The sequence below is a fragment of the Eulemur rufifrons genome, chromosome 1 (genome assembly GCF_041146395.1).
Source record: "Eulemur rufifrons isolate Redbay chromosome 1, OSU_ERuf_1, whole genome shotgun sequence".
In the NCBI taxonomy this organism is placed as follows: domain Eukaryota; kingdom Metazoa; phylum Chordata; class Mammalia; order Primates; family Lemuridae; genus Eulemur; species Eulemur rufifrons.
The window spans coordinates 103,283,188-103,353,475 of NC_090983.1; the positions used below are offsets into that span (position 1 = coordinate 103,283,188).

At 45.3% G+C, this 70,288-nt stretch overlaps 3 protein-coding genes and 1 non-coding gene across 11 annotated transcripts; 2 read left to right on the forward strand and 2 right to left on the reverse strand.

The window, feature by feature from the left end:
• Nucleotides 1-5,465: 5,465 nt before the first annotated feature.
• PTPN18 (protein tyrosine phosphatase non-receptor type 18) lies at nt 5,466-20,310 on the reverse strand. 5 transcript variants are annotated; one of them, XM_069465031.1, is made up of 15 exons: nt 19,989-20,310; nt 18,150-18,258; nt 17,861-17,934; nt 17,680-17,775; nt 17,524-17,562; nt 9,281-9,349; nt 8,705-8,767; nt 8,343-8,485; nt 7,901-7,967; nt 7,740-7,817; nt 7,558-7,647; nt 7,221-7,309; nt 6,349-6,551; nt 5,867-5,941; nt 5,466-5,652 (listed from the first exon to the last, which is right to left on the reverse strand). In XM_069465031.1, exons 1-15 carry the CDS (start codon nt 20,079-20,081, stop codon nt 5,585-5,587), a joined length of 1,356 nt encoding a protein of 451 aa, XP_069321132.1. In that variant the 5' UTR covers nt 20,082-20,310; the 3' UTR covers nt 5,466-5,584. The 5 variants fall into 5 exon arrangements, with proteins under 5 accessions (XP_069321132.1, XP_069321101.1, XP_069321124.1 ...); XM_069465000.1 differs by having other exon boundaries at nt 18,150-18,888; nt 19,286-20,056; XM_069465023.1 differs by lacking the exon at nt 7,558-7,647 and having other exon boundaries at nt 18,150-18,888; nt 19,286-20,056.
• A 9,805-nt stretch (nt 20,311-30,115) lies between these two features.
• Nucleotides 30,116-34,992, reverse strand: IMP4 (IMP U3 small nucleolar ribonucleoprotein 4). Of its 3 annotated transcripts, XM_069474004.1 has the most exons (9): nt 34,577-34,992; nt 34,359-34,467; nt 32,618-32,701; nt 31,844-31,953; nt 31,631-31,763; nt 31,385-31,539; nt 31,212-31,306; nt 31,045-31,118; nt 30,119-30,963 (listed from the first exon to the last, which is right to left on the reverse strand). In XM_069474004.1, exons 1-9 carry the CDS (start codon nt 34,577-34,579, stop codon nt 30,851-30,853), a joined length of 876 nt encoding a protein of 291 aa, XP_069330105.1. In that variant the 5' UTR covers nt 34,580-34,992; the 3' UTR covers nt 30,119-30,850. The 3 variants fall into 3 exon arrangements, with proteins under 3 accessions (XP_069330096.1, XP_069330089.1, XP_069330105.1); XM_069473995.1 differs by lacking the exon at nt 34,577-34,992 and adding an exon at nt 33,846-33,946 and having other exon boundaries at nt 30,116-30,963; nt 31,212-31,539; nt 34,359-34,418; XM_069473988.1 differs by having other exon boundaries at nt 30,117-30,963; nt 31,212-31,539.
• Nucleotides 34,993-35,707: 715 nt separating this feature from the next.
• CCDC115 (coiled-coil domain containing 115) lies at nt 35,708-38,974 on the forward strand. 2 transcript variants are annotated; one of them, XM_069474012.1, is made up of 5 exons: nt 35,708-35,864; nt 35,937-36,040; nt 36,124-36,206; nt 36,856-36,981; nt 38,794-38,974. In XM_069474012.1, the coding sequence occupies exons 1-5, from the start codon at nt 35,754-35,756 to the stop codon at nt 38,901-38,903; spliced, it is 534 nt and encodes a 177-aa protein (XP_069330113.1). In that variant the 5' UTR covers nt 35,708-35,753; the 3' UTR covers nt 38,904-38,974. The 2 variants fall into 2 exon arrangements, with proteins under 2 accessions (XP_069330113.1, XP_069330119.1); XM_069474018.1 differs by having other exon boundaries at nt 35,708-35,840.
• A 1,889-nt stretch (nt 38,975-40,863) lies between these two features.
• On the forward strand, nt 40,864-40,935 carry TRNAE-UUC (transfer RNA glutamic acid (anticodon UUC)). The gene has a single exon. It is a non-coding gene; the product is annotated as a tRNA-Glu (tRNA).
• The last annotated feature ends 29,353 nt before the right edge of the window (nt 40,936-70,288 follow it).

Genomic DNA, 70,288 nt, shown 5'->3' on the forward strand with positions numbered 1-70,288 from the left:
CTGCAGAGCTGCTGGTCCCAAACTCTAGTGGGGTCCTTTGACCTGTTTGACCTTCTTCAATTTTAGAGCTTTTTCTAAATTTTCCATTTTTCTATTTTTTTCTAAATTTTCAATTTTTAGAGCTTTTAGAGAAAGTTCAGTTTTAGAGCTTTTTCTCACCAAGTTCTCTTATTAAATTCAATAAATATTTACTGACCAAAAACTCTGCGCTAAACCCACTGGAGAACCCAAAGATTTAAAAAACTACAGTCCTGCCCTCCAAGATAAGTTGAACAAAATAATGTGAAAATTCCCATTTCTGATATCTGAAAAAGTGCTGCTGACCTCGTCAAAGGACAAAAAGGAGGCCGCAGGGCCAGGGCTTGCTTGCGGGCTACGGAATTCCCCTGAACTCACTCTCAAGTGCCTTTTGTATTTATGTTTGCACGCTCTGCTCAGCTCTTAAAACTTCTGAAATTGGCTGGATGTTGGTGTGGCTTTATACACACTTTACGTACACTTGTCTTTCTCATATTTTCTTTCTTTTCTTTTTTCTTTTCTTTTTTTTAAGACAGAGTCTTGCTCTGTCACCCAGGCTGGAGTGTAGTAGTGTCACCATAGCTCACTGCAGCCTTGAATTCCTGAGCTCAAGTGATCTTCCTGCCTCAGCCTCCCAAGTAACTGAGACTATGGCACACACCACCATGCCCAGCTACTTTTCCTATTTTTTTGGTAGAGACAGGGTCTCACTCTTGCTCAGGCTGGTCTTGAACTCCTGACCTCAAGCGATCCTCAAGCCTTGACCTCCTAGAGTGCTAGGATTACAGGTGTGAGCCACTGCACCCGGCCATCTTTCTTACATTTTCTGTATAGGATTCATGTCCCCTCGACCAAATTTATGTATTGTAAAAGAAATGTGCCATAAAATAAACAATTCCCACTTGCTGGATAGTTGTTTGGGTTAACATTAGCTATAATCAAACACTGACTGATGCTCCACAGTTGCTCAGTGATGTCTCTCTGACCCTCACCGTGGCTGCAGTCAACTCTCCACAGCTCTTCCTGAAAAGGCCATTTCTCAGGTATTCAGTTGAGAAATTGCACTTACTGAGTGAAGCCCACAAACACCCAGCGAGCACGGCTCTGTTCAGGGCGTGCTCCAAACACTCAGGCAGCCAAGAGGAGCCAGACCCATCCCTGCCCCACAGACCTGGCCTGCTGCCCCAGGGTCCTGCCAGCCCAGGGCAGGGCTACGGCAAGGTGGATGCCAGGTGCTCTGGGGAGCAGGGGAGGAGGCGTTCTGGTGAGGGAGAAGGCTCCAGCCTCACAGGTGAAACCAGAGCTGGGTCTCCTGGGCTGAGGGAGAAGGGCAGGGAGGAGTGCTCTGGGAGGGTAGGGAGGTTTGGCTGGGAACGCTGGCTGTAGGTGGGGGGCGGGGCAGGGGACACCAGTCCCGCCGTCCTGAGCCTGCATCTTGGCTTTTTATTGAGGCCCCCGACTCACATACACACTATTATAGTATTCCAGAAGCAGTGAGGGATCCGCAGGCTAAGTGGAAATTCCTCACCTCTTCCCTCTGCCTCCTGAGATTAGATATCCACCGCCCAACATCCAGAAGCAACTTTTAGCACCATGTTTTGTTTCTGACGGTAACGGGATACATAAGCATGGGAGTAAGTGAAAAGAGCGCTGCGTTAGAAAACGGAAACGAATCGTGTAAAGCAGCACTCTGCCAGTGGGATTGCAAACAAACCCAGGGGCCCAGGTTTCTCTCAGTCTAGCAGGACAAACACACACCACACGTAGACGTCCTGTCAGAGGATGCTGAAAGCAGGAGGAGGGAGGAGTGACTCCCGCATGCAGGTGTCACCAGGTACTACCCTACTTGGAAACCGACGGATGAGCCCGTTCCTGTTTCGCGGATGTGGGCAGAAGACAAGCGTGTTTGTGTTGGTCCCTGAGCCCCCACATCCCATGGGGGCAAGTGAGAGCCCAGAAGGGTGCCGCACACACGGTGGGCTGCATCATAGAAGAGGAGCTCTGAGCTCGGGGAACATTCCAGAGGGAGGCATCACCTCCTGCAAGGTGTCCTGCTGCAAACACAGCTCCGAGGATGGCCCAGTTCAAGAGTGGTCAGGCCTTGCACTCTTGGAATGCCCAGTATATGAGTTTCCTGTGGTTGCCATAACAAATTACCATAAGCTGCATGGTTCAAAACAACAGACAGTTATTCTCATGCAGTTCTGGGGTCCAGATGTTTGAAATCCCGGTGTTGGCAGGGTTGGTTCCTCTGCAGGCTGTGAGGGGAATCTGCGCCGTGCCTCCTTCCCAGCCCCTGGTGCTGCTCGGGCCATCTTCGGCATTCCTTGGTCTGTAGACACATTGCCCCCTCTCTGCCTCCATCTCCAGTGGCCTCTTCTCTCTGTCTCTCTCACTCTCCTTTCTCTTACAAGGGCATCAGTCACTGGATTTAGGGCCCATCCAAATCCAAGAGGAACTCATCTTGAGTGCTTAACTTAATTACAGTTGCAAAGACCCTTTCCCAAATAAGGTCACCCTCACAGATTCCAGGAGTTAGGACATGTCTTTTGGGGGGCCACCATTCAACCCAGCAAACACATGTAGGAGAGCAAGGGCCATCTCTCCCAACAGCAAGACGATAGATGGTTTTTATGTCGGCCTGAGGCCATGATCTGTGTGCACAAAGACACGGGTGTGGAAAGTGAAGGGCACACTGGAGACAAGGTATCATATTTTATAAGAAATTAGGCAGCTTGGCAATACGTGGTGTGAGATAAATCAACTGCACACTTGCTAAATACCAACACTGCTCTAGGGGCTGGGAAGGTGGCTGTGAGCAAAACAAAGTGCGTGCCTTCCTGAAGCTTACATTCTGCTCAGCAAAGACAGTAAACAACATTAAGAGATAAGTTTTCTAATATATTAGAGGCAAAGTCTGGGAGGAAAGCCTCCCAGGGCAAATGCCTGAGGCGGGAGCGGCCTGCTGTGGGCAGACTAGGAAGGAAGCCCGTGGATGTGAGGTCAGACCTCGCAGGCTTAGAAACCTGCCCCTTCAGTGCTAACAGGGGAGCCCACACGGCCTCACTCACATTCACATTCGTATATTCACCTCCGAATCACTCATATTCACCTCCGAATCAGAGAACGGACAGTTTATTACTCACAGCAACACAGCAGCCAGAGCAGTATCTTGAGTGTGCTTCCCATGCCCTTGTCCCCAAGGGGAGGTGACGTGGCCCTGTGAGTGCAGTGGATCCGCATCCCAGGGAAGGTACCGGAAATTAAGAGACTTGGAGATTTGATCAGGGCTGCTGAGGACCTGCCTATCCTCTCCTCCAGAGAGAAAGGACTCATTATCCTGCAATGGGAACACGTGTCTCTGGGATACAACGTCCTGGAACGTAGGCTGCCACCCTAGACATTCTGTCCTCTCTTTGCTGTTCAATTGTCCCTGAAAAGCTAGTCTGTGCCTCTTGCCGAGAAGGCCCAGACATGCAGGAATGCGAGAGATCCAGGGAGAGCTGTCTCCCAAAAGCGGGCAGTGTGACGTCAGGGAGCAAGGGCATCCCAGGAGGTGAGGTTAGCTGGGTGACGGGGCCCTTCTGTGGGGCCATAGAGGCCACAGCAGCAGGCAGGCATTCATGCTGAGTGAAAGCAGTACTATGGGCTGGTTCTGCGCAGAATAGCATCGCAACCCGACTTCAGTTAGGAGAAAAGACTTCAAGGAAGCAGGGGTGGGAGTGAGGAGGCTGGCAGAGGGGTGGGACAGAGACGGTAGGGAGAGAGGGGTCAGATTCGGGGTTTATTTTAAAGGTAGAACTGATAGGGTCTGCCAATAGGTTACACGAGACAAAGGAGTCAAAGGAGTGTGACTCCAAGGTTTGGGTCAGAGCAACTGGAAAGAGGGAGCTGCCATTAAGTTCTTTCCCATTTCAGGGGTGTCAGGCTGGGTAAGAACATCAGGACTTCAGTTTTGGAAATGTTAAGCCTGAGATGTTCAAGTGGAGATGTTGAGATCTGGAGTTCTGTGGTCTACAGTTGAGCTAGAGGTAACGAATTTGGAGTTGTCAGTGTTTACAAGGAACTCAAAAGCCTTGTAGTTGGACCCAACACTAAGGGGGTGTTTTGGAATAGAGAAAAGAGGGCCAAGGGCCAAGCACTCAGGGAGGCAGAGAGCCAACAGCAAGAGACAAGAAAGAATGGCTGGGGAGGTGAGGAAGGAGGTGAGGAAGGAGGTGAGCCTGGGGCCTAAACATCTAACTGAACCCAGTGTCCAAGAAGGAGGGTCAGATGCTGCTGGCTGAAGGTATGAGAGGCTTGGGATCAGCAACAGAGGCCAGAGCTGACATCACAGGTAGGGGTGTGGGAGACAGCCCAGGGTCAGCTCTTCTGAGGAAACAGAGAAAGGGGGCAGCACTTGGAGCAGGAAGTGGGTATCATGAGACAAGGGCTCAAGTGCAAGATGCTTATTTGGCAGGGAGTATGGGGGAGTGAGTCAGGGGAGAGAGGCAGCAGTGAAGGGTGTGATAGCACACCAGCTCTGCCTGGGCAACCAAGCCCACTCCTTCTGGGAAAGCTCTGGGAACTCATTAAAAGTACACACCTCAATTATCCCGCTGAGGGGTGGGCTAGGTGTCATATTTATACAGCACCCCTCATTCACTGGTTGAAAGCTGCTGGGGGAGGGGAGCTCGTTCCAAGGCACTTGTGATCCACCAAGGATGCAGCCCTCACCCAGAGCTGCTGTCTGGCTGGAAGTCTGGATGGAAAGTCAGCGGTCAGCCCACTGGGTTGTGAGGGTGGGGTCTGCACAGCTGGGCATGGTGGTGGGGGTGTCTGAGATGTCTGTGCATCTGGGGATTTGCTGATATCTGTCTGGCAGTCCGTCCAACTAGGGGTCCATCTGGCTGTCTAGCTGGTGGCAGGGTCTTTTGAGAGCTGCGTCTGTTTGGTGATCTCTCAGGCTGGGACTGGTCAGGTTGGTGTTGGTCTATCTCTCTGGCTGGAGGGGTCCATCCATCCATCCATGGACCGCCCTTCTGAAAGTCTGGCTGACTTAGGGTCTGGCTATGCCTGTCCAGGTTGGTGGTCCAGCCATCTGCCTATCTGGGGATCTTTCTATCTGTCTCTCTGGGGTCAGTCCGCGTGGCTGTGGTTACGCCTGGCCTGGATCTGTGTGAGTGGCTAGGGGTCCGTCCATCTCTCTGTGAAGTCACCTGAGTGTCTGAGTGAAGGAGGCTCACATACTGAGCACAGCCAGTCCACTCTGTGGTGAGGGGAGCAGTCTCTGGAAGCCCTTCTGCCCACTCCGGCTTCACCACTCAGGAGCCACGCCCCTTCCAGACGTTCTTTTTAAATCTGCTCTGTTAAGCCTCACCGGCCATTATAACCCACCTACCCCCCGCCCCCAGCCTCAAGCCTCTAATGCTGTAATCACCAGGGCAAAGCGCCACATTTCTCACGGTGAGAAACTTTTATTTTGATCAGGGCCAGTGTTCCCACTCCCAACACATGGCACAGTGGAGCGTGGCTGTCAGCGAGCAGTCCGAGGGCTCATACGGAGAGGCAGGCGCTGGTGCAGCACTCACACCCGGGTCCACTCGGCAGGGGGGTCCCGGGGCCCTTTTGGCCTTCCGATGCGCAGGTTGAAGCCTGGGAGAGGAAGGGTGCTGTGGGTCTCATGGAGACGCTGAGGTGTGAAGAGGTAAGCACCTTGCGGAAGGCCATCCCCATGCCTGGAGCTCCTCTGGCTTACTGCAGCCACTGGACTCTGAGAGCCTGAGTCCCACGTTCCCAGGCCAAAGTCCCAAATTTCTGGGGTTCACTCAAGCTGCGTAGAGTCCTCGAGGCCCAGGCTCTGACTTACCTAGTCCACTGGTCTGAGCTCCATCCGTCACGTCCTCATAGGCGCCAGACCCGGCCAGGCTTTGGTCAGCAGGAACTGCGGGCAGGAGACCCCCCAGCGGGTCAGTGCCAGCAACCCCACGGAGTCCCAAGACCCCGCCCCGGACGCTTCCTTCCGAGGCCCGAGGAGGCGAGCCGAGGGCGGCGCCAGCGGGAGAGGGCGTGCACCAAGGGCGTGCCCGAGGGCCTTTAGGGTATGGCCTGAACAAACAGGCCGTCCCGGCCCGAGGCCGAACTGGCACCGGGCATCAGGGCCACAGTCTCTGGGGACGCCTCCGCGGCACGACCAATGACGGGCAGTAGCCCAGGGGGCGTGGCCAGGGCGGGCCGGGGGCAGGGGTCCCGTGGCCGCCCGGGCCCCACGGATCCCTCCAGGATGGGTCCCGAGAAGGAGTAAATGGGTGGGTGCCGACCTGCCCCAGCCCCGCGCCGGCCTCGACTCACCGCAGCCAGGCAGCGGCCCCCGCGCGTCCTCCCCGTGCGTCCCGGGCCGCTGGGCGCGCGGCGTCACCTGGCTGTAGACCGGCGCCTCCTCCGCGCTGCGCGCCAGCGACCCCGGCCGGGCGCCCGCCGGGGCCCCGCGCTTCTGCACCACCGCGTACGTGTCGGCCATGGCCGGGGCCGGGGCCGCGGGCACCGAGATGCTCCTGCGGGCGGGCAGGGTGCGGAGGAAGTGAAACGGCAGCGCGGGGCGGGGGCGGGGGAGCGCGCTCGGCGCGCAAACCGCGAGCTTCCTTCCCGCCCGGGCGGCGTGCGGCGAGGAGGGAGGGGTCTCTGGGTAGGGAGGTCTCGTTTCTGGGTCCCCAGCGTCCCGCAAGTTAGGCAGGTGAAGGGGGGATGGGGCCGGCCCGACAGGTAAACGGGCAGGGTATTGGTATCGTGGGGTGGTCGTTTCTGTATAAATGTCTATTGAATAAAAACAAGGAAGTGGCATCGAAGGGAGGAAGGGCTGGCCTTAAAGTGGAGGGCCAGCCTCAAGGACGGGAGGGTTGTCTCTGCTACAAAGGAGCGTCGACTCTGTCCCCGGGCAGCCAACCTGACGCCTGACAAGTGGGCAGCATCAGGAAATTTTGCTGAATTATTGGAGGACCCAGGAAAAGAACCTCAGAACGTAGGGCTAGGCAGAGGCCATGCATGGGACCACTGGGACAAAAGGGGCGTCTTGGGGAGGGTTCTCAGAGCTCGATTCAAAGAAAGGGCCAGCGAATATTTGGTGAACTGAACAGCATGGAAGGGGCTAGTGTATCAAGCGCGAGGAAAGAGCCGCTGAGCCTGACAAATTGGGCTGGGAAGGGTGCGGAGACGCAGCCAGGTACCTGAGGACCCCGCCTGGTGGGCGGGGTATGGCAAGAAGCCCGGGGGAGGTCCGGAGGGAGAGGGCGTCGTCGTAGAATGGGACACAATTCTGGGGAAAAACAGGAGGGGAGGGCCATGAGGCTTTGGAGGAAACTGGCCAGACTGCTGATGGGGCACTGGGGTTAGCTTTAGAGGAGATGGCAAGGGAGAGCGGAGGCCCGCAGGGGTGGATGTCATCAGGAGTCCGTGCCTGCTGCCAGGCGGAGTCAGGGGCTGGACTCTGCTCCGGGTCCTGGTCCTGGTCTTTGAGGGCGTCGAAGGTGGAAAGGAAGAGACAGAGGGGAGGGGTCTCTGTACCTCCTTGAGGTTCTGGTAGTTGGGGCTGGCGTTCTGGAGCGCTGAACGGAACATCTGAGCTACCGTGTGGTACAGAAACCTGTACTGCTCCTGTCGGGGTGAGGGGCCATCAGGAAGGGAGGGGGAGATGGAAGCCCGGCCTGTGTCGCTGGGAACTAGGAGCCCGAGACTGAGGCTCGCACCTCTGTCTGGACGGCTGCAGGACGCTGCTTCCGCATCTCCAGGACCATGTCGAAGAGGCTGAAGTTAGGTGGGATGGTCTAGGGCAGAGAGACGGGGCACGTGAGCAGGATGGTGTGGGCATGGGACACACGCTGCACACACCTGGATGCTTTCATCGTACCTGGGTCAGGAGCAGCTGCCTCACATAATCCACGGAGCACAGCACTCCTGTTCGCCCGCAGCCCGCACTGACAAGGGAGAATCAGAGCCCGGTCAGGGCCTACCCACAACACCTTTTAAATGGGACACTTGGGGCTGGGGGTGAGGGTCCTAATGGGGTCCCCTGCAGGACTTCTTGATTCCCAGGATCCCCAGATTGTAACTGAAAAAGGAAAAACTTTTTAATCACATATGTTGAGCATCAGCTGTGGGCTTACTCCCCGGCTGAGTCTGCGCTCAACAAATGCTAACAATTTTAGTTCAGGCGGGTTAGCAAGTATGGCCTCTCAAAATAGGCTTCCAGGCTGCAAGACTGGCCCCAGGTCCTGCACTCCCCTCCCGGCCTCCCTCCCCACCCTGTCCCCTCTGCCTCACCAGACCCTGGTGAAGCCCATTCCCTAAACCTGCAGTGGACACAGAGGGGTCCAGGGCCAGATCCCTGGAGGCGACGGGCTTCCTCCACCATGGCCAGTATGTGGTCAGGACTGCTGGGGACCCCATGGTCTGGCCAGGATATATACTGCAGCTGATACACAGAACGGGATTCCTGAGAACAGAAAAAGAGGAGCAAAGAATAAGAAAGAAAGAAAAGCATCCATGAGTACTTATTACACGCCAGGCCCAGAGCTAAGTATCTTCCATTTAAACCTACCAGATAATAACTGAGGAGGTAGACGCTATTGTGAATGCCCATTTTACAGAGAGAAACAGGCAAGAAATTGCTCTCATGTGGGAGCCCCTTTCCTGCTTCCTCCCCTATCTATACCTTCTGGAATGTGACCTTGAGGGTCCTGAGCATCATGTCTGCATTCAGCCACTTCTCCTTTGTCTGAGTATGGAGGCAAGAACAAAAGTCACAGTGCCAAAAAACACGTTTAGAAAGCAAAGCATTCCTGATTAAAAATCAAATAAATGCATTTAAAAAAATTCATTTAGCTCAAACATCCCCCAAAGTGTTCAGGAAGGAAACATTTGACAGAGGGAAGAAAGAGGACACTATTATAAAAACCCAAACATGCCCATTTACAGTGAAAATAAAATTATAAAATAAAAGTTTCACTGTATTTATTGAGTACTAACTGTATGTATTTCTTTTGAAATGCTAAGAGAAGTAAGGATTTCAAGAAACCAGGCACATTTACATTACAGAGATAACTGTGATACTTTACAGAGACATTTGTAGGCTAACATCAGGTAGTTCTCAGCAGTGTGAGGGGACTGTGGGATAAAGATTCAACCTTTAAGGCCAGTCCAAAGGCTTTCCACCCTGGGACTCTGCCTTGAAACCTCCCACAACATCCAAGTCCCAAAGAACCCTGTTCCCATCTCTGCCCCAGCTCACCAAGGTGATGCAGAAAAGCCCAATCTGCAGTGGCTCCTGCTCTTGGGCCCAGTAACGCTCACATCTTTTCTACAACAGGTATGGGAGAAAGAGCAGGGAGTGATAAGGGGGAGTCAGCTTCAGAGTTTCAGCTCAATACGTCCACCCTTCCCACCCCCGCCATTCACCCGGGGTGCTGCTGGTGGACACACACAGGCAGCAGCAGCTATGATGGTGGCCAGCCAGCAGCGCCATCAGATTGGACAAACTGCAGACTCAATGGAGGGGAGCCAGTACCATGCAGGAGGAAGACAGTCCAGGATACCCTCCCACTGCAAGGAACTAAAAACCCACAAAATCCATGAGCCATTATTTTCAGACATTGAATGACAGGCATTGCAGGACTCTGGTCACTGAACAGACCACCCCAGCTTACTGCCTGGAAGTGTTGCCAGGCCACAGGACATGAGGAGTCCAATGAATCCCAATAAGTTGAGAAGCCAGAGATCATGGCTCAGAGAGACCAAGCAAGCTAGAATTTGCAAGGAAGCTAGAATTTGCAAGGAAGCCAGAATTTGCAGCCCTGGAAGGAACAAAACTATGCAAACAAACAACTCCCCCGCCCAACAAACCCCCCTAAACCCCTCCAGACGCTGCATAGGGGTTGTTCCCTTCTTGAGTTTTTGGCTGAATAATAATCTGCATACATACAGCATGAGACTCCATGAGGCCATGCAAGAACAACTTCCCATGAAAGAATACTACTACGAATCTGCAGGATTAACATTTCCTGGAGCTCACAATGAGACATTTACATATCCTCTACCCAGAGTGGACAGGCCTCTTTGATTCTAGGGGGTATTCAGTAGGGAACCCAGAATGACCAGATTAGAAGTAGGGCTAACTTAATCCTACCATAAAGGGTAGGTACTCTAGACCTGCCCTAAGAGAGCTTATACTCAAACCTCAAAATGATCAAACATCCAAAAGTAACTTAATTGCCTTCCTGAAAAAGTAAAACACTCTTTAAAGAAACAACACAATCCAGCACTTACCTGTTTAAAATTTAAAATATCAATCATCTAATAAAATTTTATTAGACATCCAAAGAAGCAGGAAAATGTGACTCTTAACCAGGAGAAAAATCAGTCAATAGAAAAGGCCCAGAAATGACAGAGAGGAGGAAAGAAGCAAAGATCTTAAAATAGCTATTATAAATATTATAAACATACTCAAAGATGAAAAGGAAAACATGAACATGATCAAGAGTAAAATAAAAAATACAAAGAAGCCTAAATGTAATTTCTAGGAGGAAAAATAAAATACATGAAATGAAAAACTTACTGTTCAATAGCAGATTAGACACCAGAAGAAAAGATCAGTAAACATTAAAATATAGCACTAGAAACTATTCAGAATGAAAAAGACAAAAAAACAAAAAACAAAAAAACTAAAAAACAGAGAATCACTTCTCTGTGGAACTATACCAAATGGTCTAATGTATGTATACCTGAATGAAGTCCAGAATGAGAAGTGAGAGAGCGGAGAACAGAAACTATATGTGATAAAATACAAACTGAAAAATTTCCCAAATTTGATGAAACTATGAACCCACAGATCCAAGAAAGTCAATGAACCAGAAGGAAATAAACATAAAGAAAGTTATACCAAGGCAAATCACGATCAAATTGCTGAAAAATATTGATAAAGCGACAATCTTAAAAGCATCATATACATAAAAGACACATCACATGCTGAAGAACAAAGAATGACAGCAAAATTTTGTCAGAAACTCTGCAAGTCAATGGTGTGACATCCTAAAAATGCTGAAATTAAAAAAAAACTTTTCAGACAAATAAAAGCTAAGAGAATTCATCACAGGCAAATCTGCACTATGAGAAATATTTAAGTAAGCTCTTCATACAAAGAGAACATGACACCAAATGGAAATACAAATCTACAAAAAAAATAATGGAGTCAAGAAAAAAGTAAATATGTGGCTAAATGTAAAAGATATTTCTCTCATTTTTAACATCTTTAAAAGATAATTTAGTGAATTTTATCAAACAATTAAGGAGGAATTAACACACCAATCCTTCATAAACTCTTGCAAAAAACTGAAGAAAAGAATATTTCCCAACATATTGTATGAGGCCAGTATTATCCTGATACCAGGATTAGACAAAGATATCACGACAAAACTACTAACCAATGTCTCATAAATATAGACACAAAAAGTGTCAACAAAATACTAGCAAAATATACAACACGACCAAGTGGGATTAATCTCAGGAATGCAAAGTTGGTTCAATATATGAAAATCAATAAATGTCATACACTATATTAGTAGAATAGAAAACAAAAACATGATCATCTGAATAGATGCAGGGAAAAAAAATTGAGAAAACCCAACACTCCATCATGATAAAGTTCATTAGAAACTCAGTGCCCAAAGTTTTTATTGGGGGACCTTCTGTATAGCATGTAGGCACCCTCTGCCTAATGTGTACCTGTATCAAAATTTCAGACTCTCAGAGAGCAGGTGTTCAGCATCAACCATATTATTTGTATAAGCAGTTTAGGCATAGTGAGCCACACTTACTAGAAATCCAAGTTCCCAGAGGCCAGATAGGAACCAGTCTTATAGGAAGGCCTTTTTAAGCATAAGCAATTTAACTCTCAAGCAATGTTTAACTCTTTTGTACACAGAAAGGGACCTACCAAGAATAGCCAAAACTATCTTGAAAAACTAACAAATTCAAAGGACTCATACTCCCTGATTTCAAAACTTGCTACAAAGGCATAATAAGCAAACTGTGTTATACTGGCACAAGGACAGACATATTGTCAATTGAATAAAATTGAGAGTTTAGAAATAAACCCTTACATTTATGGCCAATTACTTTTCAACAAAATTGCCAAGACCATTCAATGGGAAAAGCATACTTTTTTCAACAAATGGTGCTGGAGCAACTGAATATCCATATGCAAAAGAATGAATCTGGATCCTTACCTCACATTACATACAAAATTAACTGAAAATGAATCAGAGACCTAAATGTAAGAGATAAAACTACAAAACGCTTAGAAGAAAACATAGGAATAAATCTTTATGACCCATCGTTAGACAATGACTTCTTAGCTACAACACCAAAAGCATAAGTGAAACAATAAATAGATTGGAATTCATCAAAATTAAAAAAGTTTGTGCTTCAAAGAACACTATCAACAAAGTGAAATGATGTGACTCAGGAGGCTGAGGTAGGGGGATCGCTTGAGCCCAGGAGTTTAATACCAGCCTGCACAACATAGTGAGACCCTGTCTTTACAAAAACAATACAAAAAAAAATTAGCTGGCCATGGTGGCATGCTCCTGTAGTCCCAGCTACTCATCAGACTGAGGCAGGAGGGTAACATGAGCCCAGGAGTTTGAGGCTACACTGCACTCTAGCCTGGAAGACAGAGCAAAACCCCATCTCTTAAAAAAAAAAAAAAAAGTAAAATGACAGCCCATGGAATGGGAAAGATACTGTAAATCATGTACTGATAAGGGACTTGTATCTAGAAGAACTCTTACAATTGTAAAAAGATAATCCCAGATAACCCATTTTTAAAATGGGCAAATGATCTGAATAGACATTTTCCAGAAGAGATATACAAAAGGACAAATAAGCACATGAAAACAAAAACACAGTGAGATACCACTTCCCACTTATTAGAGTGACGTGTGTGTGTGTGTGTGTGTGTATGTGTATATATATGACTATGTATGTGTGTGTCTGTGTGTATAGTCATACGGGCATAACATTTCGGTTAATGACAGATGACATATATGATGTGGTTCCATAAGACTATAATAGAGCATGAATGGAAATATGATATATAGCACTTGATATTGGCAGTGCAGATCAAGTAGGGAAAATGACTGATATTCAGTAATGGTGTTGGGACATTTGGTTTTCCATATGAAAAAATAGATAAAATACCATCTAGGTTTGTTTGTGTAAGCATACTCTATGGTGTCTGCACGATGACAAAATCGCCTAATAATGCATTTCTTAGAACCTACCCCCATTATTAAAGTATGAATTTCTCTCTCGTGCTCTCTATATATATACACACCACACACACACACGAATATGTATATTTATATATACAAAAATAACAAGTGTTCATGAGTATGTATTGAAATTAGAAGCCCTTGTGCTTTGCTGATGGGAATGTAAAATGGTGAAGCCACTGTGGAAAACAAAAGAATCAAGCATAGAGTTACCATATGAACCAGCAATTCTACTCTAGGTGTATACCCGAAGAATTGGAAACAGGAACTCAAACAGATACTTGGATACTAATGTTCATAGCAACATTATTCACAATAGTCACAAGGTAGAAACAACCTAAATGTCCTTCAACAGATGAATGGGTAAATAAAATGTGACAAATATATACAATGGAATATTATTTGGCCTTTAAAAGAATGAAACTCTGATACATACTGCAACATGGATGAACCTTAAAAACATTTTGCTAAGTGAAATAAACCAGAGACAAAAGGACAAGTATCCTGTGATTCCACTTCTATGAGGTACCAAGAATAGGCAAACTAATAGAGATAGAAAGTAGAACAGAGGCTACTAGGAGATGGGGAGTTGTTTAATGGGTACAGAGTTTCTGTTTGGGACAATGAACAAATTCTGCAAATAGATAGTGGCAATGGTTGTACAACACTGTGAATATACTTAATGCCACTGAATTTTACAATGGCATTTGAAATGGTTAAAATAGCAAATTATATGTTATGTACCAGGATTGTACCATATGTACCATATGTTATTTTACCAGGATTTAAAAAGAGATACAATATGAGATACTACTTCCTATTCCCTAGAATGGCTATAATAAAAAAAGACAGACAATAACAAGTGTTGGTGAGGATGTGAAGAAATTGAAACCCTCGTACATTGCTGGTGGAAATGTAAAATGATGTAGCCACTGTGAAAAATAGTTTAGCAATTCCTCAAAATGTTAAAAACAGAGTTCCCATATGACTCAGCAATTCCACTTCTAGGTTTATACCCCAAGAGAAATGAAAACATATGAATTTCATAGCAGCATTATTCATAATAGCTAAAAAGTAAAAAGTACCTAAATCCTATAAACTGATTAATGGATAAGTAAAATGTGGTAGATCCATTCAGTGGAATATGATTCAGCAATAAAAAGGAGTGAATTATTGATACGTGCTATAATATGTATGAGCATTAAAAACATGCTAAGTGAAGAAAGCCAGTCATGAAAGACCACATATTATATGATTCCATTTATGTGAAATGTCCAGAGTAGGCAAATCTACAGACTAGAAGTCGATTAGGGATTGCCTAGAGGCTGGTGAGAAATGGGAAGTGACTGCTAATAATAAAAATAATAACAACAATATAGGGTTTCTTTATGGGGTGATGAAAATGTTCTAAAATTTATTTTGGTTATGGTTCTGCATAACTCAGGAATATACTAAAAACAATTGAATTGTATACTTTAAATGGCTAGATTGTATCTCAATAAAGCCATTTAGAAAGATAATCTAAAGCAAAAATAATAGCAGTATATTGTATAGTTATTATTTAGAATTAAACTATATATTAACAATAGAATAAAGCATGGAAAGAGGAAATTGAAATATACGATTGTAAAGTTCTTACATTTTATGTGAAATGTATAATATTATTTGAATATAGACTATGATAAGTCAAAGATATATACTGGAAACCCTAAAGCCACCACTAAACATTTAAAATTAAGAGGTAAGGTAATAAGAGAATAATGACCAGGAAACAGACTCATGAAAAATTCTCAATCTGAAAGAAGACAGAAAAAAAGAAGAACAAAGAACAGATAGAAAAAATAGGAAACAAATATCAAGATGGTAGATTTATACCCAATATTATTATTAATTACATTGGAGACTAAATGTTCCAATTAAAGGCAGAGATTGTCAGATTAGATTTAAAAAGTAAGTCCCTACAATATGGCAGCCACAAGAAAAATTTAAAAGAGAACACAGATATAAAGTAAAAGAACGGGAAAAGACATAGCATCCAAACTCTAAAGAAATTTAAATGGCTACATTAATAGCGAAGTACACTTTAGAAAAAGGAATAGTAACAAAAATAAAGAGCGACATTACATTTAGAAAAAGGGAACCAATCATCAGGAAGGCATAATCCTAAACGTATATGCACTCAATTGTAGAGTTTTAAAATACCTGAAGCAAAAACTGACAGAACTTAAAGGGGAAATAAATAAATCTACAATTAGAGTTGGCAATTTCAACATTACTCTTTCAGAAAATAATAGGGCAAATAGACCAAAAAATAAAATCATAAGAATAATAAGAGTTGAATAATACTGTTGACAAACTTGATCTAATTGGCATTTATTGAACAGTTGGAGATCTCAACACTCCTCTCTCAGCAATTCATAGAACATTTAGAGAAAACAAATCAGTAAAGATAAAAAAAATATACCATAAAGATATAAAGTGTCTTTCAAAAAAGACTACCAATTTGACCTAACTAGTTTTAGAGAACACTCCACCCCATAAAAGCAGAATACACATTTTTTTTTCAAATGCACACAGAACATTTGCCAAGATAGACCATATTCATTGTCATAAAACAAATTTCGGTACATTTAAAAGGATTGAAATCACACAAACTTGTTTTTTGATGACAATAGACTTAACTAGAAATCCATAAGCAAAGGTTATATGAAAAAGTTCCCAAATATTTGGAAACTAAACAACCATGGATCAAAGAAGAAATCATAATGGAAATTAAAAGAGTACTTTGAACTAATTGGAACAGAAGACACAACTTACCAAGTTTGTGGGATGAAGCTAAAACAGTGCTTAGAGAAAATACACATTAGGTCCTCATATGTGAAAAAAGAAAAACCTCAAATCAATGATCTAAGCTTCTGCCTTAAGAAACTGGAAAAAGAAGAGCAAATTAAACATAAATAACCAGAAATAAGGAAATAATAAAGAGAGAAAATGACTGAACTAGAAAATGCAAAAGCAATGGGGAAAATGAATAAAACTCAAAGCTGGTTCTTTGGAAAAATAATAAAATGATAAACTTCTATCCCAGGGGTTGGTAAACATTTTCTATAAAGGGTCAGCTAAAAAATATTTTAGAATTTGAGGACCATACAATCTATTAAACTTGCAACTACTCAACTCTGCCATTGTAGCATGAAAGCAGGCATAGACAATACATAAATACTGTGGCTGTGTTCCAACACATTTTATTTACAAAAACAGGCAGCGGGATGGATTTAGTACAATAACTGTAATTTATCCTTCTTTACTCTAGCCAGACTGATTGGCGGGTTGAGGAGAAAGAGAAAACACAAATTACCAAATCAGAAATAAAAAATGGGACCTCACCGCAGATCATACAGACTCCATGATCAGCTAGTCACCCCAGGCAATTCTACCGCCACCCCTCACCCCATCCATGGAGCAGGCGGGAATGCAGAAACCACCACAAGGTATGTGCCTTTAATTTTGACCAGCACTTACTGAGCAACTAATTCTTGCTAAAAGGCAAAACAAAGATCCCCAACCTTGTGTAGTTTACCTCCTAATCAGGGAGATTGAGAGTAAACAATGCACATAATACATTGTAGATTATCTGGTGTGTGAGAAGTTTGCAAGAACTGTGGAAAAAAAGGAAAAATAGGACAAGAGAAGGAGAGTGGAAATGCTGTAGAGGATCCAGGAAGATGTCTTTGAAGAAGTAACATTTGAGCAAAGACCTGAGGAGGTGACAGAGCAGTCACGGGGAAGAACGTCCCTGGCAGAGGGAACAGCTAGGGCCTAGGCCTTGAGGCAGAGTCGCCCGGGACATCTGTGGAGTGGCAGAGGACAAGTTGCTAGAGTGGATTAAGGACAGACAGGTAGAAAGAGCGATCCGAGCTGTCCAGGGGACCCAGTCAGCATAGGCCTCATGGCCTATGGTGTGAAATGGGTGGGAAGCCCAGCAGGAGACGGTTGCCAATGGGGACTGGGGTAAGCCCCATGAATAAAAGAAAAAAGATGAACAAAAAATTAAAAAGGGGAACAGTGGGGCTTTCCGCAGAGCCACAGTTAGGTCACTCCAAGAACAGTGTCCTCGGGTTCTGGGGTCAGGGAAGAGCTAGCAATATTCTTCCTCCCTCCTCCCCGCACAGGAAATGCATTGTGGGGGCCTGAGGACACCTACCCGCCCATTCTCTGTCTCTCTACATGCCATCAGGATCACCTAGACAGAGGGGTAAGAGGAGAGGGAGGTGATTTGGGTCAGGAGGCCAGGGAAGCAGGGTTGGGGGAATCTTAGAATGTTGGCCCCACCACACCCCACCCTTCCCTGAAAGCTGACCTTGACCCCAAACTCCCAGATCAGTCGCCAGAAGTCTAGCAGGGTGTGTTGCAGGGGTCCTTGCGTGGCAATGTAGGCCTGGCTTCCGTCTATGCCCTGGAAAAGGCCGCATTCCCTACTGCGATGCTGCTGCCCAACCCCACCACCCCCAGTCAGCCCCTTCCCTGACCCCAAGCCTGACCCGGATGAAGTTGCCATTGATGTAGTCACCGTGTCCCTCCTGGAGCAGGGAGAGGATCACTCGTGTCTGATCATCTGCCAGCGGGTGAGGTGAGAAACGGGGAGTTTGGGGGTGATAGGGTTGTCGTGGCCCAAGGGGACCACACGCAGAGGCGCCCTTGTGCACTGCTGGGGAGCCCTGCAGCTCCCCAGAGGCTCTGGGAGGGAGAGCGTCCCAGAGCGCAGTAGGTGACAAGGGGTGTGCCAGCCGCCCGACTGCTGCCCACTCCCCACGGAAGCCCCCAACTCACATGGCAGCACATCTTTATAGCGGTTCTTCCTCACATTCCCAGGCCGGCTGCCAGCCTCGGTGGAGCACACGCCCTCAGTCTCCCAGGCGGCAGAGCGGGCCTTGATGTCCTGGTGGGAGGCCCCAGGAAGGGAGCAGAGGCGAAGGGAGGAGCCTGGCACCCCGAGGGTACAAGGCAAGTGGCCCCAGGGAGGTGACTGAAGACCCCCAGAAACACAGGGCCTGCTTAGTAATAATGATACAATATGATAAAATAATAATAGCGACCCAGAGCACCTTCTCTGTGCCAGGCACTGTGCTAAAGGCATTTAATCATCACAAGGTCAGGGCGAAGTGGGGACCCCCATTACGCAGGTGAGAAAGTTGACGCACCACATGCTTGAGCGACTTGCTGAAGGTAACAAGATACTAGGTCCTTTATTACTCATAGATTATTATCATTAGTGAATAGTGTATTACCGTCATCATCAGGTATTCCTAATCACAATAAGTAACACCTCCCATGCCAACATTGTGTGTGAGCCGCAACGCTAAGTGCTTTACTTATGCCGGCCGGTCACTTTAGTCCTCCTGCACACTGCGGTGTAGAGGGTGCCAGCGTCGGTGTTTCTACCTCCAGAAGCCCTGCGGTTCCTGTGCGTGCAGGAGGCGGGCCCGGGCGGCAGGGGCGCCCTCACTGCCTGCCTAGCGTAGGGCCCCAGCACTGTTGACCGCTGGGACCACCGAGTCAAATCACTGTCCTGCATGACGTCATGTAGCACATGGTCATTATATGTTCACGTTTACTATGTACATTTTTATATTGCGTAAATTATTTATTTTACATTTGTCATGCGTTTCTTATCTCTTATATGCTACAATATTTCTACATGTGTGTAAATTATTTAAGTTTATTTTATATGTATCTGTTACATATTTTATATTTACTTACAAATTTTTTGAATCATATTTTATAAATTATAATTTTATCTGTTATATTTGTTGTATTGTTTTAAGAAGTTATGTTTTTGTGTAAATTGTGATTCATAATCATACTTATTTTTATGTTTATATGCCACATATTTCTGAATTTGATATATGCCACCATATACTGTTTACATATTTGCATGTTGTTTCTAAATTTGGTACTTTCATTACCTGTAGTATGCCGTGCCTACCGCGCTGCGTCCGCCTTCACTACGCTGCGCTTGCACTGACCCACTGTAATGTTTAGAATCTTTGTAAGTACTGACAAGGGCATCCGCGAAGTGAGCGCCCAAGGGTGCTAAGTGCTTTTACCCACATCATTTATTCCTCAAACCAGTTTGGTCATTAACGCCCCCATGTCACCAAAGAAGAAACCGAGGCCAGAGGGCCAGGTAAAACACTCCGCACCACAGCCCGGAAAGGCCCGGACGCAGGTTCTCGAGGGTGCGTCTGCACCCTCGCAGCGCCAGGGCCTCCCGGTTCCTCTTCGCCACGCTCCCGGGCCCTTCCTCTCTATGCTCACAGCGGTGACAGCCAGGTCGCCGGGAGGTCCAGCGTGGGTGTGCCGCCCGCCTAGCCCGCTCCACCCGGCAGTGGGCTTGTTCCGGGACTCGAAGGTGTGCACGGCCCGTCCCAGCCCGGCATGAACTTCGCCCTCCGGGGCCCGGGGGCAGAGGGTGAAGACCGAGACAGCGCGAGAGCGCGACAGAGAGGTGCTGGGAGAGAAAAACCGAGAGATCCCCGAACGGGAAGACGCCCCGGGACACCGAGACAGAGACAGCCCGTAGGGCGCACAGGAGGGAGGACGGACGTCGGGACAGTCCGAGGCGAGGAGCCAAGCGCACCGCGCAGCTGTCCACACTCGCCCACTCACGCTGAACTCGCTGGCGAGGATCGTGCCCTCCCGGCCGCACCGCGCCTCTAGCTGCTCCAGGAAGCTCCGCGCCGCGTCCACGCTGCGGCTCATGGTGCCGTCCAGCCGTGGCGCTCAGCATTCCCAGCGAGTGTAGGCACCGCGGACGCAGCGGCCGGCGGGGAGACTCAGTCCCTGTTGTCGCCAGCCAGTGGAAGCACGGAGCGGCCGGAGGGGCCGCCCCTCGGCCAATGGCATTCGGAGCACGCCCGCCCCGGATGCTCTGGCCGCGTCGGCTGCCCCAGCGCGCGGTCCTGGGGGCTGGGCCCGAGACGTGAGCCCAGCGCTGGAGCTTCCCCCCCACCTTTTTTTTTTTTTTGGCTGCCGCGCCTGCGGGTTGAGTCCGCACAGTCCCGCGGACACTTCCTCCCTTTTGGACCCACCCCTAATTTGGGATCCGTGCCCTGGGCTACTCTCCAGGCGCCGCCAGGCTGCGTCGGGTCCGAGCCCGGCGCGCGGGGGTTGGTGTGTGTTGCGGGGAACGGTCAGTGGGGAAGGTCGCCGAGATCAGCTTGCTCCTCCTGCCCTCCGGGGCGTCCCGCGCTGTGCGCTCCAGCCGGGTCCAAGGGAGTCGGCGGGGAGAGCTAGCCGCGGGGAAAAGTGATGTCCGGGCGCCCGTGACGTGGGAAAGACCGCGTGGCCGCGGAGCTTCTGGATCTGTTATTTCCAGAGGTTCTTTTTCCGAGACGTGCTGGGAGGCGCTGAGGGCGCAGGGTCAATGCTAATTTGAGGACCTCCACACGAATAAACCGGCTGGGAAACAGAACTGAGGCGCAGGAACGGGGTTCTAGGGGGAAAGGTGTTCTCAACGCTTTGAAAGAGTTTCTCTCTTTTATCCTGTCTCCACACCATCTTCAGAAATTGTGCAGGAGGTCAGAGAAGAGCTGCTGTCCCAGCCCCTAGGGTCACGGAGGGCAGGTTGGAGCGAGTGGACTGGCACGTAGGGGCCCATCAAGTACAGGCCTGCATAGATGGGTTCGTCCCCCTCTCATCGAGGCTATGGAAGAATTTCGAGGGGCGGCACTGGAGGCAGCGTCAATGAACAGTTTGAGGTGTTGAAAGGTAACACTGGGCACTGGGTGTGTGCTTTGTCACTGATACCAGGTTGTCAGTTTAACTCATTAGGGGTCATCAGAGTGTTTCAGTCAGGGATGGGCTAGATAGGAAGTGGATTTGGTGGTGTCTCTGGCCTCTGTCCCAGCTACTTAACTGGGAGAGGTGGCAGTGTGAACACAGCCATAAACAAGTAACATATAAACAAATGTGTGTAGCTATATCCCAGTAAAACTATTTGTGGACACTGAAATTAGAATTTCATGTAATTTTCATGCACCACGAAATACTTTTTTTGTGGCCTGCAGGCTGTAATTCGACCCTGGCTTACACGGTTGACAGCTCAAAGTGGGTCAGTGGGGATAAAAGGCTGGGGTGTTTGCTTCATGGTGGAGTCCCTGTTGGGGAGAGGGTCACTGTGGAATCAGGGCTTATCATTTACCAGTTTCATCTTTGAGGGTTCTTGGGAGGGGGAGTCAGTAGTGACCACTGAGGATGCATGGTGACAGTGAAGTCACTGGTGATCAGCCAGAGTCCCCTGGATGTTCATGGGGTGGGGGTGTCAATGAAAGTAACTGGGGAGCCATTGGGATTTGGACTGTTAGTAGGTGAAGGGTCAGGAGAGTCAGGGAAGTCACTGAGGAAGTACATTGCTCCTAGTCAGTGCACGACAGTGTCAGTGGACTCATTGAGGTTTCGTGAATGGACAGGGGTAGTTGGAGACTCAGAAGAGCAGAATACAGAAGTATCAGTGAGCTGTGAAAAAATACAGAGGCCGAGTCCCTGAGTACTGGCGGTTGCTAATGGCAGTCACTGTAGGCTAGTGGGTACTGGAGCACCAAGGGATCATGATTGCTCTCTGTAGACTGTGGTGGTAGTGCATGTCACCCGAGGTCGATGATCACTGGAGACTGGGTGGTACCTGGGGGCAGTGGCAACACTGAGGGTTCAGTCACTGGGTCATTCATGGTGGTGGGCAGGGAGGCGGACCAGTGACTGGGGTCCCTCTGCCTGGCTAGCTGGGCATCTGCTGTCCAACTAGGGGCTGAGGGTCCATCGTCTGAGCAGGGGTGTGGTGGGATGCCTGCCCAGCAGGAGACCCTGCTGAGGGCCTGTCTTTCTCATAGGCCAATGCCTATCTTACTGGTGGAGAGTAAGTCTGTCTGTCCAGAGGAAGGTCTTGCTGGAGGGCTGGAGTGTCTATTCACTGGGGTAAGGTCTTTGTCCATTTGTGGGAGGGGGTCTGTCCTTGAGGGGTTCTCACTTCTGCTTGGCTGGGATCTACCTTCCAATTGCTGGCAGGTATTCACACGTCTCTCTGGCCACAGGTCTATCTGTATGTGTGGCTGGAGGTCTGCCCATCTGTCTAATGAACTGTCCATTTCCCTGGCTGGCTGTCTAGCTAGGAGTTGTTTCCCTGGGATTCTGTCCATCTGTCTGGAAGTCTGTCTGGGCATGGGCCTGTGTGTCTGTTTGGTGGTCTGACCAACTGTCTAGATGCTGCCTGATGGCCTGTGAACATTAAGTGGCTGAGGCTGTGGCTGGCATCTGCCAGTCATGTCTCCAGCTGGGTTGGGTGTCTCTCTCTGGCCTCATGTCCACGCTCACCCCCTGCCCCCTCACTGTTTAACCCACCTGCCCTCCTGACACTTGACTACCCCTCCATGTCTCTGCAAACATCCAAACTCTCCTGGCTTGCTCTCTGCTGAGCTCAGGCTGGGTATGGGGGATAGAAAGACCCCCTGAGACCTCCAGCAGCCCTGGCCGGCTCCACCTCTCCCCTCTCCCAGAGGATCGCAAGCTGTGTTCTTGCAATGGGACTCACCACTGCTGGTGGCCCTCTCGTTCACTCTGCCAGTGGCAGTCCCATGCGTGAGAGCAGCTGGCACTGCTGCAGAGATCCTGTGCATAGTGAACCCACGTGTCACATGCCAGTCTGCCACCAGAGTGGTGGCTGCCCCGGATACTCGACAGAGCCGAGGACTGGGTGCAGGTGAATGCTTGTGCAATGCTGTGAGCTCAGCCTGTGCTGATGGCACAAAGGGGAAAAGAGAAAAGACAGTGGAGGAACCTGGCAGATACCACCTTACTCGGGAAGCTTATGGGGAGACTACTGACATCCCTAGTGTACAGTTCTTCTCTGGCCTCCTTTCTTACTAGGCCAAAAAAGGCCAGAAGAAATTTGAAATGATTTTCCCACTGCTTCACTGTTAAAAACCTTCAGGCTGGGTGAGCTGTCCTGTTGGCCCATCCACGAGTCTGGCATTCGGCATGCAGGAAAAAGGTGCTCTGCAGTGCCTGGAGCCTCTGGGGCAGCTTTGGTTGCAGTCTACTCTAACTCTCCCACCTCCCACAATCTGCTGCTCTTTATGCAGGCTGGGTTTCTGCCCTTGGGAGCTGCCCTGCAATTCTGCTTCAAAAAGGAAGGGTGGGGGAAAACCTTGGGAACAGAGGAGAAAGCCCTCTTCCCCATCTTTAAAAAAATGACAACACCCTTAAAATGCTCTTAACCAACTTTTGCCCCAGGTTGGCCTCACCTCTCCAGGGCAGAGCCTGGGCATCTACATTGCCAGAGCAGACCCTACATGCTAGCATGTGCGCTTGGAGGAAATAAACTCAGGCAGACAAGTGCTCTGACAATGACGTGGGCAGCACCCAGAGGTACTGTGACCGACAGACCTGGTCAGGGCCCCTGCATCCTCGTGAGGTTTCTATACCTCATTTTAGCCTGGCCTCATTCTAGCCCAGCCTCAGTGCACTTCCTCTGCACGCGGTGCTTTATTTAGAGAAGACCAATAGCTGCATTATTTTCAGCTGATGCTGGCTCCAGCACAGCTGACCGCCCTCTGTGGTCCCTGAGTGCAGAGCCCATGGTGTCAGAGCTAAGTGTGGTCTCTAGGACAACCAAGGGAGGCATGGATCCGACTGTCCCTCAAGTGTAACGCCAGAGAGGAATAAGTGCACGTCCATGTCTGGGTGGGCGTAATCATCTCTGGAAGGATTCCTGTAGCGAGGGGCTCCCTCACTGCCGCTGTTGACTGGGGTATTCTGCAGTCCTGGCCAACGCAATGCGGCAAGAAAAAAAAAGGAGGGTCTGTCAGAAACACTAATTGGCATATGGCATAAATAGCTAGAAAGTTCTAGAGACTCTTATGAGAAACCATAAGAACTTACAAGAAAGTATAATAAGGTAGCTAGTTAAAATATACTACATACTTACAAACATATCATTTTCCTATACACAAGCAGTAATGAATTTGAAACTATAATGCAAAAAAGATTTCATATTAATTTCTTGGGGAATTAATTCACTGTTAGTGAATTAATGGAGCTAGGCAATGGTACTGCCTACTAACATCACAAAATGACACCCAGACGTGGTGAGCCTCCTGATGAAAGAACAAAACATCCCTATTAAGGATCACTGCTAAAAAAATTTGAGCCTGTATCTGACTGGGCCTCTAGATCTCAATGTTAATTCAGAGGACACCCAATGGCACATGAAAATATTAAATGACACCACAAGTGATAAGAGCAACGTCCATACTGTGGAAACTCTATTAAGACGAACAAACCAGTTTTCTGACTGAATAAATTATTAAAAAAAAAAAAAAAAAGGACAATCTTATAGATTAAAATGAGACTTAGGATTTATACACAAATGGTCACAGCAGCATTAACCATAAAAGCCCAGATGTGGGAAACAACTCGAATTTTATCCACTGATGGATAAACAGGTAAAATGTGGTGCATATATACAATGGAATATTATTTGGCAATAAAAACAAGTCAAGTAGACACAAGCTGTAACACAGACAAACTTACAAAATATTATGCTCAGTGAAAGAAGCCAGGCAGAAAAGGAGACATTATATGACTCCATTTGCATGAAATCCAGACTCAGCCAGTCTGTAGAGACCAAAAGTAGATGAGTAGTTGGCAGGAGCTGGGGGCCTGGTTGGAGGGGATTGGGGAGTAACAGCTAATGGGTGAGGGGTTTCTTCCAGGGGGAACAAAAATATTGTAAAATTAGATTGTGACAACGGTTGCACAACCCTGTGAATATGATTAATACAAAACATTGAACTGTACATTTAAAGTAGGTGAAGTGTGTGGTATGTGAATAGTTCAATAAAGCTGTTAAAAAAAAAGAACTAAAGAAACTTGTCAACCATTTGCAATGCATGGACCTAATGTGGACCCCAGTTCAAACACACACACCATAATCAAGGAAAACTGAACACGCACTGGCTGTGTGATGATACAAAGGAGTGTTTGTTGATAATTTTAGGTGCAATAATGGTACTGTTATTTTTGTAGCACCCTTATCTTTTAGAGATATACATAGAAACATTTATGGGCGAAATGAGGTGGTGTCTGGGATCTGCTGCTAAGCAAACTGGCGGAGTGGATGTACAAGAAGGTGGGGCTACAGAGGAGACAGACCAGCCAGCACCGAGGCTTGCTTGGGGACTCACTGTACCATCCTCTCTGCTCTGGTATGTTTGAAATTCTCCACATTTAAAACAATCAATCAATATAGAGATGAACAATAGAGAAAGGGAGCAGACAGGTCACAGAAAACACACACATACAAATGGCCAATAAGTGTTTGAAAAGAGGCACAACTTCTGTCATAACAAAAGAAATGCAAAGTCAAGTGGAAAAACATTTGCACCCAGAGCTTGGCAAAGGTTAAAACCTGTGGACCTGGGGGGCAGGCACTCACATGATTCCGATGATGGCTGTAGAAACAGACATGACCTCTATTATCATTTTAAAGACATAATTCCACTTGTAGGGATTTATTCATCAGAGGCACTTGCATAACTATGCACAGAGGTATGCTCATGCTCTTGAAGCGATGTTAGTGGGAGAGAAAACAGGCAACAACCCATGCTACAGCCACAAGGAGGGAGGCAGATCCACCTGCCCTAGACACCCTTTAGGGCCCCAGACAGCCCAGAGTTACTGTGAGAGGGAAGGACGGCAAGGTCAAAATGGTGTGCAGAACATGAGCCCTTTCGGATTAAAAAGAAATATAAAAACTGCCAGTCAACAAATATATGTATACCATAAAAAGAAAACGGTCATATATTTTTAAAAAAGTCAATAGTGATGATCTCTGGAGAGTAGGCTTGGATTATTTGGGGTGCAGGAAGGAGGAAGGTGGTTTATTTCTCATTGTGCACATTTCAGTAGATTTTTAACATGAGCATGTCTTACTTTTACACTTTATAGAAGAATAGAGAAAAAAATCCAAGTATCCCCCTGCACACTAGGAAAATAATGGCAGAGAACTCAGAAGGCAGCTCTCTGTGGCCAGTGAGTAAATGAAATGTTTACCCACAGTCCTATGATAGTACAGAAACTACCTCCTCCCTGGATGCCCAGTACACCAGCAAGGCCCTTCTGACACAGTGTGGTTCACACTCACACAGACAGGGCCCTCCCTGCCTCCTGGGCACACTGGGAGTATCTCACACATGGTGCTTCACACCTGCTTCTTTTCATTTAATACCTACAGAATGGGAGAAAATATTTACAAATCACATATTTGATAAAGGGTTACTATCTGTCTTAGTTCAGGCTACTATGACAAAATACCATAGTCCCAGCCGGGCGCAGTGGCTCACGCCTGTAATCCTAGCACTCTGGGAGGCTAAGGCAGGAGGATCACTCAAGGTCAGGAGTTCGAGATCAGCCTGAACAAGAGCGAGACCCCATCTCTACTAAAAATAGAAAGAAATTATTTGGACAACTAAAAATATATATAGAAAAAATTAGCCAGGCATGGTGGCACATGCCTGTAGTCCCAGCTATTTGGGAGGCTGAGACAGGAGGATCGCTTGAGCCCAGGAGTTTGAGGTTGCTGTGAGCTAGGCTGATGCCATGGCACTCTAGCCCGGGCAGCAGAGTGAGACTCTGTCTCAAAAAAAAAAAAAAAACCAAACAAAAACAAAAACCACCAACCATAGACTGAATAATTTGCAAACAATAGAAAATTACTGCCCACAGTTCTGGAAGCTGGAAGTCCAAGATCAAGCTGCCAGTAGATTCAGTGTCTGCTGAGGGTCACTTCCTGGTCCACAGATGGCACCTTCTGTATCCTCACACAGTGGAAAGACAACAGAGCTCCCTCAGGCCTCTTTTATAAGGGCACTAATTATATTTAAGAGGGAAGAGCCCTCATGACCTAATCACCTCCCCAAGGCTCCACCTCCTACTATCACCTTGGGGCTTAGGTTTCAACATGAATTTTGGGGGGACACATTTGGACCATAGCAGTATCCAAAATATATCAGGAACTCAACAACAAAAAAGCCAATAACTTGATTTAAAAAAATGGGCAAAGTAACTGAATAGACATTTCTCCAAAAGGGACATCTATATGCAAATAAGCCAACAGGTATGTGAAAAAGTGCTCAACATCGCTAGTCATCAGAGAAACAGACGCAAATCAAAACTGCAGTGAGCTACCTACCACCTCACACCTGTTAAGATATCTCTTATTAAAAAACAAAAGATAAAAAATGTTGGCAAGGATGTGGAGAAAAGATAGCCTGACAGTTTGGGTATGTGGCCCCTCCAAATCTCATGTTGAAATGTGACCCCCAGTGTTGGAAGTGGTGCCTGGTGGGAGGTGTTTGGGTCATGGGGGGGTGGATTCTTCATGAATGGCTTGGTGCCCCCCTCTTGAAAAGAGCCTGGCACCTCCTCCTCTCGTGTCCTTCCTCCTGCCATGTGGCACTGCTCCCCTTCACCTTTCCCCATGAGTGACAGCTCCCTGAGGCCCTCACCAGAAGCAGATGCTGGTGCCAAGCTTCTTGCACAGCCTGTAGAACCATGAGCCAAATAAACCTCTTTTCCTGATAAATTACCCAGCCTCAGGAATTCCTTTAGAGCAACACAAACAGACTAAGACAGAACGCTTGTGAACTGTTGGTGGGAATGAAAACTAGTGCAGCTTTTATGGAAAACAGTATGGTAGTTCCTCAAAAAATTAAAAACAGAACTACCATCCGATGTGGCAATCCCACTTGTGGGTATACAGCAGAAGGAAATGAAATCAGTATCTTGAAGAGACAGCTGCACTCCCATGTTCACTGCAGCATCATTCCCAATAGCCACAATATAAAAAACTAAGTGTCCACTGCTAGAAGAATGGATAAAAAATGTGGTATATACATTCTTAACAGAGAGCCAGGCGTGGTGGCTCACGCCCGTAATCCAGCACTTTGGAAGGCCAAGGCAGAAGGATTACTTGAGGCCTGGAGTTTGGGGACGGCCTGGGCAACAGGGCGAGACTGTCTCTTAAAAAAAAAAAAAAAAAAAAAAAAAAATTACACCAGGCAGATGATCACGTCCCAAGTGGGACAGAAAGAGCAGCACAAATTAAAACTTATGAATTGTCTATTTAACAATTGTGGACTGCGGTTGACTTTAGGTTAACGGAAACCATAGAAAACAAAAACACAGAGGGCTCTATTGTATTTTGAAATAAATTCAGTTTATCTCAAAGTTGCAAAAATAGGGCACAGATCTCCCATAAACTCTTCACTTGGCTTCCCCACTTGCTGGTCTTCTGAACGCTGAGAAGAATGGGGCAGAGGCTGCGCATGAGGGCACTCTCCTACTTCGGTCTCCTCCCTGGTCCTTCACATGTCTAAATTATACAAGTTCTCCCTGTTTTCTTAACAGAAAAGCCAAACAAAAGATGCACAAATACCCCTCTAGCGCCTCCTTGCCAGAGGGCAAGTGGCCCCTATACGCTGTGTGCTGGCCCTGGATTCTCCCAACTAGCTTTGACTGCTGTTATCTCTGCCTCATTTTACAAGCTCCCCTGCACAGACATCCAAGCTAAGGTATTCCCAAGCTACCCCCAGGCAGCCTGGTGACCACTTATGACCCTAGGATGGTAACTCAAGAAAAAGAATCACCTTTTAAATGCTAAAAAGCTTCCACCTAACCACCTTCCACCAAAGGAACCCCAAAGGCTCAATACACCCCATGCTTGGAGTTTCTAACCATCCTTTATAAAGCCTCCTCCCCTCCACCACCCCTAGGGAATCTGCATACCTTTGGTTATCTGAGGAATCTGAGAATTTACATTAAAAGGCCACAGTGAAGGGCACCATCCAGATGTCTCTATTCGCATCTTGCTCATTTTCTATCTGTTCTTGGCTAAGAGACGGCCCCTTGGTGCCAAACCTTGCTCTGAGCCTCCTGCACTCAAGCTATTAAAAAGCAAAGCTCCATGGAGCACTGGTCCTGAGTGGGGGAAGGCACACGGGTGCTGGGGGCTGGCGGGGGCCCATCCTCGCCAAGGCTGGGCACCTGCAGGAGGTGCAGTGTGGGGAAGGGCCAGAAGCCCATGGCCACTGAAGGTGGCAGAATGGTGTCCCCCCTCAAAAGATATGCCATCCACATTCTAACTCTTGGGGTCTGTGAAAGTGACACTTGAAAAAAAAGAGTCTTTGCAGATAAAATTAATTTCAGAATCTTGAAGAGATCATCCCAGATTATTTCATGGGCCCTAAGTCCAAGGACAAGAGTCCTAGTAAGAGACACACAGCAGATCTGATGTCTGGCAAAGAAAGCAGATGAAGGCAAAGACAGAGATAGAAGTGACGCAGCACAGGTCAAGGGATGCCCAGGAGGGTAGCTGTCACCCGAAGCCAGGCAGGTGGGCCCCCAGAACCCTGGAGGGAGCTGGCACCTTGATCTGGGATTCTGGCCTCCAGCACAGGGTGAGAACGGATTTCTCTCGTTCAAGCCACTCTGTGGTACTTTGCTATGGCAGCCACAGGAAACGGACATAGGACATTACACTACTCTGCTTTTGTATATGTCTTGATTTCTGTTATTCACAAAAAAACCCAATGGCACATTCTTCATGGCTGGAGTGAGGAGGCAGGCAGGAGGGAGGGCCTCGAGGCCCCGTGCCAGCCACACCTGAGCACAGGGGCCTAGAGTCCTGCCTGCCCACCCCCACGGGTCCCCTGCCCCAGAACAGCCTCTCCCACTGGACGGCTCCTGTTCTGTAGCCTGTGGAAACACTGTCCACCTCAGGGCCTCTGCACGTGTCACCAGGCAGCCCCCTGCTCCTCACACCACCCAGCTCTCAGCTCTCCACCATCCCTACCCAACTTGTTGCATACGCCTCTCCCTACCTGGGGCGGCAGAATCATTCCTTACAGGCATAGCTGCCCTCCCTGCAAACTCCAGTGAGCTTTGCAGGGTCCCAAGACCCACTCTGTGTCAAACCAGGGCCTCCGGGCACGGAGGGTAAGTGTGGCCACCCTACCCTCCCTGGGCCATGCTGGCCCTCCTGTGTGACCTTAGACACCCCACCTCGGGAGAGCAAAGGTAGACACAGCAGGTGGCCTCAGCGTCACTGGGTCCCCCGTGAATGGAAAGAAGGTGCGCCCGGGGCAGGGGTCCTGCTGACCACCAGGTGGGGCCCATCCCACTCACTCAGACACGACCTGGTCCCAACACCCGAGGGGCACCAGCATCACATCTCCAGGGCTGAGTGTGGCAAGTTCTAGGCAGGACCACATCACCTCCCACACTGACACGGCATGAGTTCCTCCCACTGGCCATCAGGTCCCCCACCCAAGAGGACCCCGAGGGCTCTGTCCTTCAGGCTGGGCCTGACCACTCAGAGGCACGCAGGGTGTGACACAGAGGGTTTATTCAGACCCCCCCACCCCACGGTCCCGCACTCGGGCTAGGTGGGCCTGTCTGTGAGCTCCCCGTCTGTGTCCTCACTCAGCACTCAGGAAGACCCTCTTGCGTGCGGTGTTGGTGTAGGGGTGCCAGCGCCACTCCACGTCCGCCGTGGCCTCCTGCTCCAGTGTGCCCAGCCGGATCATGTACACTGGGGACAGGACGGGCCATCAACCCCTGCACGGCCCGCCTGCCTCCTCTCCAGGGACAAGGGACAAAGCCTCAAACTCACGCTTCAGCTCAAAGCGGGGCCCGACCTCAGTCAGCTCCACGTTGCGATGGTCCATCTTCTTGTAGACATGGTGCCTGGTGGGTGGGTGGGGGGCAACTGTGGGTCAACAGTACACAGCAAGGGGCATGAAGTCAGGACACCCCCTGGGGCGTGGCCCACAGACCCACCGGAATGAAATGTAGTCTTCTTGGTTTGCAAAGGTGATGACACGGTGGCTGTCATCTTTGGGCACGGGGAACAGGTAACGGAGGATGTCAGAAACCTGGGGCACAAGGGAGGGAGCGGCAATGCCCGGCCTGGTCCCTAGTCCCCAGCCCTGGCCCCGGGACTCCAAACTCACCCGCTTGCCCAGGCGGGAGGAGAAGCCGTGGGTGATGAGGTGGGGCTTGGCCTCCGATACAGTGCCCAGGTCCGGGATGTCATGTCGCATGACCACGTTGCACAGTGTGAAGTAGGCGGTAGGGCCAAAGGGCAGGTGGCTGACAATGAGCCCCACTAGCAGGGCCAAGCGGGCTGTCAGAGGCCCCACCTGCTCTCAGACTGCCCAAATTGGCCCCTCCCCTGCCCTCCCCTCCTCCAGCTTTACCAGGTGTGCCTCGATGTTCGTGGATGACCAGCAGGTCAGTGACCCCGTTGGCTTTGCAGGCTCGCACCAGTGCCCCCACCTCGTGCCGGCCTCGGTTCATTCGCTGGGCGCCTGGGAAGACCAGCTTCAGCTCCTGTGTGGAGACCACAGTGGCTGGTCAGGACCAGGCCACTTGTGCTGGGCCTCCCGCACTCGCTCCCCACCCACCCGTACCTTTGCAAACATCTTGAGGCGGGAACTGGGGTCTCGGGACGTAGTGATCATGACCTTGGGATCTTCGACCCCTGCCCATCGATACTCGTCATCCACATGGCCGATCACACCTGCGAGAGCATGAGGGGCAAGAATGCGACAGTGTCTTGGGAGTGACAGGCTAACTTGGGGGGGCCTAGGCCATCTAGATGGTGCTGTCTGAGGAAGCCTTCAACGAAGGGAACGCTCCACACCCACACTGGGTAAGGGGACGGCCACCAGCCACGCTGGCTACCAAGCACAAGTGTGACTGAGGAACAGAGTCTTTCTTTGTGTATCATTTTAGATCACTTAAGCTGCCTTAGTCACAAGGGGCTAGTGACTAATGTGTTAGATAGCACAAGCCCAGATTCTGCTAAGGCCAAAGGTGACAGACCCATTTTCCTCTCAACAAATATTTATACTGTTCGGGATTCCTTTCCTATTGTTGAATAATGAAGGAATGAAACATGGGTGCCAATGTGCTGGATGCTGGGGACACCTGCCCTGGTAGACATTCCAGTGGGGGGACAATTGACAACAAAAGCAGAGAGTAGGTGGGTGCTGTATAAACGAGACAATGTGCACTCAAGGAGAGCCCCTGTGGTGCCGTCTGTGCCGACACAAGGGTACCTGGGGACGGTTCCAGAAGCAGTTGCTGTGGACTCTTTCTCAAGGTTGGAAAGTGCCTGGCTGTCTGAGAAAGGACACATAGCCAGTGGGCTCAATGTCAGGAGGGCTGCACCATACAGTTACCTTCGCCGCCGGCATCATCGAACTCCAGGGACCCCTGTAAAGCCAGAGCCTCGCGGCGTAACTCAGTGGGAATCAGGCGGTTTTCTGCAGGGGGAGACAGAAGGGCTGAGTGAGACACAAGCATGGAGCTTATACGATACTCTGTGCCTCACAAGCCTATATGCACTTGATGGAAAAATACCTCACTCCTTTCTGGGCAGGTGATACAGGATTACCTAGGGGGAGAGAGGGGACAAAACAATTTCTTTTTGTCTACACACCAACCTATAAACAGGCTGAGGACTTCATTTTCTATGGTTCTTGAGTCTCATAACATGAGGGCTTTCTAAAATATTTTATCACTAATATGCATTGGTTTTATGGTCAGGCAAAAATTTAAAACTTAATCTTTAATTAGCTGGGCATGGTGGCACACATCTGTTGTCCCAGCTCCTAGAAAGGCTGAGGCAAGAGGATCACTTGAGCCTGGGAATTTGAGGTTGTAGTGAGCTACGCTGATGCCTTTGCACTCTAGCCAGGGTGACAGAGCAAGATCTGGTCTCAAAAAAAAAAAATTAATTTTTAAAAGAAATATAGACTGCTCTTTATGTATGAAGGTGGACTGGAGACACTGAGACTCTCAGACAACAGAGCTGCTAATCATGATGCGCAGAATGCTTTGAGGCGCATGGCCTGTGGGCGTGCCCACTTTGGAGTACAGAACTCAGGATGAGCACACCCCTGGACTCAGCGGCAGCAGCACTGTTCCTAACTACCTCAAACTGAAAATAAGCTCATCGCCACCCACAGGAAAATGGATGGAGACCCTGCAGAATATGCACCCGAAGCGGCTTCCCACCATACCCAGTGGTCTTAGAAACAATTCTGAGTGAAAAAGTAAAGCTGCAGAAGAATGCACACAACCTAATACTACTTTTAAAACTGAAACTTGACCAATGCAATTTAGAGATACAAACAGGTATGAAGTTATGAGCACAAAGAACAGCAAAGAAAGATTTATTTTTAAACAATATTCAATAAAATAGTTATCTAAGTTGGGGAAAATATTCCTGAATTTCAATTTATCTATCATTTCTAACTTCGTAAAGGAGATGGATGGGTCAGAGATGTTTAACACTACGCTTCTTACCTTAAACATACATACACATAGCACACACATTTCACAGACCTAAAACCTGGGAACATCAAACGGAATTTACATTAATCAGAGGTACTGTGGGTGACGCACCATGAGACTGGAAACATAAAGCTGCAGCAACACAACAACCGACAACATGGGGATAAACATGGCACTTCCAACCAGGCATGTGAGACACAGACTTCACTAATCTGGCAAATGGAAATGTGGGGAAAGAATTACAAAATTTGATTCCTACCTCGTAACGCAAATACAATTAAGTTCGACAAGGAACAATAGTTTAAAAATTCAAGAGAATCATAATAGTGCCGAAAGACAAAAAGACATTCTTGGGTGATCCTGGACTGAAGAAGGTAGCACTTTCTACATATCTGTAATAGAGACTATCTATAGGACCATGTACAATTCGGGAAGAACCAGACACACTGTGAGCAGCAGGCAAGCTGTAGTGTAAATGACAACTGGTACCATCCCACGGAAGGAACATTTTCAACGCCAACGAGAGAACCCGACACGTAAGGAAACGGCCAGCAAATACCCTAAAAGATGCCCAGCTACACCGACACTCTTGCCGAGAAAAGGTTTTCCACACCGCCGGCTCACCTTCGAGCGCTCGCCGGACCTTCTCCTTCCTCTCCTGGGCGGACCGCTGTGCCTCTTCGCGGGCCTTGCGGTACAGGTACTCGCGGCGCAGGCGGGCCTCGCGGCGCAGCTGCGGGGACAACAGGCCCGGTCACCACGCGCCCCCGACCCCAGGGCCGCAACCCCAGCATTCCGCGAGCCCCCAAGCCCCGCGACTGGAGCTCGAATGCCCCACCTACCATCCTGGGCGCCGCTTCCACGTGTGTCTGGGAGAATGTGCGGGCGCCGCCGACGCGACACAGCCCTCACTTCCGCCCTCAACCAAGAAGGTCGCTAGAAACTTTATAAAGCCTGCCGCTGTGGAGCATGCCCGATGTTAAGATGGCGAAGGGAGTCGCAAGACGATTGGCCAGTCCGGCAGCGCGTGCTCATGGGGCAACCAACAGACTGGAGGCACGGCGCTGTCGCGTGGCTTGTGACAACCATCGGTAAAGATGTCCGCTCTGGGCCGGGCGGGTGACGCACGCCTGTAATCCTAGCACTCTGGGAGGCGGAGGCCGGTGGATCATTTGAGCTCACGAGTTCCAGACCAGTCTGAGCAAGAGAGACACGCGTCTCTACTTAAAATAGACAGAAATTAGCTGGACAACTAAAAATATATAGAAAAAATTAGCCGGGCATGGTGGCGCATGCCTGTAGTTCCAGCTACTCGGGAGGCTGAGACAGGAGGATCCCTTGAGCCCAGGAGTTTGAGGTTGCTGTGAGCTAGGCTGACGCCATGGCACTCTAGCCCGGGCAAGAGAGTGAGACTCTGTCTCCAACAAAAAAAAAAAAAAAAAAGAAAGAAAGATGTCCGCTCGGGGCTTCACTTACCTTCCATCCCTATGCAGGATACCCAATTTTTATATGATGAACCTCTAAAACCGTATTGGGCGGCTCCAAACGTCCATCAACTGTAAAAACGGCACAGCGACTGATATGGAGGTTTCCGGCCGGCGCCTTCCGGAATTAAGTTTAAAGTCTCTCTTCGTTTAATCAGAATGGCTGCCGTATATACTGCTTCGCCTTCTTCCGTCGCCACATTTGTAGCCCGACTTTTAGAATTCGGTCGCTTCCGGAAGGGAAACACCTGTAGGCCCAGCCGGTAGTCCCTCAGGCCGATCCACTTGGGGCGCTAATCGGAGAAACCCCGCTAATAGATACCTGGGTGCTGCTTCCCTGAGGGCGCTTGCCGTAAAGGCGGTGACCCAACAGCCCTGATAGCTTTGGCGCTGGAGCTCACGGCTGGGAACGCCCCCTTGGGGGCGGGTCTCATGCGGTGATTGGCTGTCATGCGGCGCAGCGGGCGGTGATTGGGCAACCTGGACAGAGGCTGCTCCAGACCAGTCAGCCCACCGGAGACTCGAATGTGTGTCCATGGCGGCGCCGGACCTACGAGCGCAGCTGGACTCTCTCCTCCTGCAGCTGTTCCGGGACCTGGAAGAGCTGGAGGCGAAGCGGGCGGTGTTGAACGCCCGGGTGGAGGAGGTAGGCGCTTGGGGCGGGCGGAAGGGCACACGGACGTAAAGTGAGTCTCACCGTTCTCCGCTTTCTCCCCAGGGGTGGCTCTCGCTCGCCAAGGCTCGCTACGCCATGGGCGCCAAGGCGGTAGGGCCCCTGCAGTATGCCTCTCGCATGGAGCCCCAGGTCTGCGTCCACGTCAGGTGAGGCACCTTCGAAGCTGGAGCAGGTGGGCAGGGTCCGGGCCAGGGCCGCCAGAGGTCCATCCTCCCTTCTCGTCCTTTAGTGAGGCCCAGGATGGACTCCAGAAATTCAGGGTGGCGAGAGCTGGCGCCCAGACCCCAGAGGAGGTGGGGCCCCGCGAGGCAGGTGAGCCCCCCTTTCTCCTGTCAGGGCCCCTTCCCGATGTCAAAGACAAAATGCACAGAACTCTTTAGGAGATGATTTTATTTAGGCTTTTGCGACAGAGAGAGCACCCTAGAGCTGAAAAACAGAACTTCTCATAGGATGGTTTTGCCTTAGACTTTTATAGAGAGGATTAGAGAAGTGAGAGGTAGGTTGCTTGGCAGTTGGGATAGTTTTGCAATCACGGAAGTCTCAGCTGAACAAAAAATAAAATGTTCATCTTTGCGTCTAGCTAGTTTTATAGGGACAAACTTCTAATCCCAATTAATTATTCCTGAGACAACAGGGAGTTGGAGGGTCTGTGCCTGGCCTTTCAACACGTTCAGGCAAAATGGTTAAGGTCAGTATGTGGCCTTGTCACAAGCAAACAGGGTCATCTTTGGGTCTTACAGCAGTCATGAGCAAGAGTAGACAGAGAGTCTCATCTGAATCACAAGGGGAAGGGTGGTGCTTTGTGGTAAACTGCTTCCCAGGATACAAAAGTCCGGGGCATTTTCCAACCATCAGTGTTTTCCAGACTCATGGGAGCTCAGATCAGGCTCCACATTGTTGCCAAGACCATAAAGATCAGGTAGTAAGATCCCAGCCTCCTTCAGCCTTTCCCTCCTCCCAGGTTTGCGCAGGCGCAAGGGCCCCACTAGGCCGCCAGAGCCCTCGGAAGTCCCCCAGGACCCCCTGAACTGGTTCGGAATCCTAGTTCCTCACAGTCTGCGGCAGGCCCAAGCCAGCTTCTGGAATGGTGAGTGGACCCTGCCACTTGGCCATGTGACCTTGGGCTAAATTCAGACCCTCAATCAACAAGGGAGCATTTGAGCACTAATGCCATGGCTGGGGTTAGTCTGCAAAGGGCTTTGCAGGTTTTCTCCATTGCATACTTCTGTTGCACACCTGCTGTTTTTTCCAAAAGCATTTGCTGGCTGTTGGCAGCCTTCCAGGCTCATGCTAACTGCTGGGGATACAACTCGGAACAAAAGGGACAAACGCTGTTTATGGAATGCTTATTTTGTGGAGGGGAGAATGGCAATGTGCAAATAAATAAGTAGGCCCTTAATCTAATATCAGGCTGTGAAAATTGTTATGAAGCAATAACAGGATGGAGTGGGATAGGAGTGGGCTGAGGGACCTATTTTATGGAGGGTAGCCAGGGAAGGTCTCTCTGAGGAGATGAAGGAAAAGTCTTGTGGTTGACCTGGGGTAACAGTCTTCTAGGCTGAGGGACTAGCCAGGGCAAAAGCCCTGAAGTGAGATCTGTCTGGTGTGTTGGAGGAAGAAGGGCAGAGAAGGGGTCAGTGGGCTGGAGTGGAGTCAGTGCAGTGGGAGTGCTGGGAACTGAGGACAGGGGGGCCAAGCCCAGGTGATATGGAACCTGAAGAGGACTTTGGGAGTCACTGGGAGGCACTGAGCAGAGGAGGGTGCAATTGTATGCAGAAGGTCACAAGAGTTCTTTGAGTGCTGGGCGGGGACAGACTGGAGAGCACAGGAAGGAAGGAGGTGCCAGGGAGCAGCCAGGCATGAGCTGCAGGCGGAGGCAGTGGAGGTGGGAATAAACAGTGGGAACCTGTGCATATTTTGAGTAGAAGCCCCAGACTTTGCTGACAGATTGGATGTGGGAATAGGGAAGGAAAGGAGTCAAGGAGAGCCCATGTCTCCACCCAGAAGCCCTGGGAGGATGGAGCTGCCCTCACTTGCTGTGAGGGGAAGTCTGTGCTGTGTGGTGTCCGCTGACACCCAGCTGGAGAGTCCAACTGTGCAGTTGGGCATGTACATCTGGTGTTTGGGAGAAGCCTGGGCTGGAGAGAGATTTGTGAGCCCACTGCATAGCACTGGTATTTAAATTCCCAGGTTGTTGACAGGGTCAAAGCTAAGATGGGATGAGGTCAGCAGAGGGCCCAGAAGTGTGGACGGGAGGTGAGGGAGAGGAAGAGGAGAAACTATTCAAGAAGATTGAGGAGCAGCACCCAGAGGGCAGGGTGTCCTGGAAGCCAAGAAGAGAGAGTGTTTCCTGGAGGAAACGATCATTTGTGTGGTCAGCCCAGCTACCAGACAGGAAGCTGACAACTGAGGACTGCCTGGTGGACCAAGTGGTGTGGAGGGCCCTGAGGACTGGACGGCAGCTGTTCCAGCAAAGGTGTCAGGTGAAAGCCACCCACAGGTGGATCCAGAGTATGGACCACTCTCAGGCTGAGAACAAAGGTGGAGGGAGAGTGGCTGACAGCAGCGAGGAACTGTGACAGTGGAGGGAGGAAAGAAGTGAGTGCTTGAGACAATGTTAGGGTCTGTGAATTTTTAGTTCCTGGTGGGTGATGTAAGCGAGTCAAGGAAGTCTTCCGAGGAGGTTACATTTTAGCAAAGACCTGAGGGAGGTGTAAGGGTGTGGGTTCGGTGAGGTTCTGGAGCAGTGAGTGCAGGGCCATACCTGGAATGTTTTACTTAGGAATAATGTGGAGGCCAGAGAGGCCTGGAGCCTTTCCAATCCCTGGGGGTGTCCAGAGCCTTCTGGGTTGTGTGTCACACCATGGATAACATGGTAACATTCTCTCCTTTCCTCCAGGCCTGCAGCTGGCTGCAGACATAGCCAGCCTTCAGAACCGCATCGAGTGGGGTCGAAGCCAGCTCCAGGGGCTCCAGGAGAAACTCAAGTTGGAGCCCGGGGCTGCCTGACCTGCATCCACAGAGGCAGGGCAGCGAGCACAGCTATCCTTGGATGTGGCTGCCTTATCACAGGCCTTCACAAGTACCCCTGCCTCTACCCCACCTCACCTAAAGCCCCCTCCATGTCCCTGGTCTGCATGTTTCCAGCTTTGTTAGGTGTGAAGTTTGAAGAGGTGAACTGAGCAATGTGGAAAGCCATTACTTTGAAACCATCCCTAGGTCTGTGTTCTTATAGGACACACTCCCATGGGGCAGGTGCATATAGATCAGTTAGCTGTGGTTTCATTACAGGGTGATGAAACACTGGACAAACAGTGGTGGGAAGAACAGGCAGTAGTGCTTCAAGTTTACTAGATCCTCAAAACTGAACTTCCTGGAGGCGAAACCATTCATAGCTGACAGACCAGGACAATATGATTTGAGTCAATAAAAATACAAACATCTGAGTGGATGGGCAGCCCTTGGAAGTCAACCAGACTTCCTGGTCTGAGCCAGGAAGTAAAAAAGAATTGACTTAGATTTTTAAGGGAACTCTTGGAAGAGACCTTCCAGTTTTTAAAAATCCTGACTTTTACCAGGAGTGAGGCCAAGCCTCTCTTCATTTGTTGAAGGACCAGGTGTTTCCTGTTATAAGAATTTGCTTCATTTTTCTCCTGGGTTGTTGATCTTTTTAGCAATTTCTAGGAACTCTTTATGTTTGGGGGAATTAGTCCTTTCTGTGTACTATGAGATGTAAATATTTGTTCCTAGTTTATTTTTTAACTTTGTTTATGGTTTTTTTTATTGTAAAATAAAATGTTACATCAAACTGCACAGAACAATTGAATACCTTAATGAATAAGGTGAAACTATAATAACTGTCACCCTGAAGCTCTTGTGTTTCTGAATTTTTAAAGTAGAGTTGAATTTATCCATCAGCTGTTATGATTTCTGGATTTGGGGTGGTCATTGGTGAAGGGATAAGGCGATTCTCTGGCATTTTCCTCAACTTATGTGGTTTCAGTTGGGATATTAAGTGAGTCCTGCATCAGCTTTTTCTACCTTCCAGCCACACACTGTGTCTATTACTCCCTCCTACTCTGGGTTTCAGATGCCACCTTTTTTTGTTTGAGACAGTCTCGCTAGAGTGCCATGGTGTCATCATAGCTCACGGCCTCGCGAATGAGTTCGAGGAGTTCGAGGATTACAGGCGAGAGCACCGCGCAGTGCCACGCGCATGCAAACCCGCTCTGAGGCAGGGACTTCCATTCTGATGCGTTGGCCTTGCTGCCAGGACACCGGTACACGCTGTGTTAATATACACTTAGATCCCCAAGGGCAGATACACGGTTGGGTTGCGGGGGAATCGTTTTCTTTGGCCACGTTGAGCTTTGAGTTGCTAATGAAAAGCCTAAACGGAGAACTCAAATGGAACCGCGCCCCTACAACCCACCCCCCACCCCCCGACCTGGAGGAAAAAAGGATACCCCTACCCCATACACAAAAGAACAGAGGTTGAGTTTCACAATAAAATCCTGCTATTGCCAAAGTGCCAATTAGTCAAATTTTGAAGCTGAAGTAAGGAAAAAATAACATTCAATTTCTGCTTTGACCCTAAATTCTTCCCGGAGGAAGAAAGTCACGTGGCGCGCCGGGCGCAGCTGTGTCCCTTACGCTGATTCCCCGCGGCGGCTGATGTCCAAGGTCAGGCCCGCACAGCCTGCCACCCTTCGCTGCGCGGGGTGGGTTTGGGGGTGGCGGGCTCCCGGTGGGAGGTGGGTACGCGAGGCCGCGCCCCTCCGCGAAGGCGCGTTCAGGCGGCACAGCCGCTCCGCCGCTCAGGCTCTCCGGGCACCGGCGGTCTCGGGGTTTGCGCAGCCGCAGGCGGGGCTTTCCATGGGGACTGGAGTGAGCTCGGAGTGCTGGGCGGGAGGGGCGGCCAAGGAGACCTAAGTCACATTTGCAGATATGGGGAAAGCCAGCCGGCAGTTCCCATATGGTCTAGCGGTGAGGATTCCTGGTTTTCACCCAGGCGGCCCGGGTTCGACTCCCGGTATGGGAAGACGAGGTGTGTTTTTGTTTTCTTTCAGCTCGGAAATTACCACTATTTTGACTTCTGGTGATCAGTATTTTCTCTCCGTTTAAACTAGGAGAGACAGAGCCCTGGGAGCTCTGGCCCCCATCGTTCTGTGTTTTGAGCAAAGTGACAACTTTCATCCCAGCGTTAGCTAGTTGTTTTGTCTACGAACATACAGATGCGAATATTATAAATCTTGAAATGTTAAGTAATACTTAAAATGTTCAAAATTTCTTGTCAGACTGCGCTGTGGAAGGCGGGGCCCCCGCCGGGCCTTTCCCCACAGAGCGGCCCCGCCCCTCGCCCCGCCCCGCTCACGGCCGGAAGGGGGGAGGGGGAGGGGGAGGAGAGTGGGAGCAGGAGAGCTGGGAGGAGGAGGAAGAGAGGGAGAGGAGGGGAGGAGGGAGAGGGAGGGGAGGAGGGAGGAGGAGGAGAGGGGGGAGGGGAGGGGGGAGGGGAGGGGGGAGGGGTGGGGGAGGGGGGAGGGGTGGGGGAGGGGGGAGGGGAGGGGCCGAGCCCGGGCGCAGAGGGTGGCTTCCCCTCCGTGAACCGAGTCTGCAGAGGTGTTTGGTAGGAAGTCCGCAAAGGCCTGGAGAGGGCCCGGAGGAAGAGTCACTAACAATGTAACTTTCTCTAGTCTTGATGCTGCTTTGTTTGCTTTATTTGGTTTAGTGGTCAGGGTTCCTGTTTCTTCACTTGAATGGTCCGGGTTTGACTCCGTTCCCCCAGTGCAGAACTGACTCCAGACTTTTCAATGAGCCCTCCTTGTCAGCACGTGCACACATCCCAAGGATATCAGACCTACAAACACCTAATCAGCACGCGCATCTCATGCTTCTCCACGTGCACTATAAACTCCATGAGGGCAGGGTCTGTGTGTCTCTTGTTCGTTCACAGACTCTCGTTCAATGACGTTGACATCAATGATAATAATACAATAATTATTTAGATCAAATTAATTTTTTATTTTGCCTTCAAAGGCAAACAAGGAGAGAATAGTCATGGACAGAAAATAAGCTTGTATCCCCAGGGTATAGCATAGCTCCTGGCACATAGCAGGAGCACTGTACATATTTATCGAATACATGAATGAATGAATGAATGAATTGCTGATATAAATCACAGTTAGCTGATCCGTGTCTGCTTCCTCTACTAGATTGTGGGTTTGTTGAGAATGGGAACCAGGTCTTATTCTTCCATGTGCCTGTGCCTTCAGTACCTATAGTGATGCCTCACAGGTAACAGGCATCTTATCTCCCAGGTAAGCTAGACACTAGATCATATTGAATGAATGATGAACTGCAAGGATAGCATTTGCTAACCAGAAATAGGATAGAGTCCAAAGTTAAGTATCAACACAAAAACAGATGAGTGTAAAGAAAGGGGGTTGAATAGCTGAAGCAGCAGTTGAAAGACATGAGTAAACAAAACAACAAATGCTAAGGGGAAACATTAAGGAACAACAAAGATATTAGTGTGGAACAATATGCCTTGGTGCATTCTGCACTCTGTCTGGGATGTTTTCACCTCCCTAACTTCCTCAGTCCCTGTCTGCCTTCTCTGTCTAGTTGCTTATTCCTCAATTATTAACACTGAGCCTAGATATATCACTGTGATATTTTAATTCTTTGCAGTGATGTCAATAATGATGATGATAATTAAGAATCTAGATCAAAAATTCTCTTTTATTTTTCCTTCAAAGGCAAATAAGGAGATCGTAGGTATGGGCAGAAAATAAGCTTTCCCACTTGGTTTCTTTACTATTGTCAAGCTAAACCTTGTGGGATTTGTTGGATTTTTAGGGGAAGAAGATGGGTCTGGTGACCTTGGCATTCCCCTGTGGTTTCATAGAGATGTTGGATTCCTTTAAGTAGTTGACACCTTAGGAGATGAGAGGTTACTGGTCTTTCTGAGGGCAGACTACACCCTTTCTCCAGACTGCCATTCTGGGACCTCTTTCAGAGTACACAGCTGGACTGTGCAACATTTCATCTGGGAACTGAAGAGAAACAGAAAATACTAATGCGGTGGGAAAAATCGCATCCAGCACAAGGGCCCAGTCTTTACAATCTCACCCCAGACCACTGTGTTTCCTGGTGGGGGCACTCCTAGCTGAGTTTCAATTCTAGTAGCATGATAGGGAGGAAAGAATCCTTGATGCAGAGAAGTCTGCTCATTACAGCTGGTCTGTGAATGTCTATTAGGCTCTTGTGGGCTCTTTCACAATGTGAAGGTTGCTGATGAGGAAATGTCTCTGGTTTTATTAATACTGTGAACTGTGTGTCTATTTGTCCTTGTTAATTCAGATAATAGACATTGCTCCACCCATGTCCAGCAATACCCACCGCCCATTCCTTCTGGAAACACTCAGTTAGGGAGTGCAGATTTGTTCCAGGAATCTCCAGTCCTGATGAAGTGTTCTGTAAATCTCCCAGGCTGGAGATTCAAAATTCCTGAGAATGGAACTGATGGGGATAAAACACCATCATTCTTTCCCTTCTTCCATCCCAAATACCTATCAAGGGATAATCTTCGGCAAAGAACTATGCTAGACATGGGCTATACAAGGAAAGACAAGGGAGGGTGGAAGATTTTTATTGAACATCTGCAAAGTGACAGTCGTGCTCCTTAGCCCACTCATAACCAGTTTTAAATTGTTTTTATAAACGAAACACTGTAGGGTAAATATTATTATTCTGGTTTGTTCACAAGAAAAAAATAGAGGTTTGGGAATACTAAGTAACTTGTCCAAGTTCACACATCTTTAAGCAGCTAAGCAGTCAAGGGAGGAACCACACCTGGGTCTGCCCTCTCCTTCCCACACTTGTCCCTAGAGCTGACCCAAGAATCTCACTTCTCATGAGGACATTTAGATGGTTCCATGCTTCTCTTTCTGGAAATGACAATCCCAACTCCATCAATAATTGGGCCTGGTGTTTGTAGTCTCCTGTCCTCCTCTTGGAGGCCTCCTCCTGCTCCTCCTCAGTTCCCACTTACTCCCTCTGGGACCTTCTCTTGGGCAGAGCCACCACTGACTCCTCGGTGCCATTAGGTCACCATGCCTCCTCTGTTAACAGGTCTCAGTTCCCCAGTAAGTGCCCAATGTGGTAAAGAAGTCTGTTCATCACAGGAAGTAAGGTGTCATCTGATCAGAGAGAGTTTTTAAAAGGAATTATGTAAGGGTTATTATAATATCCCCCAAGTTCCCAGAAATCACACTATAAACTCAGTTCTCTATCCTACTTATACATCTGGTGAGTCACACCAAAATGAATATCCTAAAACTGACAGGAGAATAGGGTCCTACTGACAATTCCCCAGGAGTGTGGAGAGGTGGCAGCTGTGGATTACAGTGGGAAGGGGAGGAGGAGGTGCCTGGAAAAGTCAGGGAGCTAAAATAGTCCAGTGTGTGCAGCTGACTCCATGAGGTCCACAGCTCAGACTGTGAATACTGGAGCTTAAAACACAGGGTTGTATGTGTACAGCTATGCTCATAGTAGCATTATGCACAGTAGCCCAAAGGTGGAAGCAACCCAAGTGCCCACTGATGGAATGAATGGAGAAAAAAATGTGGTATGTACAGACAATAGAATATTGTTCATCCTTATAAAGAAAGGAAATTCTGGCACATGCTACAAGATAGATGAATCTTGAGGACATTACATCAAATGAAATGAGCCAGACACAAAAGGACAAATACTCTATGATTTCACTTATATGATGGACCTAGAGTAGACAAAATCATAGAAACAGAAAGTGGAAGGGTAGTTGCCAGGGACTGAGGGAGGAGAAAATGGGGAGGTTTTGTTAAATGGGTATGGAGTTTCAGTCTTGCAAGTGAAAATGTTCTAGACCTTGGTTGCAAAACAATGTGAGTGTGGTTAACACTACTGAACTGTACACTTAAAATTCATTAAGCTGGTAAATTTTATGTTATAGGGTATTTTAACACAATTAAAAAATACATGTTTTATTCAAATAGATTTCTATGAAACCTAAGGACATAATTTGTGAGCCGGGATGGCAGCTCTAGCTTTAGGTCCCTCCAATAAGTGAGCTGATAAGATAGGGAGCAGAGGGCTTGAGGTACTGGGGAGAGAGAGGAGTAGGGGCTTTGCAGAAGGCCCTGTAGACCTGGAGGCTGAGACAGAGCCAGGGAAGAGCATTTCAAGGAGAGGGTGCAAATGGACAACTCTCCCATGCAGGGGAAGAGCTTGGTACATTCCAATAACAGAATGGAGGTGAGCACCTAGTACATGAGCTAACTGGGGGGCGGGGGGTGGGGGGTGAATGGATGGAAGTGAGAGAGGGTGGGAGGCAACAGCTACTTCAAAGTACCCAAGGCAATGGGAAGTAGCTGAAATTTTATTCTAAAAGAAATTGGGAGCCATTTTAAATAATAAGAGCGTTATTTATCATTGATGTTATGATATAGCAAAGAACAGCAATATTTCTGAGGACCTGAGCTGGCAAGACTGCACTGGTAATGATTAGATAACAACTCTGTAGGTCAAACCTCTCCTTTTTTTTTTTTTTTTTTTTTTTAATTTCATCTTGTTATGGGGGATACAGAATTGCAGGTTACATACGTTGCTCCTGTACCGCCTTACCCCCCAAGTCAGAGAAAACCTCTCCTTGATAGGGATGGAATCAGGCTGAGTGAGGTCAAGTCTGATCCCCTTCAGAGCACAAAGCCCGTGATCAGAGACTTCCTGGGTTCAAATACTGGCTCTTCCCCCAGTGTGATCTTGAGTGAGTTACTTAATCTCTCTGTGCCTCACTTTCCTCATCTGTAAAATGAAAGTGCCAATAATAGAGTTTCACATCCTATGAGGATTTCATGGGTTACTATATGTACTCATAATCATGCCTGGCTCATGGCAGGGGGTATTTGCGTGTTAGCTGTTTATAATACTGCAATTACATTAGATTTTCAGGGCCACTGGTGGGGACAGACACAGCAGGATCTTCATCTTCAATTTAGAGATGAGGAGATATGATCTAACTTTGATAAATAAAAAATATGTGTGCTCAAGTCTAAGGCACACCACGGAAGCAGCTACATAGAGATGACATTTGAATGTGAGTAAAGAGGGTACATACAGTGTAGGACAAAGAGGCCGGCCTCAGGTGACAGGCAGGCAGAGGAGGGCTGGGACTTCGGCTTAGCAGTGGATTTTGTGAAGTATGCATAATTACTATAATGTGTCAAAGAAGAGGGGAAACAATGAAGGCATTTGATGCACTGGAGTCCAGAACAATGGCTACTAAAATAGACCATGATTTTTCAGGTGCAAAGTAACTGGGTAATAGGCTACAGTTTTGCTTAGTTTGTATACTCTGAACAATAAAAGGAAACTAGGCTGATGTCAACTGCTGCAATGGAAAACCAGTTTTTCAAATAATTTTTTACCATAATTTGTTGATAGACCAGAACCCATTCACTGATACTGTAATTCAGGTCCCTTTGTGGAAGTATTCTGTAATGACAGCACCGATACATGAAGTGAATGTTCCTCACTCAAATGGCTCCTCAAATTGGTCATTCTCTAGGGTATCTTCACACTGGGGAAAGGTAAATAAAAGACTACTTGAGGAGACCAGGCGCGGTGGCTCACGCCTGTAATCCTAGCACTCTGGGAGGCCGAGGCGGGAGGATCGCTCGAGGTCAGGAGTTTGAGACCAGCCTGAGCAAGAGTGAGACCCGGTCTCTACTAAAAATAGAAAGAAATTTTCTGGACAACTACAAATATATAGAAAAAATTAACCAGGCATGGTGGCACATGCCTGTAGTCCCAGCTACTCGGGAGGCTGAGGCAGAATGATTGGTTGAGCCCAGGAGTTTGAGGTTGCTGTGAGCTAGGCTGATGCCACGGCACTCTAGCCCAGGCAACAGAGTGAGACTCTGTCTCAAAATAAAATAAAATAAAATAGACAAGAAAAAGATTACTTGAGGACTATTAGTTATGACTTCCTTACCAGGGAACAGAAATCATCATCCTTGGTCCTCTAGTTATAGTAATGGACTAAAGAAAGCCAAGTTAAAAAATAATGAAATTCTAATTTTAGTTCATTTCATATAGTGTCCAATTATTTTACTGATGAACACTGCAATTATTTCCTCAGTCCCCAAACATAAAACTAAGCTAGACATGCTTAACACATACAGAACCCTCAATACCCTACAGAGGGTCCTCTGAGCTATTAAGTTTATTAGTCTCTGTTATATATTTGGAAACTGGCCCTCTGTGAAGAATACAAGTATTCCTCTGTCCTGTTACTAGTATTAGAGGGTAGAACCAATCCAATCTCTAGGTAAACTAAATCTAAGCTTTACTGGATTTTGTGTATATTTGGTCCGCTGCTGGTGTCAGATATTTTGAGGATAGCAAAATGACTTTCACTTCACCGGGGCTTGAAGTTTAAGCACTGGCAAAATTCTCAATTGCTTTTTTGTTTTATAGCAGAAATGTAGGCTTTGAATATTTTGGAAAATTTTATGGTTGATAGACTATGTGACAATTTTTTGAATTTCTGGGGCGTTCTTTTTATTCTCCAATGCCCTCCTCAGGGCTCCGTCTCTGCTCTCCTTCCCAAACTCCAGACATCAGAAACTAGCCATAATGCAGTTGGGAAAGGCCCTTGGCTTCAGAGTAGGAGGATTACTGCTAGCTGTCCACACTTATTTCTTGCCATTTTAGTACTACTGCTGGGTACTCAGTAAAGCCTGTAGGGAAGTGTTTGCATGTATAAACGGATTTACTCTGTGTCTGGGAACTTTGGATTTCTTATGCTGTTTCCTATCTAACCAGTTAAATTTATTAAAAGTCATTTGGTTTCTATGTTTCCCTGTCTATGGTGGGTTTTCCTTTTCCTAGTACTCTAATAACAATGTAAATAGCTGTGAGTCACTCTTGGCCTCACTCATATAGCATAGCCCTTTAAATCTATAAGCATCAACAGAAACCACACACTATTTCTTTTTGTGGTGGTATTGGTTACACGTTTAAGCCAATTTCTTTCAACTTGCTTGGAATAGACAAGCACTCCCCAAGACAGGATACATAGAAAATTAAATTAAGATGGAGGATGGCTTTATTTTGATGAGATTAACCAATTTTCTTCTGTTACACATATGTCTTTCTAGCACTGATAAAATACCTACTACATTTTCTTGTTCCAGAAACTAATGGCATGTTATCAAAGTAGTGGATGAAAATCATGGCATGTAGTATTATGTAAGGATTAATATGTTTATAGCATAAGCTTTGAAATTAATGTAACTCTGAGGCAAGACCATGAATGTGAACTTTCATCTTTGTCAGAAAAAGGTAAACTGCTTCTAGTAGTCTCTACTCTTTCAGATAGAGGAAAACATTTTGTGAGAGTTGCATAAGTATTCACCAGGTACCAGAGCTGGGCTGAGTTGCCCCAATAAAGATGGTATACATGAAACAACAGCAGCAATTGATATCACCATTTAACAAAGCTTTCAATTATTCTCTATTATTCTCTCTTCTCCAAACCTCAACTATCTTCTTCTAAGACAAACAGGAGTGTTAAATGATAGAAACAAAATTCGGAATTTTTTCAGATTTATTTTATTTTTTTTTTTTATTTTTTTTTTTGTTGAGACAGAGTCTCACTTTGTTGCCCAGGCTAGAGTGAGTGCCGTGGCGTCAGCTTAGCTCACAGCAACCTCAAACTCCTGGGCTTAAGCGATCCTACTGCCTCAGCCTCCCGAGTAGCTGGGACTACAGGCATGCGCCACTATGCCCGGCTAATTTTTTTTTTCTATATAGATTTTTAGGTGTCCATATAATGTCTTTCTATTTTTAGTAGAGACGGGGTCTCGCTCAGGCTGGTCTCGAACTCCTGACCTTGAGCAATCCACCCGCCTCGGCCTCCCAGAGTGCTAGGATTACAGGCGTGAGCCACCGCGCCCGGCCCAGATTTTTTTTTGGTGGCAAACATCTTCAGAATCACCTCAGAGGTATTACAGTGCTTTGGCCTTTCAAATTTGGAGGAGGGATGGTGAAACTCTAGTTTATTTATTTGGTTCTTCCTTAGTAGATTTAGCTCCTTTGGATAGGAAGCCAATGTACTAAATCTACTAATTACTGCATATATTTACTCCAACTCTTCACTCAAGAAATTAAAAAAGAAATCACAGTATATTTTTTCTGACTCAAAAATACCCTAATAAAATGTACATGGGCAAATATGTTTATAACCTTAAACTACCATGATAATAGTGTCATTCTAAGATCTTCTAATGGACATAGCACAAAAAAAGTATACAATTATGTATGACATATTGGTGTTAACTTGCTTTACCAAGTATCCAGTTACCTGGTAAGTAGACAGCTACTCTATGGACCCATAAAGGATCTGAATGGATTCAGAGTAGATGTGACTCAGGGGTAGAGATTTTATACTGTGATGACTTAAAAAAAAGGCATGGCTCGCCAGGCCTGTATGGTGTTTTCTTTTTAAGTTATGCAATCCTAATTGTATAATCATATAATTTGTTCTCAATTATACTTGTTTCAGGAAACCATGATTAATGAGTTACTATTAACTAAACTTGCAAACCATTCTATTCTGATTATATTAATAGACAAGACCTAGCAACTGTGAACATTACCTCTAGAGTTTAGAACTGGTACTAGAATTCTGCCACACCAGCATCTTGAGAGCTTGTTTGGAGGCTCTAGCAGAGGAGCACAGCTACTCGTATAGCTTTACTACAGCACAGTCCTTCCCTATCAGGGAAGGTCATCCTCTTTGACCCAGTGCAAGCTTCAAGAGGGATGCACATGGAGTGGTGAGAGGAAAGGAAAATCTGCCTGGCCAGCAAGATTAGCTGAATCAAGCCTGGCAATCAGTGGAGTGGCAGATGTCGCATCTAGATTGCCCTCACATCCTGCCACACCAGATTCTTATCATCCACGTTGAAATCAGCCAGCATGTTTCATTGGCAGTATTTAACACCCACATCCCTGCCATTAGAAAACAGCCAAATAATATTTTTAGAGATGCTTGTTCTCCTCTCCCTAAGCAATATCTCAATTCCTGCTAAAAGGATTAATTTCTTGTCTCATCCAGGAACATATCTAAATGGCAGCTGAACACAGAATACAATAGAAATCCCCTCCAACATTTGTATCTTTGATAGACTTGGCATCTTATCTTTACACTATGTCAAAGGATTCTGACATCTCAACTTCATTTAGTGTAGAAATCCATTTAGTTAGGTTAACGTCAACCCTTGCTGAGCAATCAACTGCTACCACATTGGGGGAAACACATGTTTATCATGCCCTTGTCTAAGACCAAAGGAATATATTTTTACAGATATACCCAAGTTTTCTTCATAGGTGTAACAACAAAACTTATATTCTTTAGGCTAATAAGTCTCCCCATCTCAAATTTGATTTTACAGTTTGTCTTGTTGAATGTGACATAGCTATGGATGTGCAGACAATGAATAATAGTGTCATCTGTAAAGAGAACGCTCTTCCTGTCAGGATGACCATTTTCTTAAAAAATTACAAGAGTTCACAAGGATGGGAAGAAATTGGAACCTTTGCACACGTTAGTGGTAATATAAAATGGTGCAGCCTCTATAGAAGACAGTATTGGAGGTTCCTCAAAACATTCAAAATAAAGTTACCACACTATTCAGCACTCCAATGCTCATTGCAGTGTTATGCATAATAGCCAAGATATGAAAACTATCCAAATGTGCACGGGCAAATGAATGGATAAAGGAAATGTAGTATATTCTTACAATGGAATACTATTCAGCATTAAAAAAAGAAAAAGATTCTGCAATAAGTGACAACATGGATGAATCTTGAGGACATCATGCTATATGAAATAATTCAGTCACAGAAAGACACAAACTGCATGTTTTACTCATATGAGGTACCTAAAATACTCAAATTTGTAGAATCAAAGAATGAAATGGTCATTACCAGGGGCTGGGAGGAGAGGGAAAGGGAATTACTGATCAACAGTGGGCATGAAGTCTCAGTCAAGCAAAAAAAAAAATGCTCTATAGCTGTGGTTCCTCCAGCAGCCCCGGCCGCTGACCAGTGTGCTGGTCTGTGGCCTGCTGGGGGCCAGGCTGCTGGGCGGAGGCGAGCGGTGGGTGGGCAGGCAAGGCTTCATCCGTGTGCTCCCCATCGCTTGCTTGCATCGTGGCATGGCCTCCGCCTCCTGTCAGATCAGCTGCAGCACGGGATTCTCCTAGGAGCCTGAACTCTACCGTGGACTGCGCATGCCAGGGCTCCAGGGGGCACGCGCTTCGCGAGAGTCTGGTGCCTGATGGTCTGGGGTGGAGGTGGGCGGTAGTGCTGGCACTGGGGAGCGGCTGCAAGTGCAGATTGTCATTGGCAGAGAGGTTTGCACAATGAATGTGGTGAGCTTGGGTCATTCTGGGACCACACCTACCCTCAATCTATGGAAGGACTGTCTTCCATCAAGCTAGTCCCTTGTGCCAAAATGGTTGGGGACTACTGCTCTAGAGAGCTGATGTACAACAGTATATCATTATACCTATAATCAACAACAATGTATTGAACACTTAAAATTTCTTAAGAGGAAGGACCCCATTTTAAATGTTCTTACAGAGGAGCAGGGCAACTTTCTCAGACACAAAATTTACAGGGTCCTTAAGCAAAGTGGCAAATGCTTCACTGAATAACATATGAAAAGGAGTTTCTGTTGGTGACTAATTTTCCAGGTGTTTGGCATGATCAATTTTTTTTTCAATAATCCTGGTTATCTTTATTTCCAGTTAATTCACAAATTTCACACAAGAAGGTTGGAAAGCCTAAAAAATATACTGTATTTTAAAAGTCAGGAATTTGCTGAATCATACCGTGCATTTGATTTTCTGTTTCATCAACACTATGGCTGCAGAAGTTAAGAGAGTAGAGCATGATAGAAAACTCCATTTTCTGTGACTGTGAGTTGAGCTAAGAAGTTTAAAACCTAGTGTCACATTTCATCATTAAAATTGTCTGTGCAGTCTGAAGTAGTCCCAATCTGAAGGTGGTTAGTCAACACCTTGCCTTCCATAGGGACTATATCCGGGTAAGCAAACATGGTAACTTAAGTAATACATTCACCACTGGGTGCTCTTAACTCCCAGTGTACTGTCCTGCAACATTGGGTTTGCGCCAGGTCAGATAAGTAATCAAGATCAGCACATTCCTGAACATATTAGTTTCCCTGTAATACATCTTTTAAACAGTAAAATTCAGTCTTGATAGTTAACTAGAAATTATTTCCTTAATGGATATTAAGTGGGTCACAGAATCCTCTAGATAGAGCATCAAATGCTGAAGCTACATACTTCAACAGGCAATGTACAAAACCATTGTTTCGATATTAGGTACCCAGCTATTGCATAACAGAAAAATTACCATGACTACCTCCGAATAACTAAACATCTCTGCCACCATGACTGACAGAAAATTTACCTGCATTCAGTGACATCATATTGCACAAATTAGAAAACGAGCCTTAGATGGGTGTATCCTATTGGTATAAAGCAGACCACAAGTCTCCACTCTAGCAAGGAAGACTGAAAATAAGAATTTTCAGGTCACGTTCTAGTAAACCTGAACTGGAAATATGTGAAATTTTCAAAATGTAGAAATCATTTTCAATCATCTTGAATAGCTCCAACAACACCCACTCTAATATTCTTCATTGTTTTGTCCATAATGTCTGCATTCTCTTTTTATAATTATTGTTAGATTGTGACCACTACCCTTAATTATTTTGATCCATTACGTTAAAGTTAGGATAATATGTTTGAATATGGAGGCAAAGCTTGTACTTTTTTTTAACTGGATATTAGTTTTCAGATAAGCATAATTTTAATGATGTATATTGATATGCACTGCTTTTAGTAGAATTCGTAGAAACCTGATTGGAATTTACTAAAAAAATTCTTATATTCTACTTTCAATAAAGGGTCTCTAGATTAAAGTTAATATTTATGTAATAAGCTAATATTTAAAATAAAGTTGCCACTCTGTATGATCCAGTTAAAATCAGATTGGTTATGTGTAACGATAATTTGCATTAAATATTATTTTTAAAATTCTATAATTTAGGCCGGGCGTGGTGGCTCGCGTCTGTACTCCTAGCACTCTGGGAGGCCGAGGCGGGAGGATCGTTTGAGCTCAGGAGTTCGAGACCAGTCTGAGCAAGAGAGAGACCCCGTCTCTACTAAAAATAGAAAGAAATGATCTGGACAGCTAAAAATATATATAGAAAAAAATTAGCCAGGCATGGTGGCACATGCCTGTAGTCCCAGCTACTCGGGAGGCTGAGGCAGTAGGATCGCTTGAGCCCAGGAGTTTGAGGTTGCTGTGAGCTAGGCTGACGCCATGGCACTCTAGCCCGGGCAACAGAGCGAGACTCTGTCAAAAAAAAAAAAAAATTCTATAATTTAATTTCAAGAATTAGAAACTTTCATAGAAATTAAATATTAAACCTTGAGATATATAAATATATATACTTAAAAGTTAAGGATAATTTCTACCATGGATATTAGGAAGATCTTGATAGCTTAGACCTTGATAGTATAATAATATATTTGACAAAAAATAGTCAAAATTTCATTTATAAAATGTTTTTGTACCCTTTTTCTTCTACTCAATTTCATGACCAATAACTTGATATGAGAGATATAGGTCACAGGTCTCATACATATATCTCATGACCTATTGATATATACACATATATCCAGTCATATGTATCCCTTTTCTGTTATTATCTTTGTTTGGACTGCTTGCCTGATCACCATCACTATTGACTACACAATCTTGACTAAAATTGACAAGCAGAGTCCAAAAATGCATCTTAAATTTCAAACTTTCTTCATGGGATCTTTGTGTTATTTTATATTTTAATTTAGTAAACATCTTTTATAAATTATTATATCTATGTTTTAGAAAAATAAATCAGTACTAATTGTCATTTAAGGAAATTTCTCCCTTATGCTTCTGAACCCTAGTCTTCTCTATGGAGAAAATCATGTTTTAAATTAAAGGGAAGGCTTATATTAACTTGGTTTGCAGTTTGTGGATTTCAATTAAAATAAAGTCAAAGGTTATTCCTTACATGCATGTATAGAACTATGTTTATTATTTTTTCACTTCTGTAGAGGATTCCAGAATTCAGATTACCAACTCATAAGCCTTTTCATGCATATTTAGGCTAATTTTGAACTTTTTCCTACATAAAGAGTACTCATAACGGGCATCTTCAATGTTTATTGACAATGTCTATTTGTCATACATGTCAATGTATTTTCCACGTACATTTGCTGGAGGTGGAATTGCTGAATCCATTGCTGGCAGGAGTCCTGTGCTGATTAACACTGTTTCTCCCCTCAACTCCACAGCTTTCCTCCCACAAATCTTTAGGAAGCCCTGGATCCCACCTTGCCATGCCATGCTTCCAACCCCACTTCCCATAACTCCCCAAGTGCAGAAATCTTTCCACTTCCCCCTCCACCTTTGAAACTCAGAATATTGCTTAAATCTCCAACTTTTTTCTAAATATTACCTTCATTATCTTTCTCTACCCAAGATCTTCTTCTGTCCTGATATCACTTCTCTTGCAGCCTCTCCAGTAGGACAATCTCTTCTTTTATAATCCTGGTCATACCATTAGACCCGAAGTGGAGTAGATGCCCTCTTTGCACTTCATTGTGGCTTCCAGAATATTGTCTCTCTTTTTCTTAAAGACTCTCAGTTTTGAATCTCAGGTTATCAGAATTAACCATCCTCTCAAAAAACCCATTTATCACATTTTGTTATACAACCTATAAATTCTTTTTGTAGATAATCTATATCATAGTCTCTATACTGTTCTAAGTTAGTTTAAATTAAATAATTATAACTTATCCTGTGCCTACACCTCAAATCCTTTTTTCCCTTCATTTCTTTAAAAAGTCACTTAGAAAAAAAGTGGGGAAATAGGATAATTTATAATTTTTCATTAAGTCCACACTTTTGTCAGTGGAGTTGAACTTGTTTGAAGTGAAATATATAACCATGCTGACTGACCTTTCTTTAAATGTGTGGCTTGTACCTCATGAAAAATTATGTGTTAGCAAATATCTGTGTACTTTTCAGATGCAGCCATGCTTTTATTTTATTCTTTTTAAGCCCTTTTTATACCACTAATACATGATATTCTATCCTTATTCTCAGCAAAATATCTTCCTTTCCATTTCACTGAAAAAATTGGAAAGAACCAAGAGATATTTCAGCATATTCAAACCATAACTTCTACCAACTTACCTGATTCTCTACCCATAAAAATCTTTATTAATCTTTCCATTACAGTAAAACTCCATATTTAAAGTTTTTAATTAATCTCCTTCTGTCTTCTATTGACTCTATTCCACACCAGTCATATTTTGTTTTCCCATTAAAACACTGAAGCTACTCTTATGAAGGTCATAAAGATGTCAGCATTGCTAAATCTATTATCAAGTTTGATAATTCAAACAGTCTTTGGAACATTATAATATTTTTTTTTTTTTTTTTGAGACAGAGTCTCTCTCTGTTGCCCAGGCTAGAGTGAGTGCCGTGGCGTCAGCCTAGCTCACAGCAACCTCAAACTCCTGAGCTCAAGGGATCCTCCTGTCTCAGCCTCCCGAGTAGCTGGGACTACAGGCATGTGCCACCATGCCCGGCTAATTTTTTCTATATATATTTTTAGCTGTCCATATAATTTCTTTCTATTTTTAGTAGAGATGGGGTCTCGCTCTTGCTCAGGCTGGTCTCGAACTCCTGAGCTCAAACAATCCGCCCACCTCGGCCTCTCAGAGTGCTAGGATTACAGGCGCGAGCCACCGCGCCTGGCCAATATTTTTAAATTGACACCAACTCATTCCCTAATCCTTCCTGATGTCTTTTCTATGTCATTTGTCGCTTTTCTCAGTCTGTTCCTTCATAATTATCTTTGAAAACTCTTAATAACTTATTGCCCCACAACACAGTTCTGATACTTCTTCTCTTTATTAATGCACATCCTTTTTATAATTTCATATATACCCATACTTTAAATATCATCTAAAAACTAATGGCTTCTAGATTAATATCTGTCTTAACCTTTCGTCTGATCTTCAGGCTTATGTCTAATTTTGCAGTTGGCGTCTCCTCCTGATGTCTAATAGGCTCACGAACCCTAATATGTATAGCAAACTCCACATTACCTGTCAAGCTGTCACATTGAAAAACTGGATTTTCTATAAATGACTACTTTATTACTCTGGTTGCTCATAGAAAATTGTGTCATCCTCAATTCCTCTCTTTTTCTTTTCCCACAACATCCTCAGTAGTATATCTTGTCATTACATTAAAAAATATGTCTGAGCAACCATCTTTTCTCACCTGGATTATTGCAATAGCCTCCTAATAATTCTTACTCCAAATCCATACTCATTTCCTTGCAGTTATTCTCAGCCAATTTATTATTGTCAATTTAAAAGACAGAACCTAAATAATATCAGGTCAGTCATCTTTTCAAATTCTTACAATGGCTTTCCACTTCGGTCAGAGTAGACGCCAAAGCTTTTACAATGATGTATAAGACTGTACTTGATGTTCTTCCTTCTCCCACTGTCTCCCTACCTTCTCTCCTATCATTTTACCCTTTATTTTCTCTTCTATAATATATTGTAATTTTGGTTTTCCTAAAAAAATGTATATTCAGAATCTTTGTCCAGCCCTGCCTTTAAAAACTGAGGCTTTCCTTCAATATATCCACATTACTGACCATTTACTTGTTCTAGATCTTTAACCAAAGTCACCTTTACAGTGACAACACTATTACCCTGGCACTTACTAGCCCATTTCTTGCTTTAAAGTACTTATCGCCATGTGATGAAATATGTGTTTGACCTTAAATATTTAATATATTAAGCCAAATTACTATTATTTTTGCCTATCTCCTATGGCTGGAGTATGGTATAACAGATTTGGAATCTCTATTAGTTTTGTTCTGATGTAATTTATTGGCTTGGAAAGGGTCTGGAACAAAGAGGTACTCTGAAATGTCTGTTGACTTAATAAATCTGCCAGATATTGTCAGATTGCCTTCCCAAAGTTGCTGTTCAATATGCAAACTCTCACTGTATGAAGGTGCCTATTTTCCCATCACATTTCACCAATTTTTTTATGTCAGAATATTAGAGGGGTACAAATGACAATTGTTAAGGTTATATTTATTGTCTTTGCCCCACCCAAGTCAGAGCTTCAAGTGTGCCCATCCCCCAGATGGTTCTCACCATACCCATTAGGTGTGAATATACCCATCCCCTCCTCCCTTCTTCCACCTGCCTGACACCTGATGAATGATCCTACTATTTGTACATGTAAGTGTTTATAAGTTAATAACAATTTGATGGTGAGCACATGTGGTGCTTGTTCTTCCGTTCTTGGGATACTTCACTTAGTAGAATGGGCTCCAGCTCTATCCAGGATAATACAAGAGGTACATTCCTGCTTAGAACTGGAACCAGACAAGGTTACCCTCTATCACCACTTCTGTTCAATGTAGTGCTGGAAGTCCTAGCCAGAGCAATGAGACAAGAGAAGGAAGCCAAGGGCATCCAAATGGGGGCAGAAAAGGTCAAACTATCACTCTTTGCAGGTGATGTAATCTTATTTCTAGAAAAGCTGAAAGATTCTGCCATGAGACTACTGGAATTGATAAACAAATACAGCAAAATCTGAGGTTACAAAATCAATGTACAGAAATCAATAGCATTCCTACATGCCAATAACAGTCAAACTGAGAACAAAATCAAAGACTCAGTACCCTTCACAATAGCAACAAAGAGAATAAAATACCTGGGAATATATTTAACTAAGGAGGTAAAAGACCTCTACAGGGAGAACTACAAAACACTGAGGAAGGAAATAGCAGAGGACATAAACAGGTGGAAACCCATACCATGGTCACGGGTCGGCAGAATCAGCATTGTTAGAATGTCTAAACTACCCAAAGTGATCTACAGATTCAATGCAATCCCTGTTAAAATAACAACATCATTTTTCACAGATCTAGAAAAAATAATTCTACATTTTGTATGGAACCAGAGAAGACCCCATATAGAAAAGCAATCTTAAGCAAAAACAACAAATTGGGAGGCATCAATTTACCAGACTTCAAGCTATACTACAAGGCTATAGTCACTAAAACAGCATGGTATTGGCACAAGAACAGAGACATAGACCAATGGAACAGAACTGAGAACCCAGATATAAAACAATCCTCATATAGCCATCTAATCTTTGACAAAAGAGACAAAAACATACACTGGGGAAAAGAATCCTTATTCAATACATGATGCTGGGAAAATTGGATAGCCACATGTAGAAGACTGAAACAGGATCCGCACCTCTCACCTCTCACCTCTCACAAAAATCAACTCACGGTGTATAATAGACTTAAACCTAAGGCATGAAACTATAGGAATTCTAGAAGAAAATGTTGGAAAAACTCTTATAGACATTGGCCTAGGGAAAGAATTTATGAAGAAGACCCCAAAGGCAATCACAGCAACAATAAAAATAAATAAATGGGACCTAAATTAAAAGCTTCTGTGCACTCCAGGAAACCATCATGAGAGCAGACAAGCTACAGAATGAGAGAAAATATTTGCATGCTACACATCTCATAAAGGGCTGATAACTAGAATCTATAGAAAACTCAGGAAGATAAGCAAGAAGTGGTCCAAAGCTTGGAAGAAGTGGTAGTCAGTTGGTTTAAGGTCTGGTGAATACAGTGGATAACAGAGAGTTTCCAAGTCTAGCTTCTGTACTTTGAGCAATGTTGTTTGTGCGACATGTGGTCAAGCATTTTCTTGCAAGAGGATTGGCCTGTCTCTATTGATCAACCTCAGCTGCTTAATCACAAGAATCCTCATCAATTCATTGCCATAGACTTGCACTGTAATCCATTGACCAGATTTCATGAAGCTGTAGTAGATAATACCAGTGCTGGACCACCAAACAGACACCATTAGCTCATTAGCTTTTTTTTTTTTTTTTTTTGATAAATATTCAGGTTTGGACAGTGTTTCAGCACTTCAACTTTATCCAACCATTGTGCCAAATGCTTGCAATTATCAAAAAGAATTCATTTTTTCATCCCATGTGACAATATGGTGTAGAAATGGTTCACTTTTATGTTGTGACAACAAAGAATGGCAAGCTTCGAGAAGATTTGTCTTCTGATGCTCATTTAATTAATGTGGTATGCATCTATCCACCTTCTTTACCTTGCCCATTTGTTTCAAATGGTCCAATATTGCCAGAGTAGTAAAGTGTAACCTTGCTGCTAATTCACGTGTAGGTTGAGAAGGATTCATTTCCACTACAGCTTTCAGCTCATCATTATCTGTGGGGTCTCAGGTCACCCATATGGCTAATTTTCAAGATTAAACTCAACAGAATGGAGATTCTCAAACCATAGACGTACTGTGCATTCATTAGCCACATCCTTCCCAAACACTTCATTGATATTTTAAGCTGTCTGCATTGCATTGGTTTTATGATGGAACTTATATTTAAAATACCTCAAATTTTTGACTTACCCTTGGTTTCACAAAAATTGCTCTAGACAAAAATTTGAAGGATAATCAATCATAAGCCAAATCAGGAATTTGAAAAAATGAGGATGCACCTTCACAATAAAAATAAGACAAGAAGTGTCAATATGAAATGTCAGAAATATAAACTGTCAAACTTAGTACTTCAGGAAATCAGACATTTCATACTTAATAAACTTAATATTTGCTATGACTCAGAAAGTTTTGGATAAAGTAACAATTTTCAATGTATCTTCAATAATTCACAAAATTTCTAAGGTTTAGTGTCACCCAAATTTTATTATTAACATATTTTAGTCACATTTGACAAGGTAAGGCCACAGTAGCAAATGACCCCAGCACAACAATGGTTTATGTTTATGTTATCAGTTTACAGTGGGCCGGCAGTGGATTTGCTCTTACTCTAAGTGTCTCCTAATTTTGGAACCCTGCCTCTCTAATAAGAGAAAAGAGCAAGAATGCTGCTCAAGATACACATGTGTTCTTAAGCATCTGCTCAGAATAGGCATGTATCATTTCAGCACACGTTTTGTGGTCCAAAGCAAGTCAAGTGGAAAGTATACAGTATTCCACTCATAAGGAGACATGCAAGTCATGTGGGATAAGTAGGCATACAATCTTCTTCCTTGGGAGAAGCAAATAATTTAAAACCATAATGCAATCTATAACAAATACCAGTTTTGTACTCACATACATACATACCATTCCTAAAAGTAATAAAATATTGTGATTAAAATTCCTCAATTCTGATAATCACTTCTTACCTCCAGAAATAACCATGTCATCTGATGCCCAGAAATATTTTTATGCTTTAAAAATAAGAATCTTTTATAATAATGCAATGGATTATACATACTCCTCTGTACTTTTAAAAAAATTTAGTGCAGTCCACATGAAATGATTGTGCTCCTAGATTTAATTACCTTAAAGAAAAAATAGTGTACTATGGGGCACTAGTCCTGTAATAATTTGAGAATCAGGGACAGCAACATATACAACAATCTTACTCATCTTAATTCTTCTAGCAGAACCTACTTCTCAAAGTAGAGGCTGAATATTAGAGATAGTATACTTATTTTCCTGGGCTATATTACACTGGGCAGAGTGAGAAGTGAGTATTATGTGGTTATCTTCCTGACAAGATTGTTTTCCTAGGGAACTGATAATGATTTTGCTCACCAATAAACAGTATAAGTGCAAAGTACACTCACCTTTTCTACTTTTTGGCACTTTGTCATGTGATTATGAAATGGTTCATATGTTGATATGCTGCAGCCATCTCCAAACAGTAACAGGACATTAGGACAACAGAGAAAACTCCTAGGCTGTTGAAGAAATCACTAAACTACTTAACCAACTCTCCAACTAAAGACCCTAATACGATATGTATATATTAGAGATACTTTCTTCAGTGAATGTCATTAACAGTAGGGGAGATGTTTTATAACTTGCAACTCACAGTAGTTGTCAAAAATAGTAGCTAGTATTTCTAAGAAAATAATTTTCAATGGACAAATAAGTTGGCTCAGATTTCACACCGAACTCTGTCAAAGACAATGTTGATTCACTCATCAAGCACTTATTGTCTACTACATGATAGGTACATGTACTGGGAGTACAGAAAATAAAAAAGCAAAACAATTATCTTATGGACATAGAATATTTTAAGTGAATATTATATTGGGAACAATTAATTTTTTTTTATTTCAGCTTATTATGGGGGTACAAACGTTCAGGTTATATATATTGCCCATGTCCCGCCCATCCCCTTGAGTCAGAACTTCCAGCGTGTCCATTCCCTGGACAGTGCACATCGCACTCATCATGTAGTTATACCCCCATCCCCTCCCCCCGCCCCCATCCCCTCGAGTCAGAACATTCAAGTGTGACCATTCCCCAGACGATACACAACGCACTCATCATGTAGGTATACACCCATCCCCTCCCCCCTCCCCCCACCTCGGTCCGATACCCAATTGGTGTTATTCCCAAGTGTGCACTTAGGTGATGATCAGGGAAACCAATTTGCTGGTGAGTATATGTGATGCTTGTTTTTCCATTCTTGAGATATTTCACTTAATAGAATGGGTCCCAACTCTCTCCAGGAGAACAAAAGGGATTCTATATCACCATTATTTCTTATAGCTGAGTACTAATACTCCATGTATACTTCCCTCTGTAAACACAAAAATTGTAGTTGCCATTGTTTACAATCTAGAGTTGATTTATTTCATGAACTTCTTTGCTGTCTGTGATTTCTTATATCACAATCCTTCACTTGGCGTCTATTTTCCTTGCCGACACGTGCCCTCAGCAGACTGTTCAGTAAGGTTTTGGGGTGGTAAACTGGTCTAGTTTTCATATGTCTGAAAATCTCTCTCTCGCCTTCCATATGAATAACACTTCAACTTGGTATAATGGTCGATTCACTTTTTTCCTTCCACAATTTGAAGACACTACTATTTTCTAACATATATTGTTGCTGAAATATAACCTGCTTTAGGGTAACTAATTTTATTGTAGGGGATGTGTCCTTTCTTTCAGGATGTTTTGACGTGTCGTGTTTTCCTAACTAGAGATTCACTTTGACCTTTGTAGGTGCGAATTTATTGATACTCATCTGGCCTGGCACTTGTTACACATGTTTAAGCAGAGGGTATGTCTTTTTTCAGTTCTAGAAAATTCTCAACATTGTTTCTTCAAGCTATCGTTATCTGGCTTCTCTACAATTTCCTTTAGTTTCTTCTTCTGGGATGCCTCTTAAATTGGAGTCTCTAGGTCTTTCCTGTATCTCTTTTAACTTCTTTAACACATTTAAAAATATTGTTTCTCTCTGCTGCACACTCTTCTTAAATTCCTTTAGTCCTATCTTCCAAATCACTAATTGTCTCTTAATTTGTGTCCACCTAGAATTCATTTAGCTTATAATTTTTTCTATCTCAGTGAATTATATATTTCAAGTTTCTTTGTAGATACTAAATAGAATTATTAAATTATTTGAATTTTGTGCTATTCTTTGCATTTTTTGAAGGTGAATTCATTTTGCCATTTATTGAGTTGATTTCTTCTTTCTTCTCGATGTTTTCCTCCTGTGCTTTGGAGCTGTGTTTTGCAGAGTTGTCTTTAGAGGGTGCTCACGCTCTTTTTCCTCTTCCCTCTCTATCTAGTCATTTTCTATCATATCCACCCACTCCTAGTCCAGAACCAGCCTTTTCTGGTGGCACTGGGCTCCTGCGTGGCAGTGACATTGGAGATACTGCAGAGAGAGACCTGGGCCAAGAAGCCGGCTGGCCCAGGTTGGTCTGCTTTCTCCTGCCGCCATACACGTGCTGGTTTATGTTGGGCACAGCATCTGGTACCCACTGGAGCTGTTTCCAGTTGACTCTCCCTGGTAGGTGAGCAAGCCCCACATCTCTGGTAGGGAGCCTGGCCTGGCTTCCCTCCACAGATGGGGCATGATTAGTTCTCCCTACCTTGCAGAGAGATCTCTGTTGCTCGTGCACTCTCACTCCCTTCCCCACCCCCTACCCCATGCTGTATCTATACTTTTGAAAATATATTTTATTTTTCCATTTGGAAACAAAGGGAAAATTCCAATTTTAAACTCAAAGCAGAAGGTTTCTCAAAGGACAGAAAAGTCTTCCTAGCTTGGAGCTACTAAAATGTCTTCATTAATTATAATTAATCTCAATGGAGTCTCTCCTTTCTACTTCCTTCCTTAACATTTCCCTTAGTCTTTACCACTACTCTTTTTCAGCGAAGGGACTTTTCTCAGTCTCAACTTGCTTGTGTCCTGAAGCATTTGGCATAGTCAACACTCCCATTTTGCCTTAACCCATAAATATGTATGAGTGTGTGTTTTGCGCAAGGAGCTGGGGAGACCAGTGTCAAGAGATGTCTTGGACGCAAGCGGCTTCTAAACTCAGGTGCAATTATTAGTTAACCAGATAAAAAGGTTGGGAATGCATCGAGCTGAGGGAAAACGTGAGGAAAGGAGCATAGTTGAGAGAAAATAAGCCCAAAAAGTACTCCAGACAGGCTGGAAGCCTGGAATTCAAGACAGATTGAGTCAAGAGATGACACTCAAGACGTAAATAGACACCAGATCACTCAGGACTCTGTCAGCCACACCGGAGATTTTGGATAGTATCTTGAAGCTGCGTACCTTGGTGTATATGGTCACTGAAATATTTTAAGTAGGAAATTCAGATGAGGCATGTATTTTTAAAAAAAAAATTTGTTGGACAATTTTACTGTACATAACCTAACTAGTATTTCTCGTAATAGTATAGAAACAGCCATCTCCAGAGTTTCAGGGAAAAGTGATTGCATTATTCACTTACTGGGATTAATTTATCAGTACCTATGACAACACTTTAAAACATTTCCTCTCTCAGAGATTAGGACAGCAGGATAAGAAAACTGATTTGGAATCTGCCTTTCTTTGCTCAGGGTAATGCATTTAAGATTGCTGCAGCGCTTTAGTGCTTTAATGCTCATCTAGTCTTCTAGATGCTTCCTAGCCAAGGAAATATATTCTAGCCATTTCTTCCTCTGCCCCATGAAAGCTCCTGAACTTCACCTGAGGAAGATGTAAATTCAAAATTTAAAAATGACAATAAAATAAAAAGAGTGGTTGAACATGTACTCACCAAATCGGTACTATTTGATCAAAACTTTTGTGAACATATGGAAGTAACATTCATAGGGTGTCAGGCAGGTGGGAGGGGGCGCAGGGGATGGGTAAACTCACACCTAATGGGTGCAGTGCACGCTGTTTGGGGGATGGGTACGCTTGGGCAACTTATGTCACCAAAGCGTTAGTACCCCCGTAATACTCTGAAATAAAAAGGAAAAAGAAAACAAAAAGAGTGGTTGAACAGTTGGGTTGTTTCTTTTACAGTTTAAAATGTTCCTTCTTTGGACCTTTTAGAGTTGTTGACTCTGGGGTCCTCGGGAGAAAGGCCCAGGATATGCCAACTTCTCTCCATAGAGGCAATAGCTTTATGAGCCTCATGCAGCAATAAGTTAGAGAGTTTCCAACTCAATCACTCTCAGCTGCAGGGATTGAAGCGGGCAGGGGACACCTCAACCCCTTTGTACCCAACAACCTGCTGGTCTATGAGATGTGTTATCTTAACTTCCACAAAGTGGCAATTCCTTTCGGTATTTGAAGAACTTGAGAGGGGGCTTAGAAGGCTGCTTAAAACCTGACCTCTTTGTTTTACCACTGATTTGGTTCATGATTCACTGAGATTATTTAAGTACTAAATACTACACTAGTAAGTGGTTATATAGGTGTGATCAAAACACACTTGCTCCCTGTCCTCGGGGAACTTGTAGTATAACTGGCCAGGGCCAAGACAGACAATGAACAAGAAAATAAATAAACACATCATTACAAATTGCAACCAAGGCTTTGGAGGGTAAGAAGGATGCTCTAAGAAAGGGAGTAACCTACTTTAATGAGGGCGGTCAGGGGAAGCCTCTTGGAGACCCTGATATTCATGTTAACAAACGGAGGTGAGAAGGATTCAAGCAAGCGAAATGTGTGACAAATATCTGGGCAGAGGAAAAAGTGGGAATCAAAGTTAGGAAGCCAAGTCGTTTATTGATAAGAGCAAATGGTAAGGTAGTTCTATGCCTCGGAATCTATTCCCCTACTTTCACAGCATCAAAGATCCTGGGAAGTCTCTTAATATTTTATATTTCCATTTATCACCTATTTTCAATATAACAGAATGGAATATTAATTATGTAATACCTTTTAAGAACTATCTGATCCTAGCAACTAGGGCATCCTAGCTAGGGCATGAGGCAAGCAATGGTATGGAGTATAGTAACAGAGGTGTGTGGAATCACCCTGGGAGCACCTTCAGACTGAACAGGTGGGCTCCTCTTCCCTTAATTTCTGTGAGGTTCCATTTCCCCATTTGAAAAATAAATATAATAGAAGCTACACTATAAGATCATTGCAAGGCTATAGACAATGCAAATGGCCTGGAGCATATTAGCTGCTCAATAAATGTGAAGCAGAGGAAATAAGAGCCAGTTACAGAACCCAAATATTTCCAGGCCTCTTACAAACCAAGGGACCCTGGAAACGCAGAAAGATGGAATTGTTAATTCACCAAAACCAAAGGAAGCCTGCCAGGCATGAGGAGCTAGACATTCTCAAGCTTTGTTGCTAAGTGTAAGGAACTGTCGCCTTGTCAGCAGAGACCCTCTACTGATGCCACCCTCAGATGCGTGCCAAGGGGTAAGCATTTTTCTGATTGGTCCAGGATTTTCCTGCCTTTAAATGCTGATCTCACCACCACAGCCTCAGAGAGGTGGACTAGGAAAGATCGAGTCCTGAGTCAGTGTACCCAGGACCCCTAACCAGAAGATTCAGGCTGAGCTGCGCCTTGAGTCCACTGCAGGGGAGGAATGCTTATCTGAGAACCCCCAAACATAACAAAGGGAAACATACATCCATATTGGATACCCCAAATCTGACTATCTCTGGCAGGTTCCTCAAAATACATTTTCTGGGCATGATCTAGTAATAAAAATCAATATTTTTAGTGAATGGATAAACAAAATGTGGTGTATCTGTGCAATGGAATTCTATCTCTCAATAAAAAGGGAATACTGATACCTGCTGCCACATGGACAGGCCTCAAAGACATTATGTGAAGTAAAAAAAGAAAAAGAAAAAAGAAGACCCTATCTCCCTATCTTTTATGATTCTGTTTATACTAAATGCCCAGAAAAGGCAAATGTATAGAGACAGAGAGTGGACGAGGGGTGGCCCAGGGCGGGGGGTAGGAATGGAAAAGTGAGTGTAAATGGACATGAGTTTAGTTTGGGGGGTTGAGGTGGAAATAGTCTAAAATGAGATGGTGGTGATGGTTATGCAACTCTATAAATATACTAAAAATTACTAAATTAAAACAGGAGAATGTACGATTTATACATGATACCTCCACAAAACCCTTTATTAAAAATTATCATATAAAAAATCAATAGTTCTCACTTTAAGCCTCAGCTCAGAGGCAGTGATTTCCTGATGGGAAATGGCCTAAATCCTGTCACTCTGCAGCATCGGTCTGTGTGTCCAAATCCAACTCACCTCTCGGGTCCAAAAGCAAAACCAAAGCGGTTCCAGGGATGAATGTTCCGAGGTCATGCAGGGCGCGGTGGCTCAGGAATGAGCTTGTCTTGCTGGACAAGATGAGGAAGGAAAGGGCCTCTAGTAGGGATTTAATTGTCATGTTTTATTCACAGGAACTGGCCATTTACTGTACACATTAGAAATTTCAAATATCCCCTGGCCCCAAAACCTTAATTTTTCTCTTTAAAATGAGATGAGCTAAAGAGAATAAATTTTTTTTTTTTTTTTTTTTAAATTGCTAAGCTTCAAAAACGAACCAAAAATGTGTTAACTGCCAGTGGGAGGAACAGGGACCATCAGACACCTTGGTCTTCAGCAAGGAAGCTTTTCTTTCTTTTTTTTGTTTTTTTGAGACAGAGTCTCGCTTTGTTGCCTGGGCTAGAGTGAGTGCCGTGGCGTCAGTCTAGCTCACAGCAACCTCAAACTCCTGGGCTTAAGCGATCCTCCTGCCTCAGCCTCCCGAGTAGCTGGGACTACAGGCATGCGCCACCATGCCCGGCTATTTTTTTCTATATATATATTTTAGTTGGCCAGATAATTTCTTTCTATTTTTAGTAGAGACGGGGGTCTCACTCTTGCTCAGGCTGGTCTCGAACTCCTGACCTTGAGGGATCCACCCACCTCGGCCTCCCAGAGTGCTAGGATTACAGGCGTGAGCCACCACGCCCTGCTGGAAGCTTTTCTTAATTAGTTATTTACCTCCCTTATCACTGGTCTGAAAGATACATCGGAAAGAAATGGCAGAGTGGGAAACTCAATTCAAACCTGAGTTTTACCTGTTTTCTATTTCCCAATTCCGTAATCAATGATTAATTACTTCGCATATGTATAAATAGTCTGAGACAGGGAACATGTACTTAGGAGGAGCCAAAATCCACTCAGGGTCCAGGCAAAAAGGTTTTCATCCAAGGATATGGTACATATGTGCATGGAGCTCTGTGGACAGGAAACAAAGGACTCTGGGCTCTATCCAGTGACTCGGACATCAGCAGAGAGCTGCTTCCTCTGTCTCTGCTCTGTCTCCTGCCACTACCTCTCTTTGTATCTGCCATGTCCTGCTTTCTCTGTTTACTAAACAGGGTGTACATGGCCCAAAATGGCTGAGCAAGGCCAGGTTCTACATGACTTTACATGCCAAGCACTCAGCAATGTCCAACTCATTCCAGCTACAGACGGTGCCATCAATTTCTAGTGTCCACCCTGACCCAGCCAGCTGTGGCCAGCATAGGAGGGTCACAGGGTCTGTCGTGGTTACATAGGCCCACACTGGAAGGCAGAATGACAGCCCCCAAAGATGTCAGTGTCCTAATCCCCAGCACCTGTCAATATTAATAACCATGTTGCACGGCAGTGGGGAATTTAGGTTGCTAATCCGCTGACCTTGGGATGGGAAGAGTAGCTTGGCTGACCCAGGTGGGCTCAGTGTAATCACAAGGGTCCTTATAAGTGAAAGGGACGCAGAAGAGTCTGAGTAAAAGATGTGAAGACAGAAGCAGAGGTCAGGGTGGCAAATTTACTTTTGCTTTTTTTGTATTTATTTCTCTTTTCTACCACCCAGTGAAATCCCAGACTGCAGCGACAACATGTTATTTGTATTTGCTTCTGTCGTATCTGGCATGGTGCCTTGGCACACAGTAGGTGCTCAATACATGCTGACCGAACAAAATACAAAGTATCAGGGAAAAGAGAGATAGCAGAGTGACAAAAAGCCTCAAATTTATACTGGATCAAAGCAAATTGTCTCACATGCATGTCCGAGATGATCTGAAACATGATCACCATTTTGGTCAAGTCTCAAAATGCAAAAATCATGTAACAGTTTATCTCGTTTCCCATCCATTCTTATGTCAGTTAAATTCCACAGGAGTTCCTATTGGTCCTTTTTTTTTTTTTTAAGACAAAATAAGCTTTATTCATAAACATTACTTCATATACAGTTAAAAACAGAGAGTGCCTGCTACAAAGGGATTATGAGAAGGTTCTTGGTCATTTCATTTAAGTTAGTTGTCTTCTAAAATAGAAAATAAAATATGGTATAATTAGTCCCTGGTTCCTGAAAGCTACTAAGTAGCACATCTGATGCATAATCCTTAAGCAGCTACAGAAATTGATGTCAAATTCCAGAGTATACAAGTAGGACCAGATTTCTTGCCTCGTGGAAGAGAGGTCACAACATCTGATGCCCAAGTGATTGATCCAATGACATATGTCAGATTCCTCAGTCGTCTTTCAGAATTAATCTCTTCACCCTCTTGTTTGTTTAGGCTTGTTGAAGTTTTCTTCCTTTTGTATGCCAAATCAAATCTTACAGAATCCTCCTTTCTTTGGATTTTTCCTGCCTTAGTCACCTGGATGGAGAAAGACAGATCATAGGTATTTCGATTTGGTTGTTTCAGGTGGTTCAGATATACTTGATGTTAGTTTTATGTGGCAGAATATTCCCTGGGAGAATTGTTTCAATGCCACGTCGAGGAATGCTGTAGGAAAATTCATATGAATCTTGTAGCTCCTTGGTGACAGGGCATCCTTCACCAGGGTATGCATACGGTTTGTCAAATATAATCGTTTTCATCCTGACCTGGATCCAAGAGGGGTCACATTGTACATGAACTCCAGGGATGGGGGGAGGGAGAAGAGAATGAGATGTTCCAGCACTTGTAAGCCACTTTGTGATACCTTTCTGGGTTTTTGAAAGAGTCCACATCAAGGAAACAAGGAGAAACAGCCACCCTAATGGGAGAAAGCTCTTGATTTCATCAAACCCTGAGCCAAAGTCCACTGGAGAAATAGGAAGTTTGTCTCTGTTGGTCCTTTAATGGCAGGTACTTTGTACTTCCCATCCTTGAGTAACACTGATGCTTCTGAATTCATTGACACTAGATCTTGATTTCAAACATTAACTTTGTAAATTGAAAAGAATTTGGAAACAAAAACTTGAGCTTAAGGCCTGATTTTGTCATAAGCCTAATATAATGCACCATCTGTGCAGCCTAGGCTGATCACTTACCCTTTCTGAATATCCTTTTCCTTGGCAGGGAAAGGAAATATCAGTATCTTCCTTACAGGATTTCAGTGTTTATAAAATGCAAAAATAATTTATAAACTTGCAAGAACTACACAGATGAAAGACATATATACTGTATGTCCATGATGACTATTTCTCTCATTTGTCTTGACAGTACCTTCTAGATCTTTCCTATTTCAAGGGTGGTCTGTAGACCAACAGAACTGGCCTCACCTGGGAAACTGTTAAATATGCAGAATCTCAGTCCTCACCACCCCAGAACTACTGAATCAGGGGCTGCATTTTAACAAGGTCCCAGATCTTCAAACATTACAGTTTGAGGAGCACAGTCTACGTAGAACTGAAGGTGTATTAATTTCTTATTGCCACTGAAATAAGTCAACTCAAACTTAGTGGCTTAAAATGCACAAAGGTATTATCTTACAGTTCTAGAGATCAGAAGTCCTAAAATCAAAGTATCCCAGGGCTGTGTTCTTTCTTGGGGCTCTAGGGAAGAATTCGT

Bases quoted from the DNA above. Each gene is read 5' to 3' on its own strand.
- IMP4 (XM_069473988.1), bottom strand. The intron at 32,702-34,358 runs GTGAGCCGGCGG...CTCCCCCTGCAG, and splicing joins GGTCCGGCGAGCGCTCGAAG to AAAACCGCCTGATTCCCACT. The intron at 31,119-31,211 runs GTGGGTCTGTGG...CCCACCCACCAG, and splicing joins GAAGACTACATTTCATTCCG to GCACCATGTCTACAAGAAGA.
- PTPN18 (XM_069465000.1), bottom strand. From the start codon at position 18,456: ATGCCTTTAGCACAGTGCCTGGCACAGAGAAGGTGCTCTGGGTCGCTA. The intron at 8,486-8,704 runs GTATAGATAGGG...TTCTGTTCTCAG, and splicing joins TCAAGGTCACATTCCAGAAG to GAATCCCGTTCTGTGTATCA. The intron at 7,968-8,342 runs GTTTAGGGAATG...CTCCCTTGTCAG, and splicing joins CCCCTCTGTGTCCACTGCAG to TGCGGGCTGCGGGCGAACAG.
- CCDC115 (XM_069474012.1), top strand. From the start codon at position 35,754: ATGGCGGCGCCGGACCTACGAGCGCAGCTGGACTCTCTCCTCCTGCAG. The intron at 35,865-35,936 runs GTAGGCGCTTGG...CTTTCTCCCCAG, and splicing joins TGAACGCCCGGGTGGAGGAG to GGGTGGCTCTCGCTCGCCAA. The intron at 36,041-36,123 runs GTGAGGCACCTT...CTCGTCCTTTAG, and splicing joins CAGGTCTGCGTCCACGTCAG to TGAGGCCCAGGATGGACTCC.